The following is a 72,089-nucleotide window of genomic DNA, read 5'->3' as shown; positions in this document are numbered from 1 at the left end:
GACTGAAATTTTGCTTAACGTTCGAAGCTTCCAGACTTTCTGCTGGACTTCCGCTTCCCGGCTGGTCCAGTCTTTCACCTGGTTCGTGACACTACGACTTTCCACCTAGGGTTATCCCCCCTAGGACTTTTGTCTGAAGCTCTCGACCCGCCAAGACTTTCCGCATAGGGTTACCATCCCCTATGACCTAGGGTTACCATCCCCTAGGGTTTTCTACCTGCCTAACTGCAGCTAGGACTTTTCTGAAACACTCAATTAAGTACGTTAGATCATAAAACAACTTAACTTTGAATTCATTTGCCATTATCAAAATAATGGTTGATCGTCGGATGCTTCCCGCACCAACAATCTCCCCCTTTTTGATTATGGCTACTGAAATTCAAAGCTAAGTAAAATAGATGCATAAAGTTTAAGTAAGTATGCTTAATAAATTTTGAATGCACGCATGGTTAAGCTAAAACTTAAACTTTGTTAGGCTCCCCCTTAATAAAGGCATTCGTCATAAATTTTTGCTTTTGAATTTTCTACTCTCCTCCTTTGCCATTTATCAAAAAGAATGAACATGTTTGACAAAATCTTAACTTTTCACAAGGATTTTAGTATAAAGGAAAAAGACTAAGTAAGGAATCTTTAAGACACTTTGTAAATCAAATTGCTAAATTTTGTGAATCTGTTAGAAAATACTTAGCTAACTTTTCAAAATACTTAGTTAAGGGAACGTGTGTTTTGAAGAAATTTGAATGACTTTGATAAAAAGCTTTGTTAATACTTATTTCAAAAAGACTTTTCAGAATTTTGAAAGCTTAACAAAGTACAAAAATGACTTTTGAAAGTTAAAGTTTTGAAAACTTAGCTAAATTTGAAAGAAATTTTCTTTTAGATGAATAATCAATTTAAGACTTTTGAGGGCAAGGGGGGAGCTTAAATCCTTAATGTCCAAGCATGAGTTGAGTTAGATTGAGTTGAGTTAGATTGATTGTAAATTAGCTAATTTCTCTTTAAGTAAGGTATCAGAGCCCTAATGTTCATGCCTGAGTGAACTCAAAAGTTTAAAAGTCAATCACTTAGGTTTTTGGCCACATGTCTAACCATTTAGCTACTAGCTAATTACCTAGAGGGCAACAACTTTCACTTGGTTAGTCAAGTTAAGTCAATAGATCCAGTTAGATATGACTAGGGCTGGATGACTTGACTTGATTACTGTTAATTAGTTGTTTAACGCCCAGACTAATATTAATGCACAGATATAAGCATTCTTGAGTCCAGGCTATACTCTATGCATCTCACGTCGTTCTATGTTTTTCAAACACAAGCAAGGTAAGCCTAGGTGTTTGTGAGATGCTCTGGCTGAATTCTAGGGGAGCATGATTCCTAGGGTAAAGCCTAAGCTAATTCCATATTTTGAAAATCTAGTAAAATTAGAATTTTAAAAACAATATTTTCCTAGAATTTTAAAACATAAGATGATTTTCAAAAAATAGGAAACTGATTTGAAAATCAAAAACTATTCTACTCAACACATTCCTATTTGTGCAGATTGTAAAAAACTAAAACTAATAGACATAAATAAGTAGAGGTCAACCAAATACTAGTACAATCAGAGAAGACATAAATAAGTAAAGGTCTGTCCAAGATACATCAAGTGATAGTGTCAAAGGGCAGGATCAGCAGCTGGAGGGTCATCAGCTGGAGGTGGTGCAATAGGTTGCTCGGGTGCAGGCTGAGGCTGTCCCTGGTACCGTATCTCGCCTCGGAGAGACGCAAACCCTGCAGCTATCTCAGATTGGAGAGATCGGAGGAAGCGATGGCTCTCTCGAACAGCGCATCGAGTCTCAATGGACTGAATCTCAAGACGGGCGAGTCTGTCCTCGACGGAGAGTGATGCCGAAGTCGAAGGCCCGGCTGACGTGGAGGGCCCGGCAGAGGTGGAAGGATCTGCGAAAAACTCCTCTGCTAAGAAGTCGGGCCACTCCTCTCCCTCGCCTGATGCATCCTCGGCCTCTGGAGCGATAGGAGCAGCGACTGGCGGCGGCCGACCCTTGCAGGCCAGAGTCCCCTTGGCAGTGACCTCTACACCCGCTAATCTAAAACTACGCTGACCTAACTCATCATATATGGTGAGTGGGATGAGTGCCCCTCTGGTAGTGTATATCCTAGAGGTGGAGAATATCTGGGTCAGGATATGACAGTAAGGCATATGGATGTAAGAGGGTTGTCAGTTGTTTATAGCTGCCATTCGACCACTTTTGAAGAGTGGTAGCTAGGAGTGGAGCTAGTCCTGTCGCACTTGCTTAGCCGTTCGGTGATTATACTCTGTCAGCCTCGACCACTCTGGAGTAGTGGGTCTTGAGGGTACAGTAGTCAGAGGGCTTGAGTTGTGAGTGGCCAGGGACCCTTAGTTGTGTAGTTATATAACTACTTAGCTGGTCGCCCGCTTCGGCCGCCTATAACGGTGCTTGTACTGGAGGCTAGTACGGTTTGTCAAGGACCCAAACCTCTCGGCCATACAGGGGTCGTGGTGTCTAGAGAGGTGGCAGGGGTGACCATGGAGCATGCATGCACTTTTGCATATGATGCGCGGTGCATCTGGAGAGATATTTTCGCATACATGCCTAGTAGATATTAGTTGCATGTGATTGTGTGCTATTGCATTTGTTTGCGCTATGTATGTTGCATTTGGGTGTCATACTGCATACATGTCATCTATTTTACATGTATATGCAGTCGTATATATATTTGCACAGGTGTCTCGAGTCGATCTGTTGCTAGTTCGGTGAGTTCCCTGATTTTGGTATCATGGTATTGATTTTAGTCGAGCATGTGCATCTACTGTGTCAGGTATGTTTATGTATAGTCATTGTATCAAATATGGCTAGATGTGTTACGTTTCGATAGCATGATTCTATTCTTATTATGGAGACTGTATCTCTTGGTTCTTATGTTGTTGTACCTACCATGCTTTATTCTGTTCTTACCCGCTGAGTTCTTTGTACTCACCACCCCGTCTATACTGTTATGTTTTCAGGTAGTAGGTAGATGACATGGAGTTACTTGGAGTATGCTGCCAGCCGGTCCCGCTTCCCGCGTTACATCCGAGGATTCTTATCGGTTTTTAGTCTTTTACTATTAGCATTTTATGTTTCGTGGATTTGGTGTTGTTATATCATATTATGTCTTGATATGTGTATTGTGGACTTATACCTGTGGTGTGTTTGTGGACTTTCGCATTTGTGGGTTTCATATTCGTTTTTCCGCTGTGTTTTTGATATAGCCATGTGGGCTACATATTCAACTGCGTGGTTGTGGTTACTTTTATGTATATATATATCCCAGCCGCATGTGGCTGACGTATTTTGCATGTATGTGAGTTTTAGATTGCCACCGGTACAGGGGAGGTGCTGCCGAAATTTTTCGAGAGGGACTTCCCCGAGGCGTGACAATTTAGTGGTATCAGAGCGGGTACGATACATGTTTTGTTTTATGTTCTATTTTCGAGATTTATCTGATACCAATATAGTGGTATCAGAGCAAGGTTTACGAGGCCTATTTCTTTTCGTGTTTTGGATTTTTGGAGGTTTTCTTTATTTTATGTTTTGGATTTTGAGGTTACGACGTCTATTTCTTGGGTCTTGGATTTCCGAGGATTGCGAGATTTACGAGTTTTACGAGGGCTATGAAGTTTACTAGGTTTTACGCTCGGGATTAATATTTTTCCGATGTGACTATTCGGATATTGGGACCAGACAGCGGTAGGATATCTCCAAGCTATAGGATGTAAGTTAAATTACTGTTGTATTATATTGTTGTAGTCTTACCTTGCTGTTCATATCAGGAATGAAGCGCGGAGATACGACCCCTTATCCGCGTCGTGGTCCGGGGCGACCATGGAAGCAGCCTATCGAGTCAGTAAAGGCTGAGCCAGAGGAGCACGAGGCGGATTCTGTTAGGGATCCTACTGTAATGCCCGAAAATTCTCAAAACTATTTTAGAAATATTCTATGATTTTTCTGGAATTTTAGGATATTTTTACAGAATTTTTAGAGTAACGGAAGTGGCAAAAAAAAAATAAATAGAAAACGAAAACGACCTAAGCGGGAATTGAACCCGAGACCTACGGTTTACGGATAATGTTAGTAACCAGTTGAACCCAGCAGGGTCGTGCTGAAAGGAAAGGGAGGCAATTAAATTTATATTAGAGTTGGGCTGAAGTTACCCACTTAATATAAATAGAAAATTTAAGTGGGGTTTGGTTTATTTTTTTAATTGGTTCGGCAATTTCTCCTCCTCACCCTAACCTCACGCCGCACCTCTCCCTCTTCTTCTTCCTCTCGGCGCCAATCCTAGGGTTCCCTCCCTAGGGCCCCAAGGTCATCTTCCGGCGACAACTCCGGCACGAGGACGCTCTTCTTCGCGAGAGGAACTCATAGGCGCGAGAAGATTGTCGAAGGGGTTGTCTCCACCGGAATTCTAGCGAATAGAATTGTAAGGAAATTAGCGTACGAGGTAAGAAACCCCTCACCTGCAGTATAAGTAGCTTCCGTTTGGTTTTCTATGCATCAGTTTAGTTATATGCAGATTTTTCCGACACGTAGGGTGTGTTTAAACCCTCCTCGCAGATTAGGGATTTAGTTGAGCACCTCTAGATGGGCCAGACACGTTGTTCTCCTTCAGTTAGAGGCTCTAGACGTTGTCGGGTGCCTAGAGGTGGTCTCCCTATTGGAGGGGAGAGTTGGAGCACGCCAAGTGTTTGACAAAATGATTAGTGTAGCTAAGTACTACCCCAGGTAATTTTAACAGCTCAGTTAAATGCATTAGTAGCATTTAAATCAGAATATTAGTCTAGTTCCAGCTTACATGGGACTACGGTCCAATGGGTAGGCTCCCACAGTCGCCTCTAGGTTTAGATAACCTAGCTCTAGGTTCAAATAACCTAGAAACAGCAAAATAAGAAATTCCTAGCTATATTCAGTATTTTATTTTCAGTGGCACTGTACTGGATTAGATATCTATTGGGTTGGGGTCCCACAGTCGTCCCTAGGTTTAGCTAACCTAGTAAACCCTACTAGATTCGGAATTTGCAACCCCGGGTTTAGTTAGGGATGCGCGCACAGCAGGTACAGTTGCCGGGCCCAAACAGCAGCATGATTATTATTTTGAACTATTATGTATATAGTTTTCAAAAGTTCATAAAATAGTTATATGAATTCAGTACAGTTTTAGTATCAGATCAGTAATAGCTTAGCTCAGTATCATGCTCCAGCTTAGTATTTCCCTGTGAATATGCATGATAACTCCATGTACAGTTTGATATACATGTTTGAATGATTGTATGCCATGCCATCTTTTACATGTTCAGCATATGTTTTAAATAGCATGTTTTAAAATCATTATTAGCACCGTATGCATGTTTTTGTGAGGTAGATGGTTTCTTACTAAGCTTTAAGCTTACAGATACTATTTTTCCCTTATACTGCAGATAAAGGTAAAGGGAAAATGGACTAGCGGAGGCTGGAGGACAATGCGATGAAGATGTGTGTGGAAGGAACTTGGAATAAAAGATCTTAGGGATTTAACAAGCTTTATTTATGCATTAAAACTTTCAGCAAAATTAGTTAACTGTTAGAACCTTATTATTCTACACATAGTACATTTGCATGCCATGAATTAGTGAACCATGCGTGATATCATGTTTAAAATGTTAGCTAATACATGTTAAAAATGTTTCTAGCTGTTATAGACTTGATGTGTATGAGTTGGGCACGAAATAGTGCTGAAATCGGGGTTCGATTCAAATCGAAACCCGGATCGATCTACGATCGATCGAATAGGGTGTGCCCTGGATCGGTCGGACCGATCCGGATGCTGACAAGAGAAGCTCACCGATCGGTCACCGATCGTGAGCCATCGATCGGCGGCCGATCGGTGTACTCTGGATCGGTCGGTGCAGACCGATCCGACCATCTGAATATAGCTTATGGATCGGTCAGCCGACCGATCCAGAGTTTTTCTCCGTGCCAGTATCAAGCTGGATCGATCACTGGATCGATCCGATAGCCCAATCGACTCATGGATCGATTGAAATGCCTGGTTACAGCTAGCAGGACATCCGAGAGGCATAGATTATCTTCCCTAGCATGTGTACAACTCCTAGGTACACCTAGAATATTAAGTTCAGATTTTACAGTAATCAGTTTAGTAAAATTTTAATCAATCCAGATTTCTACAATAGTAATTTAGCACAGTATTACGTAACGATCGGCCTCGCAGCCTTGTTAGTAGGAGGCGGGTCATTACAGAGTGGTATCAGAGCAGTTTCCATACTTCCTACACACACATCAGCATTGAACCTGCAGCTTCCAAGTAAGAACATCCCTCACTTTTCTTATGTGCTCGTTTCATGTTTTGTTTATATATATAACTGAGGCATGCTTGTTATGATAGTAGTTAACATGATAACAGTAGTTACCCTATTATGATTGTATTAGTCATATGTATCCTCTATGTCTTTAGAAATGGCACGAGGACGCCTAGCTAAGAGGGCACCAGCTACTAAGCCCCAGCATGAGGCAGGCAGTTCAGTGCCTCCCCCAGACCTTACAGCACTAGTGGCTCAGTTACAGTAGTAGCTAGCTGAACAGCAACAGGAAATAGCCACCTTAAAGGCTAGGCAACAGAACACTCCCACTATCACCCCGGAGCCTAATTTAGCGACACCAGTGGTCTTAGAGGTTCCACCAGTCCAGCCTACAGCACCAGTAGCCCCAGCACCCGAGGCAAGGAGAGAAGCCTATCTAATCCAGTGGTAGAGAGTTAAGCCAGAGAATTTCTCAGGCACTAGTGAACCATGGGATGCTCAGTCCTGGTTCAAGACACTGGAGAGCATGATGGAGCTTCTGGATTGGCCAGAACACGAGAAGGTGAAGTGCGCCTCCTTCTGCCTAGTAGGAGATGCACGTATGTGGTGGGAGAGAATCAGAGCGAAGCGCCTAGTGAACCAGATGACATGGGCTGACTTTGAGAAGGAATTCTTTGAAGAGTTCTTTCACATGCGGGTCACCAACCGTTACTACGACGAGTTCACTGAGTTTCGTCAGGGCAACCTATCAGTTGAGGAAGCCGTGAAGAAATTCAACAGGTTGGCTCGTCTATGCCCTGAATTAGTCAGTACAGAAAGGGAACGAATCTGATTGATGCTCAAGATGCTGAGGCCGGAAATAGCAATGAACGTGGCTGGTGGCGTTCATAGGCCACAAACCACAGAAGAATTAGTGAGCAGTGCTCTAATCACTGAGCATTACCAGAATAGCATCAAGCAAGTCCTCTCGAAGCTAAAGGTCAAGGAGGCTCGGCACTCGAAGCAGTGGGGCCAGGCCCCATGGCTCGCGGAAAGGGAACTCCAAGAACAAGCGCAAACCGTGGAATTACCCAAAGGAGGACCCGGCTTATCCAAAGTGTGCCACTTGTGGAAAATTCCACCGAGTTTGTTGTAAGGGCACACAAGGATGCTTTGAATGCGACAGAAGGGCATATGGCGGCGGTGTCCACACAAGACCGATCTTCCTTATCCACACCGATTCAAGATGGAGGCCGGCCACCGATTACATCGGATGCAGTCGCTTTAGATGGTCCACACATCACCGGCACTAGAAGCCCTCCGGCTATGACAAATGCAAGGATCTACTCACTCACGAGAGAGGACGTAGCAAATGCCTCGGCAGTTATTACAGGTCGATTAGTATTTTACAAAGAGTACAACTGTCTTATTCGATACTGGGGCAACCCATTCATATATATCCAGGGCATTTGCTGAGAAGTTAGCAATACCTCCAGAGGTACTCAGTAGCCAGTTCCTTACGACGTTACCCTCAGGAGAAATCATGGCGTCTACGCACTGGCTCAGAGCAGTGCCGGTCATTATAGTAGACAGAAAGCTCTTTTGCGATCTGATAGTGATTAATATGACCGACTACGACATCATCTTCGGGATGGACTTCTTGATCAAATACGGTGCCTCCATTGAGTGCCGTAAACAGAAAGTCATATTCCAACCTGAAGCGGAAGCACAGTTCGAATTCGTCGGAGAACCCAGGAGAAAGGCCAAGAAGTTTCTCTCAGCGATGAAGGCACAGAGGTTGATGGATTCAGGATGTACGGGGTTCTTAGCACACGTAGTCAGCACTAGTCAGGACAAGGACCAACAGCTAGCAGAGGTCCGAGTTGTAACGACCACCCTTCTTACTACTACTACACTCTAAGGATGACCGTTACTTGACTACTAACTCTACTTAACTGGTGTGATCGAAACCACGAGGAATCTCTACCGAAAAATTTCGGCAGAATCTCCCCTGTACCGGTGACCATATCCGTAAATACATACAGAGTATACTCAGCCACAGGCGGCTGGAACATATATTTTCACAACCACGCAGTTTAATAAATCAAATCATGTAAGTAATGAAAAGCGGAAACATAACTTCCTACTACAAAATTTTCTTATCAACTTAATAAGAAATTAAGCTAAACAAATTCTTAAACTAAGTGAGTTCTTTAGCTAAGTCTCAAGGATCTCCATAGTCCACACATCACACACCGTCACAGCATCTCCTTGTCGCCTTCTTCCTTATACTTTAGCTTTTCCTTTATCTGCAGTAGGAGGAAAATAGTATCTATAAGCTAAAAGCTTAGTGAGCGCTATCCTACTCACAAAAACTCGATATGCATGTATATAAATAAAAGCATGCTAAAACTGAATGCTAGCATGTAAAGCTACTCATGCTCATAAATAGCAAAGAAACTAACTGAAAAGCTAACATGTAAAGATAATCATGCTCATAAATAGCAAAGGAATCTAACTAACTGAAATACTAGACATGTATAGCTAATCATGCTCATAAATAGCAATAAAGGAATCATACTAACTGAAATACTAAACATGTATAGCTAGTCATGCTCACAAACCAATAAAACTATAAAAGAAGCATACTAAACATGTAAAACTACTAAACATGTAAAGCCACTAAACATGTAAAACTATTAAACATGTAGAGCCACTAAACATGTAAAACTACTAAACATGTAAAGCTAAACATGTAAAACTACTAAACATGTAAAGCTACTAAACATGTAAAACTATTAAACATGTAAAGCCACTAAACATGTAAAACTACTAAACATGTAAAGCTAATCATAGAACTATCCTGTGTATCAATAGGAAACTGAAGTGATACATAAGTTGAACTAATTAATGCTAAACTGAGTCTAACTTGTATTCACATAACTAATTTGTGAAGTTTTGAAAACTATTTACATAATAGATCAAAATAGTAATCATGCTGCTGATGGGCCCGGCAACTGTACTTGCTGTGCGCGCATCCCTAACTAAACCCGGGATTGCAAGTTCCGAGTCTAGTAGGGTTTACTAGGTTATCTAAACCTAGGGACGACTGTGGGAGCCCAACCCAATGGATATCTAATCCAGTACAGTGCCACTGCTGAAAATAAAATACTGATTTCATAGCTAATTTTCTTACCTTGCTTTAACTAGGTTGTCTGAACCTAGAACTAGGTTATCTGAACCTAGAGGCGACTGTGGGAGCCCACCCATTGGACCGTAGTCCCATATAAGCTGAAGCAAGACTAAATAAGTTATTTTAAATGCTTCTACTGCATTAACTGAGCTATTAAAATGCCTACTGTAGCATTATATTGAGCTAAGCATTTTATCAAGCACTTGGTGTGCACTAGAACACACCCTACGTACTAAAAATCTGTATACAAAGCTTAACATAAATCTGCATGCAAAGCCTAACAAAAATCTGCATATTAAGCCTATCAAAATCTGTATACTTTACTTATAAAAATCTGCATGCTATAAAAATAGAACTGCTCATGTTATTCCAATAGCAAATAGGAAACTAGAACAACTTAAGCATGCTGTGAAAGTAAAACCAATTCAACTACTAGGCATGCAATAGAATCTAGAAAATAAAGGAATCGTTGCTGCATGGAATTAACAGAATATCATGCTTCATCAGGAAATACTAAACAGTAATGAAAACTAAAACTGCTTATGTTAAACTGATACTTTAAAATGGCAGGGCTGCTCATGCTACTAAATCTGAAATGCTACAAGGTGCTGTTCGTACTTGTAAAATGCTCAAGAAATAGATATTGAATTGCTAAAAAAAAAGAATTAACTATGCATACTTTAAGCTTAAGCTGTTCATGTTCGTTGAGCATAGGGATCCAAGACTAAAAATGCTAAACATACTAAGGATCCAAATATGATTACCCATTTCATGCTTACTGGAAATAGCAAGGAACAAAACTAAAATCTGCATTTGCTTAAAAAGGAAACAAAACAATTCTGTTTGTTAAAGCAAGGAAGTCTAAAACTAGAAACTTGAACTCCAAGGAACATCTAACTAAAATGTTATTTATACCAACATAATAAGAGTCTATTCATGCTTGTTAAACTAACAAACTTCTAAAACCATCTACTCAAAATAAAGGGATGTTTAGTGCTTATTAATATGCAAGGAAACTAAATCCGCAAGGCTAATTTTAAGGTTGTTCATGCTTACTAAATGCTAGGTTGTTCATATTCTTTGAATAAGGAAGGTTCTACACATGCATGTTGTTAATAAGAAACTATTCAACACATAATTGCAATTGAACCTCCTTAACTAAACTTAATGGAATTCGGTTTCCATAGAGCAACCAAAATCTCTATAGCAAACTACTACAGTAAAGAAGGAGAATCAAAATCTCAAAACTGCTCTTAAGCCTCAACAAGTTTTAACAGGATACCTAGGTTTCACATGCACACAGATTTTAGGATTTACTTAGGGTAATAAAATCCGTTAAAGAAAACTTGCTACTATAGATGAAGACCACTTCATGCTCACAGCAGTAACCAAGAATCTAAGAATCATATGCCTCAATAAAAAGGGTAAACATGACCTGGAATCAAAAGCTCCTTAAAACATGTTGTTCTAAGCTCTAAACACACTTCAACAGGTTAGCAACAAAGCAATCAAAAATCTTAAATCTATCCACTTCCCTTCAAGCTTCCAATTCCTAAAAACATGCTTCAGCCATCACTTCCCACATCTTGTGCCACGGCAAGAAAACAATAAAAGAATGCAAAGGTTCGGCAACAACATGAATGCCATAAAATACAATCCGAAAACACGGAATCAACTTAAAACTCGGAACAACTCCTACTGCAGGTGAGAAGCAACTCACCTTCGGTTCTTGGACTTACAACCAAGCAAGATAGCTTCTAGGGCTTCGGAGAAACTCACGATCTCGGCCTCTTCCTCGCGTCTTCGAGTTCTCCTTGTCGAGAGGATCGAGAGGGCGAAGAAATCTCTTGGAATCGAGCCTTGGTCGGCCGCCGGAGACGCCCTCAAGCTCGCTGCGTTTTTCGCCCGAGAGAAAACGCCGTCGCCGAGAGAAAGGGGAGGAAGAATTTAGGTTTTGTGATTAATCCCTAAGTTCTTCCTTTTAATACCCTAAAGTTTCTGTTAACTAGTACTACTTAAATATATTTTGTTCCTTTCTAAATTGACAAAGTCTGCTGGCGCAGTTGGTTCGTTGGAAAAGAAACATTCCCGAAGGTCTCGGGTTCGAATCCCTTAGCCACGCACCTTTTTTTCCAATTTATTTTAAATATTCCAACTTATGCTTAAATATATTTGTTCTCCTATCTAGTTAACAAATCGAGCACAGCTCGGTTGGTCGGGCCGAGTTCTGCTCGGGCCGAGGAGCTCGGTTCGAAACCCAGCTTCTTCAACTTATTTTCCTTCTTATTATTCTCCATTATCATGTTCTACATCATATACATTTCATCTCATTTATTATTAACAAAATGTTTCCAGACCAGTTGGTTGGCTAAGTCCGGATTCGGGTCCGGGGTCTTGGGTTCAAAACCCGGCTTCAACATTTTTTTGTCACAACTTCTTTCTTTTGGTAAAAATACCAAACGACCTCCAAAAATTCCATAAAAATACTCTAAAAATTTCTAAAAATCTCTAGAATTTTTCTAAAGCATTTCTAAATTTTAATAAGGTCTTTTAGGACTCGAAATAGGGAAAATTGGGTCGTTACACGAGTCATATGTGACTACCCAGCAGTCTTCTCTGAAGAGTTACCAGGCCTAGCACCAGACAGGGAGATCGAATTTGAGATAGAGCTCATTCCCGGTACAAATCCTATCTCCAAAGCACCTTATCGCATGGCTCCAGCAGAACTGAAGGAACTTCATGAGCAACTACAGGAATTGCTTGACAAGGGCTTCATCCGCCCTAGTCACTCACCATGGGGAGCACCTGTATTGTTCGTGAAGAAGAAAGTCGGGAGCATGCGCCTGTGTATAGACTACCGGGCACTGAACCAACTTACGATCAAGAACAGGTATCCTCTTCCCAGAATAGATGACTGTTTGATCGCCTAAAGGAGCAAAGAAGTGTTCTAAGATAGACCTCGGATCAAAGTTATCATCGGTGAAGGTTAAAGAAGGAGATATACCCAAGACAACATTCAGAACCAGACACGGACATTACGAGTTCGTAGTCATGCCCTTTCGCGTGACAAATGCCAACTACTTTCATGGACCTCATGAGCAGGGTATTCAGGAATATTTAGATAAGTTCGTTATCGTGTTCATCGATGACATTCTTATCTATTCCGAACTCGTGAAGTACATGCGAGCATCCGAGAACGATTGCAGACCCTTGAGATCACCGACGCCAAGTTCACCAAATGTGAATTTTGGCTAGATCGTGTCTCCTCGGTCACATCATCTCAAAGGATGGTATCATGGTAGACCCCAATAAAAATGTGAGCAACTGGAAAAGACCCAAGAACGCCGGTGAGATCGAAGCTTTCGGGATTAGCAGTTACTACAGAAATTCGGCAGAGGACTTCTCCGGATAGTCTCCCCCGATGCCTCTTACCGTAAAGAATAGAAAATTTCGGTGGACGGAGGATCAGGAGCAGAAGTCAAAAGGAGATTGACCGAGGCACCTATTCGACTCTACCGAGAACGCAGATAGCTTTCATATATAGTGATGCCTCGAAGTTGGGACTAGGAGCGGTCTTGATGCAAGATGGCAAGGTGATCGCCTATGCCTCCAGACAACTTAAGGATTATGAGAAGAACTATCCTACTCATGACCTTGAGCTTGCCGCAATGGTGTTCGCTCTCAAGATTTGGAGACATTACTTGTATGGAGCTCGGTAGAGTGTATACGATCATCGGAGTCAAGTACTTCTTCACTCGAAGGATCTGAATATGCGACAACGCAGATGGCTAGAACGGTCAAAGCATAGATATCCTCTACCACCCAGGAAAAGCGAATAGGGTAGCAGACGCCCTCAGCAGGAAGTCCAGCGCTACCCTATTATCTCTAGCAGCCATGTCACCGCCCCTACAGAAGGAGATCTCAGATTTCGGTCTCGAGCTCATAGTCGGACAGCTCTCTACTATGACATTAGAGTCTACCCTGCTCGGTGACATCCAGAAATTCAGAGGATCAAGCAAGGCTTAGCAGAATCAGAAGGTGGAGAGTTCAGAATATCAGATAGCGGGGTGTTATATTTTGGTGACAGGCTATATGTTCCGGATCAGGAGGAACTACAGAGGAAAATTCTAGACGAGGCTCACAAGACTCCCTATGCGATGCATCCTGGCTCCACCAAAATGTACCAAGACATGAAGAAACATTTTTGGTGGCCTGGGATGAAGAGGGACATCACTCGATATGTCAGCACCTGCCTAACCTGTCAGAGGGTTAAGGCAGAACATCAGAGACCAGGGGGAGTTTTGCAGCCCATACAGATACCAGAATGGAAGTGGGAAGACATTTCTATGGATTTTATAGTGGGATTACCCAAAACCACGAATGGTTTTGATACCATCTGGGTAATAGTCGACAGATTGACTAAATCAGCCCCTTCTTAGCTATCAGGATATCCTACTCCATGGAACAGCTAGCTCAGTTGTATCTCAAGGAGATCGTTAGATTACATGGAGTCCCACGAACCATTATTTCAGACAGAGACAGCAGGTTCACGTCACACTTCTGGGAGTGTGTACAGACAGCTTTGGGCACGAAGTTAAAGTTTAGCACAGCCTTCCATCCGCAGACAGATGGATAGACGGAGCGAGTAAATCAGGTACTCGAGGATATGCTCCGAGCATGTGCCCTAGATTTCAAGGGAAGTTGGTTTAAATATCTGAGTTTAGCAGAATTTGCATACAACAACAGCTATCAGGCCACTATCGGCATGACACCTTATGAGGCTCTCTATGGGCGGAGGTGTAGATCTCCAATCTGCTGGTATGAGAGTGGTGAACAGAAAGAACTAGAACTACAGATAGATCTAGTGGCAGATACCACAGCAGCTATACAGCAGATCCGCCAGAGGATAGAGACAGCTCAGAGCCGCCAGAAAAGCTATGCTGATACACGGCGCATACCTCTAGAGTTTTCAGTTGGGGATTCAGTATTCCTCAGAGTGGCTCCCATGAAGGGAGTAATGCGTTTTGGGAAAAAGGGCAAACTAAGTCCCCGATATGTGGGACCATACCTTATCAGCGGAAGAGTGGGCAAGGTAGCGTATGAGCTAGAGCTACCCCAGGAAATGTCAGCTGTCCACAATGTATTTCATGTCTCTATGCTGAAGAAGCATACCCCAGATGCCACTCAGGTGATTGAGCCCCAGTCGGTACAGATCCTCGAAGACCTCAGCTATGACAGTCGGCCTATTCAGATAATAGATCGAGCAGTTAAGAAATTGCGGAACAAGGAAGTACCATTAGTCAAAGTCATTTGGCACGGTCACACAGCAGGAGAGGCCACATGGGAGACAGAAGCCAGTATGAGACAGAAGTACCCGGAATTATTCTAAGTTCGAGGACGAACTTTTTATAAGGTATGGGGGATTGTAACACCCGAAAATTCTCAAAACTATTTTAGAAATATTCTATTATTTTTCTGGAATTTTAGGATATTTTTACAGAATTTTTAGAGTAACGGAAGTGGCAAAAAAAAAAAAAAAATAGAAAACGAAAACGGCCTAAGCGGGAATTGAACCCGAGACCTACGGTTTACGGATAATGTTAGTAACCAGTTGAACCCAGCAGGGCCGTGCTGAAAGGAAAGGGAGGCAATTAAATTTATATTAGAGTTGGGCTGAAGTTACCCACTTAATATAAATAGAAAATTTAAGTGGGGTTTGGTTTATTTTTTTAATTGGTTCGGCAATTTCTCCTCCTCACCCTAACCTCACGCCGCACCTCTCCCTCTTCTTCTTCCTCTTGGCGCCAATCCTAGGGTTCCCTCCCTAGGGCCCCAAGGTCATCTTCCGGCGACAACTCCGGCACGAGGACGCTCTTCTTCGCGAGAGGAACTCATAGGCGCGAGCAGATTGTCGAAGGGGTTGTCTCCACCGGAATTCTAGCGAATAGAATTGTAATGAAATTAGTGTACGAGGTAAGAAACCCCTCACCTGCAGTATAAGTAGCTTCCGTTTGGTTTTCTATGCATCAGTTTAGTTATATACAGATTTTTCTGACACGTAGGGTGTGTTTAAACCCTCCTCGCAGATTAGGGATTTAGTTGAGCACCTCTAGATGGGACAGACACGTTGTTCTCCTTCAGTTGGAGGCTCTAGACGTTGTCGGGTGCCTAGAGGTGGTCTCCCTATTGGAGGGGAGAGTTGGAGCACGCCAAGTGTTCGACAAAATGATTAGTGTAGCTAAGTACTACCCCAGGTATTTTTAACAGCTCAGTTAAATGCATTAGTAGCATTTAAATCAGAATATTAGTCTAGTTCCAGCTTACATGGGACTACGGTCCAATGGGTGGGCTCCCACAGTCGCCTCTAGGTTTAGATAACCTAGCTCTAGGTTCAAATAACCTAGAAACAGCAAAATAAGAAATTCCTAGCTATATTCAGTATTTTATTTTCAGTGGCACTGTACTGGATTAAATATCCATTGGGTTGGGGTCCCACAGTCGTCCCTAGGTTTAGCTAACCTAGTAAACCCTACTAGATTCGGAATTTGCAACCCCGGGTTTAGTTAGGGATGCGAGCACAGTAGGTACAGTTGTCGGGCCCAAACAGCAGCATGATTATTATTTTGAACTATTATATATATAGTTTTCAAAAGTTCATAAAATAGTTATATGAATTTAGTACAGTTTTAGTATCAGATCAATAATAGCTTAGCTCAGTATCATGCTCCAGCTTAGTATTTCCCTGTGAATATGCATGATAACTCCATGTACAGTTTGATATACATGTTTGAATGATTGTATGCCATGCCATCTTTTACATGTTCAGCATATGTTTTAAATAGCATGTTTTAAAACATTATTAGCACCGTATGCATGTTTTTGTGAGGTAGATGGTTTCTTACTAAGCTTTAAGCTTACAGATACTATTTTTCTTTTATACTACAGATAAAGGTAAAGGGAAAATGGACTAGCGGAGGCTGGAGGACAATGCGATGAAGATGTGTGTGGAAGGAACTTGGAATAAAAGATCTTAGGGATTTAACAAGCTTTATTTATGCATTAGAACTTTCAGCAAAATTAGTTAACTGTTAGAACCTTATTATTCTACACATAGTACATTTGCATGCCATGAATTAGTGAACCATGCGTGATATCATGTTTAAAATGTTAGCTAATACATGTTAAAAATGTTTCTAGCTGTTATAGACTTGATGTGTATGAGTTGGGCACGAAATAGTGCTGAAATCAGGGGTTCTGATTCAAAATCAGGAACCCAGATCGATCTACAGATCGATCAGAATAGGGTTGTGCCACTGGATCGGTCAGCCGACCGATCAGTGTACTCCTGGATCGGTCGGTAGACCGATCCAGCCGCATACAGAAGCAATATAGCTTATGGATCGGTCAGCCGACCGATCCAAAGTTTTTCTCCGTGCCAGTATCAAGCTGGATCGATCACTGGATCGATCTGATAGCCCAATCGACTCATGGATCGATTGAAATGCCTGGTTACAACTAGCAGGACATCCGAGAGGCATAGATTATCTTCCCTAGCATGTGTACAACTCCTAGGTACACCTAGAATATTAAGTTCAGATTTTACAGTAATCAGTTTAGTAAAATTTTAATCAATCCAGATTTCCGCAATAGTAATTTAGCACAGCATTACGTAACGATCGGCCTCGCAGCCTAGTTTGTAGGAGGCGGGTCGTTACACCTACAGAGGTTGAGATTGACAGTAGTAGACAGACTCCTCAGGTTTCTATGAGAGATCCAGGTTTTCAACCTCAGTGGGTTCCTCCTACATTACCACCCGTAGCCCCCACTCCTGCTGCTACTTCTTGGACGAAGGACAGAGCTCGGATTCCATTACTGGCCCGATCGGTAAAAGATCGTTTTACCTTATTCTATGGAGTTCCCGACCCCAGTGTTGCTCGTTCCTGGTTGGGAAATGTGGAGGATACATTCGAGTATTTGTCGTGTACCGAGGAAGAAAAAGCCGAACTAGCTACATATCACCTTCGAGATCAGGTTGTTACTTGGTGAAAGATGCAGGAGTCACTCTTTGGGGATCAGAGTATTACCTGGACTTTATTCCGAGACGCCTTCGAGAGACAGTATTTTCCAACTCCTTACCGTATGGCCCGCCGACAGGAATTCTTAAGTCTTAAGCAGGGGATAGATTGGTGATGGAGTTTGAGGCAGAGTTTAACCGATTAGCTGAGTACTACCCGCAGCTTGTTGCTCAGGACAGCGATCGGTTAGACCAGTTTACCTAGGGCCTTGCGGCGTATATTCGTATCAGGATGTCGAGTTTTACTCCCAGCACTTACCGAGAGGCATTGGATAGAGCATTGATGATTGAGATAACATAGCAGCAAGTTTCTCAGGAGCGGGGAAAGGATAAACAGAAGGCTCAGGGTACAACTCCAAATCAGAAACAACAGAACAAGGGTCAGAAAAAGCGAAAGAAATGGCAGGGATCCCAGACTGCTTCGGGGGAGTCTTATCGATCAGCGAAGACAGGACGATCATCAGCTGGTTCATCTAAATCTTCTCAAAAGGATTCTTCCAGTGATTATAGATGTTACAGGTGTGGTACTGAGGGGCATATTAAACCTAATTGTCCAATGGGCCAGGACGTATGCTACTACTGTAAGCTTCCGGGTCATGTGAGTCGAGACTACACACTGAAGGCACAGATGGAGGCGGCTAAGAGTACTCCACAGGGGAGCCGTACTACTCAGACGCGACAGTCGAAGAGTTCACAGAGGACACAGAGTGCTCCGTATCAGCAGCGTATGCCACCTTCTCAGGCACAGGTATATCACATCCAGGGCCATGAGCACTCAGCGGTACCAGTTGCCATACAGTATGCCTCCACGGTTTCTTTGCATCAGACATATCCGGCACCGCAGAACCTTATGACACCACCTAGCTCCTGTCCAGTGATACAGCCTCAGCAGTATGCTACCACTCATCAGCCTCAGCAGTTCACTACTACTCCACCAGCACCGTTTCAGACCACTACTGGAGTATCGCCATCGTGCCCGGAAGTAGGACGAGTGTAAGCTGTTACTCGCGAGGAGGCACAGCGGGCCGAGGGATCAGTCTTTCGGGGTATGATTTCTGTTTATGTGTTTCCTGCTGAATTATTGATTGATACTGGTAGTTCTCATTCTTTCATTTCCCGGGTATTTCTGAGTAAGATTTGTAGACTACCTGTTCGTCGGACGCACTCATTGGTGGTATCTTTACCCTCGAGAGAGATACTAGATATCAGTCAAGAGATTAAAGAATGTCCGTTGAATTTTGAGAGTCAGACCCTTATGGTGGATTTGCAGGTTCTGGATATGCTAGAATTTGACATCATTTTGGGTATGGACTGGTTGACCAGGTATTATGCTACCGTCGACTGCAGCGCTAGAGTGGTTATATTTAGACCTCTGGGTCTACCATCCTGGGTATTCATGGGTACTAAGGATAAAGGGATTTTTGTCATCTCAGCAATGCAAGTTCAGAGATTATTGTCTCAAGGATGTTGGGGGTATTTGTTATCTATGATTAATATTGATCAGGATACTACCACACAACTTTCTGACATTCCTATAGTTCAGGAGTACCCTGACGTATTTCCAGAAGAATTACCCGGCTTGCCCCCGAAAAGGCAGGTGGAGTTCACGATTGAGTTGATTCTGGGGACAACACCGGTGTCCAAGGCCCCGTATCGCATGACACCTAAAGAATTGGAGGAGCTAAAAGTACAGTTACAAGAGCTGCTGGATAGAGGGTTTATCCATCCTAGTGTATCTCCATGGGGAGCTCTGGTACTCTTTGTGAAGAAGAAGGATGGATCGATGAGATTATGCATCGACTATCGGCAGCTGAATGCAGTGACTATTAAGAATAAATATCCACCGCCACGTATAGAGGATCTGTTTGATCAGCTCAAGAATACTTGTGTGTATTCTAAGATTGATCTGCGCTCTGGCTATCATCAGCTCAGTGTGAGAGATTCAGATATACAGAAGACAACCTTCCGTACTCGATATGGACACTATGAGTTCTTGGTAATGCCATTTGGGCTTACCAATGCTCCAGCAGTTTTCATGGATTTGATGAATAGGGTATTTCTTGAGTTCTTGGATCAGTTCGTGATTGTGTTCATCGATGACATTTTGATATATTCTCAATCCGAAGAAGAACATGGGCGACATCTTCGTATAGTATTGGAGACACTCCAGCGAGAATGTCTCTATGCAAAATTCAGCAAATGTGCATTCTGGTTATCTTCTGTGGGTTTTTTGGGACATATTGTTTCTAGCAATGGTATATCCATGGACCCACAAAAGATAGAGGCTGTTACCAGTTCGGAGCAGCCGAAGTCTGTACAGGAGATTCATAGCTTTCTTGGTCTGGCCGGGTATTACCGCAAATTTGTTGAGGGCTTCTCTAGCATAGCTCTGCCGTTGACTCAGTTGACCAGGAAAGGGGTGAAGTTTTGTTGGACAGAGTCTTGCGAGACGAGTTTTCAGGAACTTGAGCGAAGACTCATTTCTGCACCTATACTAGTACTTCCTTCTGGAGATGATGGCTTCGTACTTTATACAGATGCATCATTAGAGGGGTTAGGCGCAGTACTCATGCAGCATGGATGGGTTGTCTCTTATGTCTCACATCAGTTGAAAGAGCATGAGAAGAATTATCCAGTGCATGACCTGGAATTAGCAGCTATTATATATGCGCTGAAAATCTGGAGACATCATCTGTATGGGGTTACCTTCGAGATATTCACAGATCATAAGAGTCTTAAGTATCTATCTACTCAGAAAGAATTGAACTTAAGACAGAGAAGATGAATGGAATTCTTGAAGGACTATGACTATACGATCAACTACCACCCAGGGAAAGCCAACGTGGTAGCTGATGCGTTGAGTAGAAAATCTCGAGGAGTTCTAGCTTGTCATCGTGTGATGGTTACTGAGTTGGTACAGAAATTTTCTGAGTTGGGATTAGTAGAGCAGGGTCAGACTGAGCGGGGAGAGGATTAAAGAATCTCAGGCTACAGATCAGCATCTGCAGTTGTTGTGTAGCAAAATCATCCCAGGACAGCAGATAGGGTTCTCTTGCGATGATAGTGGGATTCTATACTTCCAGGGGAGGTTGTGTGTTCCTGAATCACCTTTTGTGAAAGAAGACCTACTTTAGGAGGCACATCGGTCTAGATTTGCGATACATCCTGGTGGTACACGCATGTATAGAGATCTGAGACGTTCATATTGGTGGACTGGCATGAAGAAGGACATTGCGGGTTTCGTTGCACGATGCCTTGTATGTCAGCAAGTGAAGGCTGAACATCAGAGACCCGCTGGTTTGCTTCAGAAGATTCAGATACCAGAATGGAAATGGGAGCACATCACGATGGATTTCGTCGTGGGACTGCCCAGAACCCGACGAGCACATGATACGATTTGGGTAATCGTTGATCGGTTAACCAAATCTGCTCATTTTCTACCGATACGTAGGACGGAGTCATTGGATCGACTAGCGGAGTTGTATTGTAGAGAGATTATCAGGCTTCACGGTGTACCTCTCAGTATTATTTCAGATAGAGATCTGCGGTTTACTTCGCGATTCTGGCAGAGTTTACAGTAGGCTATGAGTACAGAGTTACGATTTAGTACCGCTTTCCATCCCCAGACAGATGGTCAATCGGAGCGTACCATATAGACGCTGGAGGACCTACTGAGATCATGTGTCATAGACTTCGGAGGTAGTTGGGAGGATCATTTACATTTAGTAGAATTTGCATACAACAACAGTTATCATTCAGCGATACAGATCGCACCTTATGAGGCGTTGTATGGCAGAGCCTGTAGATCTCTCACCCTATGGGTAGAAGTTGGGGAATCCCAGATTTTGGGGCCACAGAGCCTTCAGCGTGATGCAGAGATGGTTCATACTATCAGGCGCAGGTTGTCAGAGGCTCAGGATCGGTATAAGAGTTATGTGGATCGTAGACGGAGACCGTTAGAGTTTGTTGTTGGTGATCATGTATTCTTACGGGTATCCCCTACGAAAGGAGTAAAAAGGTTTGGATTGAAGGGTAAGTTGGCACCTTGCTATATTGGACCCTTCCAGATTCTCGAGAGGATAGGTGCGGTAGCGTATCGGCTAGCGCTACCACCATCACTTTCCGGGGTGCATGATGTTTTCCATGTATCTATGTTGAGGAAATACGTACCGCACCCTTCGCATATTCTCACAGGTGTATCAGTTGTACTTCATCCAGATATATCTTATGAGGAGATTCCAGTTCAGATTTTGGACCGCAAAGAGCGTCGGTTGCGGAACAAGACAATTCGACTGGTCAAGGTCGGATGGCGGCACCATTCAGATGAAGAAGCCACTTGGGAGTTGGAAGATAAGATGTGGGCTAGTTACCCACACCTGTTTACTGAAGGTGAGTAAAGTTTATTTCAGTAACTAGAATAAGTTTATCTACTGCTTCTTTGCTTTTAGTTGGTAGTGGTAAATTTGGGGACCAAATTTTTATTAGTGAGGGGAGAATGTAAGATATGCGAATTTATTTTTAGGGTTATCGTGGAATAACCTTATGAAAATTTTAGAAAATTTTAGAAATTTTTCTAGATTTTTACGGAGGTCGTATGACTAGTTTTGCGGGGATAGGAGTGGGGTCTGTTTAGGATATGCAGGTGAGAGTTTAATTGAGGAGGTACTTAGGGTTTATTTCCCTTAACCCTAACCCTAAGTTACTTATTAATAGGTTTCATTCCTCACCCGAATCCTAAAACTCGACCCGACTCTCTCTTCCTCTTTCTCTCTCGCGCGACCTCCCCGACGCCGACACCTGCCGCGACCATCGACGATCTTCTCCTTCTTCTTCTCTCGGAGGCACCAGCGAGGAGGGATCCTGGAGCATTAAGGAGGAGGGGATACTGTTCCATTTTCTGACCTTTCCTTCTCCTCTGGTATCGACGAACCGCGGCGACGGAGCTTTGATTTGGGGTTTTCGCCTGCTGTCGGAAAGGGATCGAGGGCACCGGCGTTGGATCTGGCCAGCGTCGACCGATTGAGTGAGGTAAGATCCACTGCCTTCTTCCCGATCTCTTTCTCGGTTCGTCGACAAGAACAGATCGTGCCCTAGCCGCGATCTTGAGGTAAGCATTTTGGTTTTTGGCCGTGGATTCGGACCTCTACTCTTCTTCTAGTGTTGATTCGAGTGATCTTGATGAGGAACAATACCTGCGTTTAGATTCCGGCCTCCACAGCTCTGTCGGATCATCTTCTTCATTGGATCTGTGATTACCTTCGACGATTGAAGGGTGAAGAGGTAAGGAGAGTAATTTCCAGTATTACTGTTGTAGGGATAAACATATCTGATAATTTTTGTTATTCTTGATCGGATGGGTGAAGTTACAGTGGGTAGGTTTGCAAATGTAGATGTATCTAAACCTGAAATAGATTTCCATGAGGTTTAGGTTCACTTCTGGTTAGGTGGTAATGGAAGGATTAGGGATAACTAAGAACCTAATGGGAATTTAATTCTTAGATATATTTAGCTGGGTTGAAATTTAATTTAAACCTACCCGTGGAAAGGAGTAGTAACTGCAGCTAACTATTTACTTTAAAGTTGGTTATTTATGAAAAGGTGATTCATTTATGTGTGATATATATATATATATACATTTTATATGAATTGTATGTGTGACACAGGACCTTGATCTATATGAGCAGCGTGACGTGGGGGTGGTTCTGTTGATACGGGATATATCGAGGCGGGTATTTCTTCCTTATCTCCTATTTAGTTCTTTGAACTATAAAGCATGGTTATTTTCGGATGCTTAGGTTGCATTACCTTAAATCTATATATTTGTTTTATTCCTGCTTGTCTCTTTCTATTTGAGCTTTGATACGATCTTGTTTACCTCGATACAGTCTCACCCTTGATATCGGAACTCTGTGCATAGGCATATGTAGAGTTTGTATCATAGAGTTATCTGGTTGGTACGATTAGCGTGTTTATCATGCATAGTGATGTAGAGTGTACATGTGACGGGTATGTGGTGTTGGGGTTGTATAGTTGGTTGACCATGTTGTGTGTTGGAGTATGTATATGCGTTTGTGGTGGTTATTGGGGGTGTTGGGGTACACGATGGATGATGATATTTATATTGTGACTATTCACATCATGTCATCATTCATTGCATACTGATGACTAACGTCTCCCTTGTGGTGAGAGGGTGGTCAGTTGTTTATAGCTGCCCATTCGACCACTTTTGGAGAGTGGTAGCTAGGAGTGGAGCTAGTCCTGTAGCGCTTGCTCAGCCGTTCGGTGATTATACTCTGTCAGCCTCGACCACTCTGGAGTAGTGGGTCTTGAGGGTACAGTAGTCAGAGGGCTTGAGTTGTGAGTGGTCAGGGACCCTTAGTTGTGTAGTTATATAACTACTTAGCTGGTCGCCCGCTTCGACCGCCTATAGCGGTGCTTGTACTGGAGGCTAGTACGGTTTGTCACGGACCCAAACCTCTCGGCCATACAGGGGTCGTGGTGTCCAGAGAGGTGGCGGGGTGACCATGGAGCATGCATGCACTTTTGCATATGATGCGCGGTGTATCTGGAGAGATATTTTCGCATACATGCCTAGTAGATATTAGTTGCATGTGATTGTGTGCTGTTGCATTTGTTTGCGCTATGTATGTTGCATTTGGGTGTCATACTGCATACATGCCATCTATTTTACATGTATATGCAGTCATATCTATATTTGCACTGGTGTCTCGAGTCGATCTGTTGCTAGTTCGGTGAGTTCCCTGATTTTGGTATCATGGTATTGATTTTAGTCGAGCATGTGCATCTACTGTGTCAGGTATGTTTATGTATAGTCATTGTATCAGATATGGCTAGATGTGTTACGTTTCGATAGCATGATTCTATTCTTATTATGGAGACTGTATCTCTTGGTTCTTATGTTGTTGTACCTACCATGCTTTATTCTGTTCTTACCCGCTGAGTTCTTTATACTCACCACCCCGTCTATACTGTTATGTTTTCAGGTAGTAGGTAGATGACATGGAGTTACTTGGAGTATGCTGCCAGCCGGTCCCGCTTCCCGCGTTACATCCGAGGATTCTTATCTGTTTTTAGTCTTTTACTATTAGCATTTTATGTTTCGTGGATTTGGTGTTGTTATATCATATTATGTCTTGATATATGTATTGTGGACTTATACCTGTGGTGTGTTTGTGGACTTTCGCATTTGTGGGTTTCATATTCATTTTTCCGCTGTGTTTTTGATATAGCCGTGTGGGCTACATATTCAACTGCGTGGTTATGGTTACTTTTATGTATATATATATCCCAACCGCATGTGGCTGACGTATTTTGCATGTATGTGAGTTTTAGATTGTCACCGGTACAGGGGAGGTGCTGTCGAAATTTTTCGGGAGGGACTTCCCCGGGGTGTGACAATGGATCACTCCAGACGTAACTGTACTAGATGCATGAATGATGTTATGAAACATATGCAGTGCTATGTCTATATCTAGGCGCTGACTAAGAGCGTACAAAAAGAATGAGTGGGATGATCGCATCTTCGAGACATCTCGAGATGTGATGGGTAGGATGTATGCTGTCAGGACTCTGTACATAACATAGTCCTGAACTCTAAGAAGGGTAGACCTGAACTCAGTCATGCCAAAAGGTCTCTCCTCCCCAAAAAAGTGCATATAGATGTCATATAAGGTAATATGGGAATAGGGATCACCGAATGGTAGATCCCTACTCGGGTAACATAAGAATGTACACGGAGACTCCCTAAGCTCTAAGCTAGTGCGAAGCAGAGAGGGAGTAAACTGAATGTCAGTTCCACCAACTTTCGTGGAATAGGTACTATCATCAACCTTTTCAAGGTTGTGATAGAACTGGTCACACAAGTCTTGATTTACTGTGGTGTTGCAGTCAACCAGTTTTCTTAGGTGATGTAATCTATCATCTGGACTGCGAGGAGACAAAATTGGGCAAAAAATGCCCTACCTACATATTTAGGTTTAATGGACTCAAAGGTAAACCAAGCAAAATCTATTCTATGCTGCTCCGAGGGGAATCTAGGGTCCGTATAAGGGGCCCTAGCCGGTGTAGGATCAACAATGCGACACTTCCTATTTTTAACAATATACATAAAAAGATGCATAGTAACTACAAATAAGGACAATAGGGAGGTTTGAGATATACCTAGGAGGCATTGTAGGGATGTGAAGGAGAGTGGATGGTTTGAAGGCGCCTTAAGGGTGGAAAACGCACAAGAATCGCGTGCTTCGTCTTCGGTAGAAAACGAACAAAAAACCTTCTGTTCGTGGGCATATTTTGCATTGAAGGCACCTTAAGTCGAGTTTAAGGCGCCTTGAAAGATCTAATGGAGGCGCCTCGGGGGTAATCCGAGACGCCTTAGGATAGGTCGGCGGGAATTTTCCCGCCTCTGTTTAGAGCGCCTCCCTTGTGTGGGAGGCGCATTCTGAGAGGCGCCACGTGTTAATAATATATATATATATATATATATATATATATATATATATATATATATATATATATATATATATATATATATATATATATATATATTTTGTTTTAAAGATTAGTTTAAAAAAAATAGGTTAATGAAGTATTGATTAAATATTTGAAAAATATTTTAGGTTAATTAAATTTTGAAAATAATTTTAAGTTAATTAAATTTTGAAAATAATTTTAAGTTAATTAATTTTGAAAAATAATTTTAAGTTAATTAATTTTTGAAAAATAAATTAATTAATTTAAAAAAATAATTTTAAGTTAATTAATTTTGAAAAATAATTTTAAGTTGATTAATTTTTGAAAAATAATTTTAAGTTGATTAATTTTGAAAAATAATTTTAAGTTAATTAATTTTGAAAAATAATTTTAAGTAATTAATTTTTGAAAAATAATTTTAAGTTAATTAATTTTGAAAAATAATTTTAAGTTAATTAATTCCGAAAGATAATTTTAAGTTAATTAATTAATTTTGAAAGATAATTTTAAGTTAATTAATTTTGAAAAATAATTTTAAGTTAATTAATTAATTTTGAAAGATAATTTAAAGTTAATTAATTTTGAAAAATAATTTTAAGTTAATTAATTTTTGAAAAATGATTTTAAGTTAATTAATTTTTGAAAAATGATTTTCAGTTAATTAATTTTTGAAAAATAATTTTAAGTTAATTAATTTTGAAAAATAATTTTAAGTTAATTAATTAATTTTGAAAGATAATTTTAAGTTAATTAATTAATTTTGAAAGATATTTTAATTTGAATTAATTATGAATTTAATTTTTGAATTTGAATTAATTACGAATTTAATTTTTAAATTTGAATTTGAATTAATTACGAATTTAATTTTTAAATTTGAATTTGAATTAACACGAATTTAGTTTTTGAATTTGAATTTGAATTAATTACGAATTTAATTTGAATTTGAATTTAAATTAATTACGAATTTAATTTGAATTTGAATTTGAATTAATTACGAATTTAATTATTGAATTTGAATTTGAATTAATTACGAATTAAATTCTATTTCTTAGTCATCTCACCCGATCTAAATTTTTAATGAGGGAATCCTATAATTTTTGTAAGATGAATTAGATTCAATTTTAGGTTTTGGTTTAACTTTGTGTTAGATTCAGGTTTAGTTTTGGGTTCAACAAGTAGCCATTCTTTGGATAAACTTTTGGGATATGGTGAGTCACAAGGACATCATTAAAGTAACCATGCCTTCGAGGTTTTCCAAATAGTCCTACCTATTGAACTTAGTACTAAATCTTGGTCTAACTAGGTAGGATCCATAAAGGGTAGTTTCGGTCAGTTCCACTTAGCCAAATGCACCAAGTCGAAGCCATATCTTCCTAGACATGCGATGACTAAGCTTCCCCAACGTACTATCATCCAATACTTCACCAGTACCGTGAGTCAAGTTAAACCTAGCCTAGTTTAATCTAACCTTAATTACCCTGCCGGGTAGTCTACTCTTGGTTACCCTTATCGGGTAGATTAAGTTCGAAGGTGCCAACTATTCTGGAGCCTGCCTTTGGATTTTAATTTGTTTTAACTTGAATTTAATTTGATTTTAATTTAAGTTTAATTTAATTTATTTAATTTAGTTTATTTTATTTAGTTTTATTTTTATTATTTTTCTTCTAGTTCCCCCTGGATCATAACCTCGATATGGTCTATCGAGGTAATGTATTTGATCTCTAGGGACCCAATATTGACCAAGTCCAACTTGATTGATCAGGTTGGACTTGGGGACCCATGCTTGGACTATTTTTCTATTTGTTCTTTGTATAAGTGATAAATACGATTTATATTTCTTTTTCGATTTGAATCCTAGTCTAGTTCTATTGTAGATTGCCCTTTGTGTTCCAAGAATTAGGTCAAGGTTCTTGGAACCCAAAGAGAATAGTTCTAATGTTTTCTCCAGATCCTTGACCTGAGTTTTCAGGCTGGAATTCTCTTCCTCAAGTTTTTGAACTTGAGTTGAATTTCCAGTCTGAACTGGTTCAGTCAAAGATTCGGAGTTAGTCACTTCTTTAAGGACAGCTACTTCCTTTAGAAGTGACTTAATTCTAAGATTAGACTTAGCTAATTTACGTAACAAGTAATTGACTAGATTATTTAGTCGAGGGATACTTATAGAGGGGTCAGGCCCTTTGGAAACACATATAGATCTGTGGCTTCTCTCGAACTCGGCTTCTGACTCGCTCTCGCTCTCGGACAGTTCAATCTGGTCCCGAGCCATCAGCGCAAGTAGACTCGTCTGATTGAGTTCATCGTCGATGTCTTCTTCTGAGGATTCTTCCCAAGTCGCTTTCAGTACCTTCCTTTTCCTCTGCTTCTTTGCATCCTTTTGGTTTGGGCAGTTGGCCTTGATGTACCCTTTCTGGTTGCATCCATAGCAGATCACCTCGAACTTGACTCTTGAGCCGGGTTGACCCTTCTTGGATTGTACTGCTTTCTTTAGGTCTCTCTTATTGAAGCCCTTCTTCTTCTTGTAGAGTTTCTTTACAAGATTTACTAGTTCAGTTATCAATTCATCGTCTTCATTGTCTGAGTCGGGTTCGACTTCCGATTCTGGTTCAGTTCTTCATCAAGATTTTGGTTCTCGTGTTCGACTGGTACCTGCAACCAAAGTAACCCCCTTCTCAGTTGGCTATGTATTAGTTTGTTCATGCAATTCAAACTCACAAAATAACTCATCTAATTTTATAGAAGAAAGATCCTTGGAGACTTTGTAGCCATCTACCATTGATGCCCACAATGTACTCCTTGGAAACGAGTTTAGAGCGTACCTTATGATGTCTTGGTTCTCAACTTTCTGCCTGATTGCATGGAGGGCGTTGAGAATGTCTTGTATGCGCGTGTGGAGTTGACTTGCCGTCTCTCATTCCTGCATTTTTATATTATATAGTTTATTGAATAGAAGATCTCTTTTATAACCTTGGTATCGGAGGTGCCCTCGTGGAGTTCGATTAGCTTCTCCCAAAGCTCTTTTGCGCTGGAGAATGGTCCGACTCTGTTGAACTCCTCCTTGGTCAGTCCACACTGGAGGGTGCAGGTCGCTTTGGCATCAACTTCCACCTTCTTGATTAGGGTCGATTCCCATTTTTTGTAGGGTGTCGGCTTGCCGTCTTCGTCGGTTGGCAGTTGTATTCCCGTCTTGATAATCATCCAGGTATCAAACTGGATCTTCAGATAAGTTTCCATTCGTCCCTTCCAGTACCCGAAGTCTTCTCCAGAGAAGAGTGGGGGACGAACGGTGCTGAAACCCTCTTGTTGGGCCATTTGTTAAATATGCAAAACAAAGAAATAACAGAAATATCCCAAGACTATGTCTTGGATTAGCAGTGCGGGAAATAAAGTTAAGAAATAACGAACTCGAGTGGTGTTGCACCAGTCTCGAGCAAAAACCGATTTGAGAAAATAATTAGAATATAGCTATTAAGATAATTCTAATTGACTCCGTAAAACTGAAAATACCACGAAAAATTGCGTGATTGGTGGTTACACTAGATCAATGCAACCCCGCTCTGATACTAATTGTTGGATCAAAAGCGCTAGATGGGGGGGGGGGGGGGGGTGAATAGTGCTCGTGGTTATTTCGTTCGATTCGTAAAACTATCGGAGTGAAACACATAGCAGAAATAAAGCTAAAGAAAACACACAAGAGCACAGTCATTTACTTGGTTCGGAGCCTGTGGCGACTCCTACTCCAAGGCCCGCGGTCGTTGACCGCTTTCGGTGGGCAACAATTATAAGCTCAAAAAGATTGTTACAAGATTATTATAATTAGAACTATGAAAGAAAATAATACCGACAGTAAGAATATCAAAATCTGGAGTCCCGGGTCGTCGGTATGTCGTCACAGCACTTCGAGATGACCTTGTTAGCAGTTGAACGCAGAAGGATCGCTCATCAATTGTTGTATTCAGCTGCTGCTAGAAGTCCCCTTTTAAACAGTGCTGGAGGCGCCTCCAAGCCTATCCAAGGCGCCTCCAGGCCGCCGAGTCGCACGCGTGGATCAGCTCTGATCTGGTCGCACCTTATCCCACTGAAGGCGCCTCCAAGATGCTCCAAGGCGCCTCCAACGTCTGGTCCAAGGCGCCTCCAACTTCCTCCGAGGCACCTCCAGTGTCTCTGGACAGCTGGCTTCGGCTAGCACCCGAGGCGCCTCCAAGCCCCATGGAGGCGCCTCACACACTATTCGTCCGGGGTCTAAATTGCTTCTTTGTTCTTACAAAATGTGTTAGTCCCAAACATAAACCCTGCAAAACAAAGTTAGCATAGAAACAATATGATAGATATAATTGACAGTCGTCGGACTGTCCGGATCTGACTTTGGATTTCCAACCAGAAACCCTAGGTCGACCCGACACCTACTATTCCCTATACGGGGAGCGCGCCCTCACCTACTCCACTCAGGAGAGTTACCTAATGCCAGTGCGATCCTCCAGATCGACTGGACTTTTGCTCAATGTTCGAAGCTTCCGGACTTTCTACTGGACTTCTGCTTCCCTGCTGGTCCAATCTTTCACCTGGTTTGCTACACCAGGACTTTCCACCTAGGGTTACCCCCTAGGACTTTTGCTTGAAGCTCTCGACCCTCCAAGACTTTCTGCATAGGGTTACCACCCTCTATGACCTAGGGTTACCACCCCCTAGGGTTTTTTGCCTACCTAATCACAGCTAGGACTTTTTTGAAACACTCAATTAAGTACGTTAGATCACAAAACAACTTAACTTTAAATTCCTTTGCCATTATCAAAACAACGGTCGATCGTCGGATGCTTTCCACACCAACACTATTCCCTTGGTGGTCGGTCCTCTTCCTTCTCTCTTCTCCTTTTGTTTTCTTTCTTGGAGGTCGGCAGTATCAAGCTTGGTTTTCTCTTGGTGGCCGGTTGCTTGAAGGAGAAGAAGAAGAGAAGGAAGCTCTCTTGTCTAGTATCCCTTGGAGGTTAGTTGGTGACCAAAACTTGGAAGCAAAGGAAGAGGCTTGGGTGGATTTCATCTTGGTAAATCGTCACCCACACAACGTCCAAGAGAAGGAGAGGAATACAATAGAAGATCAAGAGGTCTATAAGCTACAAAAAAAAGGTATAACTAGTTATTTGTTTCTGCATCATAACTAGTTCATCCTTTTGTATAGATCTTGAAAAACCAAACACAAGAGGCTATCGGTTTTAGGTTATCATTTTGTTATCAGTTTTATTTTTCGATTTCATGTTTTCGATATTGTGCTTCTATTGAGGTCTCTGTTGTTAAACCTAGTTTACTGTAAGAAGTTAAATATCCGATTTATTTGAAAGGCTTTGTCTAGGAAGTGGTGGATGATCCTATACCCAAGAAGGCCTAGTGCCTCTCCATGTTTAACCTGGAAGCTGATCTTTGAAATAGATATTTAATTAACTTCTGTAATATGGTTTAACTTATGAAGAACACATTGGTTAAACTTGGAGTAAAAAATGTTAAGTATCGTTTCCAATCCAAGTTTAACTTCTGAAGGACAATTTGGATTAATAATGTTAAGCATCATTTACAATCTAAATTTAACTTCAGTAGAGCACATGGGTAGCTAGGATAGTTCTATGCTTGTACAAATTTTTGTACAGGGGAACTCGAACGGTATTCTGAGTAGCAACTAATAATTAGTATCAGCGCTAGGTATTACCTCTGTGTGTTTGGTTTTTAGTTTAATTATGCACATGTCATACATATTTTAGGCATGAAAATAGTAGGATGTGCAAATAGATTAACTCTGTGGTTGCATGCTCCAACTATTATGGCCTATTGTGATTATGTGTGATTGGACCCTCGGACATGTCGAGGGCATTTTATGTGTGTGCATGATTATATTTATTAAATACAACAGGAGCTGTATTAGTTTTAGGATTTTACATTTTGTTCAATCTAGACTTTATGTACATTCCTTTGTGGAATATAAGATCGATATATGTAAAATTTTATTTTTTTCCCGGATCGTATCCTTGCGAGGCGTTGTGCTATTTGAGGACTAGAGGCGCAGTGGAAAAGGAAGCTCGATGGACGCGATGACATGAGCCCTAGGGCGACCGGCTAGGTTTGACGACTGCTAGGGCTGGCGACACACGGAGAATAGTGATGGAAGAGGCCATAATAGTTGGAAAATTATTCTTCCATATTTATTGCTTTTATTTACTATAATGTGTATGTGTGCATGTTAAAATCCTCATCTTAAATAACTAAGTGGAAGAGGGATTTTAAATAAATTTCACGGTCTCTATTACTGGTTTGTAAGTGATGCAAACAAACTTGCGCGTTGACTTTGAGTGCCTTCCTCCACATTGGATGAGTTTGTTTGCGGATCACTAGATCAAACTTCCTTTATGGATGATTATAAGAAATTATTTAGGAGCATGTGATCTTCTCCATCTGAAGGGGCACAATCCTATTTAATGGACTAAGTATCAAGTAATGGTATATACTTAGGTGCATTTATTAGTATCCTCCCCATCGGAGTCACTGCAATTATTTGTGTGACCGAAGGAATACCAACTATTAATTTTATTTGTCATAAAGTTAGGTTGACAATAATAAAATTAATGGGTAAAACCTCCTCTTACAAATGTTTGAATTTGTATACGTCCACACTATCTTAACATACAAAATTCATGGTGTTTTGAGGTGTCGGTGAATTTAAATGATATTGTTTGAGGAATCAATATTATTCTAAATTTTTAAGTTTTGACCAAAACTTATTTTGTGATTCTTAGGATTTCAAATGGCCTTCAACCCACTTGCTGTTATTCTGAAAGAAAACAAACTTACTGGTCCCAATTATATAGATTGGAAAAGAAACCTGGACATTGTCCTAACTGCTGAAGGTTATAAGTTTGTATTGTTAGAGGTCTGCCCTAATATGCCTAATAGCGATTCTAGTGAACAGGAGATTGAGTATCATAGGAAATGGGTCAAGACAGATGATATGACACGGTGTTACATTTTGGCTTTAATGTCAAATGTGTTGCAACATCAGCATCAGGCCATGCACACTGCCTATGACATGATGCACAATCTCAAGGAACTCTTCGGACATCAGAATCAGGCTGCTAGGTAAGAGGCTATGAGAAACTTAATGACAACCACCATATTAGAGGGGACACCCGTAAGGGATCATATCCTCAAAATGATGACTTACTTGAACGAGATACAAATCCTTCGAGCTGAAATCGATGGGGAAACTCAGGTTGATATTATTCACAAAACGCTACCCAAAAGTTTTGAGCAGTTCCGCCTGAACTACAATATGAATAAAAATATTTATTCATTGGCGGAACTACTGATAGAACTTCAAGCAGCAGAAGGGCTATTTCGTCATAGTTCTCAAATCCACTTTGCTGAAAAGGTTTCTACTTCTAAGTAGAAAGGCAAGAAGAAGAAGAAGAAATAAGTTGGCTCGACAAAGAAAGTGAATCGATCTCTAGGTACTGGACTAAAAGCAGAAGTGAAGAAGCTGAAGGGCAAGAAGAAGAAGAAGAAGAAGAAATAAGTTGGCTCAGCAAAGAAAGTGAATCGATCTCTAGGTACTGGACGAAAAGAAGGAGTGAAGAAGCCGAAGGGCAAGTGCTTTATTTGCAAGTAGTCTAGACATTAGAAGGCGGGCTGTCCTTGTAAGAAGGAGAATAATAAAGGCATATCTTATTCTCTAGTAGTTGAAACATGTTTAGCGGTATTATCTACCGTACCTGGTGTATAGATACAAGAGCCACTGATTATATCTGCAATTCATTGCAGGGGTTCCAGGAAATCCGACGACTATATGAAGGAGAGATAACTGTCTACATGGACAATGCCACGAAAGTGGCAGCTGTTGTAGAGATGCTTACTTATCATTTGATAAGAATAGAATTTTGATTTTGAGAAATTATCTTTATATACCAAGTTTTAGAAAGAATTTAATTTCAGTTTCTAAACTATTTTTGGATGGATATTTTGTTTCTTTTGATGACAAAGTGGTTATCAAGAAAAATAGGGTAGTTATATATTCTGGTACATTAGTTGGTAATTTATATACTCTAAATCCAATAACTCCCACAAAGCAACAAATGGAAATTAATAACACGTCCTCTAATTCTAATAAGAGAAAGGAACCTTCGGAAATGAACCAAACATATCTTTGCCATCTAAGGCTTGGTCATATTAACTTGAGTAGGATTTAAAGGCTAATAACCGATGGACTTTTGGGTTCATTGGTGGCGAAAAACTTTCCAACCTGTGAATTTGGAAGAAAAAATGACCAAGAGACCTTTTAAGGCCAAGGGGTATATAGAAAAAGATGTGTTGGAATTGGTTCATTCTGATTTGTGTGGACCTATGACTATCCAGACGAGAGGTGGTTTCAAATATTTTGTCTCTTTTATAGACGACTATTCGAGATATGGGTACATTTACTTGATGCGCCGCAAGTCTGAGTGCTTTGATAAGTTCAAAGAGTACAAGGATGATGTGGAGAAACGTCATGGTAAAAGTATCAAGACACTACGGTCTGATCGTGGTGGCGAGTACCTCTCAGGAGAGTTTAGGAATTACTTATCAGAGGTTGGGATTCAATCCCAATTGTCTACACCTGGTACACCCCAACAGAATGGTGTGGCAGAACGAAGGAATAGAACTCTTATGGAAATGGTTAGATCGATGATGAGTTATTTAGAATTACTAAAATCGTTATGGGGATATGCTCAAGAAATGGCAGTGTACATTCTGAACTTGGTACCTTCTAAATCAGTACCCTCTACTCCCACAGAATTGTGGAATGTGCGTAAACCTAGTCTGAGACATGTTCGGATTTGGGGTAGTCCAGCACATGTGCTGAAGGGAGATGCTGATAAGTTGGAATCTCGTATAGAAGTTCACTTGTTTGTAGGTTATCCTAAAGGAACGAAAGGTGATTTGTTTTGTAGTCCTAAAGAGCAGAGGGTCATTGTTAGCATTAATGCCTATTTTTTAGAAAATGACTATGTAATGAACCACAAGCCCATGAGTGAAATTGTTCTAGAAGAAATGAAAGAGGACACGTCTACTTTAGTACCAACATTGCAAGATGAAATATCACAAGAAACTGCAACACATATCACAAATGATGCACAACTACAGGCAGTGGCTCGTCGTAGTGGGAGGGTTGTTAGGCAACCTGAAAGATTCATATTTTTGGGAGAGTCTTCGGATTTGATCCTAGGTAAACATGAACTTGATCCCCGAACATATGACGAAGCAATGCAAGATAAAGATACAGCATCTTGGCAAAGAGTAATGAATTCAGAAATAGAATTTATGTATTCTAACAAAGTCTGGGAGCTAGTAGAACCACCAAATGGTGTAAAAGCTATTAGATGTAAATGAGTCTACAAAAAAAAAGCGGGACAGATGGGAAGGTGGAAACCTTCAAAGCAAGGCTTGTTGCGAAGGGGTATACTTAGATATAGGGAATCGATTATGAGGAAACATTTTCGCCGGTAGCTATGCTTAAGTCTATCCGAATACTTTTATCTATTGCTGCTCATATGGATTATGAGGTTTGGCAAATGGATGTCAAGACAGCTTTCCATAATGGAAGTCTTGAAGAAAACATCCATATGAATCAACCAGAGGGGTTTATTGCAAAGGGCAAAGAGCATCTTGTATGTAAGCTCAATCGATCTATTTATGGGCTAAAGCAAGCTTCATGTAAAATACCGAAAAAATGTCGAAAAATTATAAGGTAATTTTTCGGAATTTTTAGAAATTTTTCTGGAATTTTTCGGAAACCGTATGGGCGAGTTTACGGGGATGAAAATTAGGCCCCGGGAAAGCCTGTTTAGGCTACCCCATTTAAACGAGGAAAAGTTATTTTTCTTTTCCTTTCTTATTCTCTTTTTCTTTTATTTTTATTTTTTATTTTTATTTTTTATTTCCTCAGCCGAAGCCATTTTTGCCCGAGTCTTCTTCTTCCCCGCGCCTTCTCCCCCTCGTGGCGAATCTGCCCTAACTGCAACCTCAAGTAGGCGATTTCCTCTCCTCACCTCACGCGTGTCCTAGCCATTCCTCTACGAGCCATTCCCCGACGCCGCTTCTCTTCTCCTCTGCGCGCCGACACTGATCCAGGCCCCGCCGGTTGAGCCACCTTCCTGAACCCTCCTTCTCTTCCTCTCTCGAGCGCTGGCCGCCGGCAAGTATCACGTGCCCTAGCGCCTGTGCCGTAGCTGCTTAGCACCGCCTGACACCTCCTGGCACAGCCGAGCCCTCTCCCAATCTCCCATATTTCGTGCCCTAGCCCCGATTTGGCATCGCTGACCAGCAGATCCCTACCTTCAATCGCCAACCTAATTTCAAGATTGGTGATAGACTTGATCCTTGGTCCGACATGAAGTTTCTGATCAAGCAGATTTATCCGACAATGTGACCGAAAGGTAAGGGTTGAGGATTTGATCTTATGCTCAGTTATGGAAGCGTTGATTTTGATCTAGGGGTGTTGGGTTGCAGATTGTTAGTTGTGGCAATTCTTATGGGGTCGAGGATTGCTGCTAGAGTTCGTACAAGTCATCTTTTCTGGCAGCAACCTTCTCCAGCAGTGTATCATCAGCTGAAAATTCAAAGGAGGTAAGTTGTTAGTTAAATGTTATGAATCAAGAATTAGAGTTGAATTCTTGGTTGTGGTTCTATGGATATTGATTTGGAATGTCTGAATGGAAAGGTGTAACGGGTTTACTATGGTTTTGGCTGAGTTTCCAATAGCATACAGTTTTGTCTCTTCAATTGTGGGTCAATAGCAATTCATCTGATTTTAGGTGAGTTTTGAAGTTTTATTCTTGTCTACATTTGGATGTGAGTAGTGTGATGTGGATAGGATGAATGATTGTTGGTTGGATTATCAGATGTGGTGGTTTGGTTAGTTGTAGACGATGATGTTTGGTTGTTGTGGATTTATGATGGAAATCTTATTGATTGATTGATGTAGGTCACATGATCATTTATAGGATTATGGGATTAGTATCATGATTTGTTATGATGGATTGTTAATTAAATTGACATCCTGATAAATAGAAGAGTTTATGAATGATATAATCATTGGATTGATTATAAAATGTGGAGTGTCTTGGAAAGATTAAAGGATTCATGGATGGTTTGATTTGGGTTTTCCCTAATTAGGTTGAGTTGAGATTTAGCTAATTATTGCATATGTAATTAGCTAATTATAATCATGTGATTTGCAAGACGTTGATTCGGGACGAGCACTTCGACATAGAGGTTGATTAGCTCGATCTACCTTGGAGGCGGGTACCTCTTGACTTATCTTTTATGATATTGTCATTTGGATATGCATAGTATTTTATAGCTACAAGCAATGATCATGTTGCTTTTGGTATGTCACAGTTTGATACCCATAGCATGTTCTGTTTTGTCGCTTGTTATGTATTATGTTTATACCTTGTGATTATTGGCATGAGTACCTTAGTTCCTAGAGTAAGTGACATACCATGGTTTACTGAGTTTAGGACTAGATTCTGGATTTTTTATTATCTGACATGTGTATCTATATTTTTATATCATACCTGATCTGTGTACCTAGACCTTTTGCTTTGATCCATGTACATTGTTGGTATATATTTTATGGAGGTGTATATGTTCAGGACCTAGGTTGTTATACCATAGATGACCTATATGCCCTAGATCTGTGGATTTGACTTACTTGTACTAGGGTACACATTTATATATATATATATGGATTTGGTTCAGGATATTGTCATGCTTACTTTCATGCACCATTCGCATGATTGCATGTTACGTGATAGGCTGCTCCATTAGTGTAGAGCATATCGCCAGTTTCATCACTATTCGGTGCTCCGTTGGTCCGCTCATGGGTAGCGTAACGCGGCGTGGTAGCACGTCAGTTTTGCTCTGTTCGGAGCTCCGTTGGTCCGCTCAGGGGTAGTGTGATGCAGCGTGGTAGCACGTCAGGGATCCCTCCCCGTCATGGTGTACCAGGAGATGAGAGCATTGCACACCCCCATTTATGATTTGGGGTAGGAGTATGTGTGTACTCCGACAGCATCCCGTCCATTCGGTCACTCATCAGGAGCAGTGACGTTAGAGTGCACGGTTGTCACAGCCCTACCCACTCAGTCTCACCATTGTGCGTGAGATGACTGACTAGCGTCAGGGGTGACCATGTCATTGACATCATATGCATTTATTGCATTTATTTGTTTGTGTTTGCTGCACTTATATGCTGCATTTTGGTGGATGCATTTGTTTGACATGCATACAGGAGGTATATTGTGTATCTGGTTTGACGACCCTTTTGTTCTGGATAGGAGTTCTTGGTGAGTACAGCTTCCTCAGTTACCTTTCAGTTTTACATATTTCCTATATATGATTATGAAGTTGTATTCCATGTTTATTGCTGTTAGATATTTCTTACTAGGCATGTCTATTGGTATTCGCTGAGTTGTTGAACTCACCCCCGTGGATACTTTTTTTTTCAGGTACCAGGTTGGTTATGATGTCGCTTGGAGTATCCTGTCTGCTGGTCCCCACGTCACCTTAGAAGATCTATCGGTTCATTTATGTTTTGATTGTTTTATATGTCAGTGTGTTTAGTTTGTGCTCTGGTTTTGCTTCTGGAGTTTTGAAGTTGTTATGTGGTATTTTGTATTATTGTTGGTTGTGTAAGCCTAGCCGTCTAGCAGTTTTGTGTTTGGTTTGTATTTGGTTTCTGTCATTTTCTGTTGTGTTTTGGTTTTGGTACAGTCGAGTGGGCTGCTTTACATATAATTGCGTGGTTGTGCTTTTATTGTATCAGCCGAGTAGGCTGTATTATAAACTGTGTGGTTGTGTGTATATTCCAGCCACCTGTGGCTGATGTATATTATGTCTGTAGAAATGCTTCAGATTGTCACCCGTATAGGGGAGGTGCTGTCGAAATTTCTTCGGACAGGGACTCCCCCGGGGCATGACAATTTAGTGGTATCAGAGAAGGTATACGATACTTGCTATGTGTTCTGGATTTTCGAGATTTATCTTATACCAATTTATTTGGTATCAAAGATCGGCTTACGAGTCTTATTTTCCCCGTGTTTCGGATTTCGTGTTTTGGTCTTCTCGATGTGACTTTTCGGGTTTTGGGACCTGGCAGCAGCAGGACATCTCCAAGCTATAAAAGGTATGTTGGTATACTGTTATCCTACTATTTTGTTAGTATATGCACTGTTGACAATTATAGTTTATGATATGTATTAGTATTCTTTATTAGTACCTGTCTGGTTGTTGTAGCATATATTACATGTGATGGGTTAGCCACTGATCTTGATTGACCTTAATAGAGATTAAGGATTATAGGTTCTGGTGGTTTTTCATATCATACCCCTAGTAGTTTTAGCTTATGTTATGATTAGCTGGTTAGAAGATCGAGGCACATACCAGCCTCTGTTATTATTAGCTGTGTAGTGAATAGTATCTACATATTCATGTTGACTTAGCCAGTAGTATACCATTTTATCTTAGTTAATTTCATTAGTAGATAATTGATCTACTCTTGTGAGATCGGTCAGTAGAAGTTTGATTTACCATTGTTGTTTGAAGGGGGTTAATGTAATCTTGATCAGTTGGTAGATGACAGATTTAGTTTGGTTGGTCTGATCATTAGGGGATCGACTTACTCTATTTTATAGAGATGCTGATCTTTGGGTTATTTGTGCTTAGGTTGGTATCTAGAGCACATTTGAGTACATGTTTTGTACTGACGTGGAAAAGACTGAATTGACCGTATACTATTGTCGAATTGGGTCAATCTATAAAGGATCGATGCATCATATTCCATGGGTACGTTAATTTTATATTGTATGTACCTAGTTGGATAACATAGAAGGTAGCATAAGGAATATCAGGTTGATTGGATTAAATATACTGATTTTGCATGTCTATGTGGAGGGTACATATGATTATTATGTGTTGTAAGAGTGTTATGATGGACGGTCTAATTGCATGTAGTGGGTGTATATTTTTTTCCAGTTATGATTGTTGTGGGTTTTTAGTAGATTATACTCGAGTGGTCTGATTGGTTTATTGGAGGTATTTTGTCGATTAAATCTATGTTGTGAAATGTACCCATGTGTTTGAGTGTTTTATTGGAGGTATCTTATCGATTTAATCTGAGTTGTGATATGTACAGATGTGTTCGGTGTAATATTCGAGGTATCTTGTTCATTATATTTGTTCTGTGTACACTCGTGTCGATTATGATTTGTTGGAAGTATTACGTTCATTATACACTTGGCATAAGTGTATATATGTCATGTGAGTGTTGTTTGAGGTGTATTGTTGAATATACCTATGTTGATATATGCACACGAGTTGAGTATGCATTGTTGGAGGTATCACGATGATTTATACCTTGTTGTGAGTATGTTTGGTGTGTACTAATTGGAGGATTATGTCGATCATACATATGTTGTGTGTGCACGTGTGCCAGGTGTATGGTTGGTGGCATCATGATGATTCTACCTATGTTGAATGTAGAATGTTGAGTGTCTACATTATGTTATTGGTTGTATTATCCTGTCAACTAATTCTCATATTAGTGGGTGGCCGACCCACTAGGATGATGATAGAGTTGACTATGGATTTGATTTGCTTACTGGGTTGTTATACCCTAGGCTATCCTCAGTGATCTGTGGTAGAGAGATTTCATGTAGTCTCTAGCTGGATAGTTAGGTGTCTTGGACACTTATGTATTATTTGTGGTGGTGTGTTACTCCCACACGTGTTATGGATTGTTTGTGGTGGAGCATTGCTCCCACATATTGCGGATTGCTTATAGCGGAGCATTGCTCCCATATCTATTGTAGATACATATTTCGGATTATTTATGGTGGAGCGTTGCTCCCACATATGGAGGATTTCTTGTGGTAGAGCGTTGCTCCCACATATGTGGTATTTCGTGTGATGGAGTGTTGCTCTCACACTGGAGGATCTATTCTTTGATGATTTATATCATTGATGATCAGATTTCCTGACTTGTTGTCGAGAATCTTATGGTTAGGAATGTCTGTGATACAGACATTATGTATCTTGGTTTTACCATTAGGGCATGCGGAGCCTTAGACGTTTTTAGGGACTCGATGAATTTGGTATTCCTAGGATGTTTCGATCGGTTTCCATTGTCTTTCCTGACGATGTTGTGATCTATTACGGATTCGATGTGAGTCACGTACACCATCTTCGCATAGTTCTAGAGATATTTCGACTGAAACGTCTATATGTGAAGATCAATAGTACGTATTTTGGTTGTCTTCTATGAGATGTTTGAGACACACGGTTACCAGTAGGAGTATACCGTGGTTCTACAGGAGATAGAGGTTGTTACCGTTGGGAGTAGACGGAGTCTATAGAGGAGGCTCGCAACTTCCTTTGTTTGGCTCAATATTTCCGGAGATACGTTGAGGTTTCTCTCGGATTGCTATACCACTTACACATCTGACCAGGAAAGGCGTGAAGTTTACTTGGACAGAGGACTGCGAGACTAGCTTCCAGGAGCTGAAGCAGAGATTAGTGTCGACTCCGATTTTTGGTTTTATCTTCTGAAGAGGACGGATTAGTGCACTATACCGATGCATCTCTATAGGGTTTGAGTGTTGTTTTGATGCAGCACAGCAGGGTAGTCTCCTACTTCTCGGCAGTTGAAGGAGCATGAGGAGAACTACCCAGTACATGACTTGTGACTGGCCGCCATTATTTTGCCTTGAAGATTTGGCAGCAGCATATGTTCGGTATTACATTTGAGATTCTCACTGACCATAAGAGTCTCAAATATCTGTTCACTTAGAAAGAAACTTAATCTCCGACTAAGGAGAAGGATGGAATTCCTGAAAGATTACGATTTGTACCATTAGCTATTACCCGGGGAAAACTAATGTGGTTGCCGATGCACTCAGCTAGAAGTCCAGAGGGACTTTAGCATGCCACCGAGTTGTGGTTACGGACTTGATTCAGGGATTCTCCGAATTGGGCCTTGAGGAGCTGGGACGGACATAGCAGGGTATTCTTATTACCATGGTTGCTCAGTCGTCGATCAGGACGAGGATCCGAGAGGCCAGGCTAGTGATCAACATTTGCAATTTATAGGCAGCCAGATAGCTTCCGGGCAGTAGACCGAGTTCACACGAGACGAGGAGGGTATTTTATACTTCCGAGGCAGATTATGCGTACCTCAGTCTCATCCGGTCATACAGGAGCTACTTCAGGAGGCTTATCGCTCTCGATTTGTGGTCCACCCAAGCGGGACCCGCATGTATCGAGATTTGAGGCGTTCCTACTGGTGGAACGGTATGAAGAAAGACATCGCGGAATTTGTAGCAAGATGTCTTGTCTGTCAGCAGGTGAAGTCCGAACATCAGAGACCTGCCGGGCTACTTCAGCGGATTCCTATTCCCGAGTGGAAGTGGGAACATATTACCATGGACTTTGTGGTGGGTTTGTCTAGGACACGACGATGCCATGACGCGATTTGGGTAATCGTTGATCGATTAACCAAATCCGCACACTTCTTAGCGATCCGGAAGACTGATTTCCTGGATCGATTGGCAGATCTATATTGCCGAGAGATCATCAGACTGCATGGTGTTTCTTTGAGTATCATTTCGGATAGAGATCCTCGGTTCACGTCTCGATTCTAGCAGAGTCTGCAGCAGGCCTTGGGCACTTAGCTCCAGTTTTCCATCCACAGGCCGATGGACAGTCATAGTGGACCATTCAGACTCTAGAGGACTTGCTGAGGTCAGGTGTATGAGATTTTTAGGGGCAGTTGGGAGGACCCATCGGTAGAGTTTGCTTACAACAACGGTCTGCATTCGGCTATCCAAATGCCACCGTTGAAGCGTTGTATGGTAGGCCTTGTCGGACACCCACCCTCTGAGATAAGGTTGGGGAGGCCCAGTTGTTGGGACCTCATAGAGCTCAGCAAGAGGCAGAATTGGTCTGTACTATCAGACGGAGGATGTCTGAGGCGTAGGACCGTTAGAAGGGTTATGTAGACCAGAGTCGAAGACTCTTAGAGTTCTCTGCAGGCGACCATGTATTTCTGCGAGTTTCACCCACGAAAAGGGGTGGAGAGATTTGGCTTCAGAGGTAAGCTAGCTCCGCGATACATTGGCCCTTTCCAGATCTTGGAGAGGATTGGAGCGGTAGCTTATCGACTGGCACTATCGCCGTCCTTGGCAAGCGTCCATGATGTATTTCATGTATCTATGCTGAGGAGATACATACCCGACCGACACATGAGTTGACAGATATCTCAGTTCCTGTTCAGCCTGACGTCACTTATGAGGAGATTCCGGTACGGACTTTGGGCCGGAAAGAGCGTCAGTTGCGGAATAAGACTATTCGGCTGGTTTAAGTCAGATGGTAGCATCATTCGGACGAGGAGGCTACGTGGGAGCTCGAGGATATGATCCGAGCTCGATGCCTCCATCTTTTCACATGAGGTATGTGAGTCATTATCATTCAACATTTATACTTTTATCTGTTGTTAGTACTTTCTTATGGTAGATAACGAAATTTAAGGACCAAATTTTTATTAGTGGGGGAGAATGTAAAATACCGAAAAAATATCGAATAATGATAAGGGAATTTTCCGGAAATTTTAGAAATTTTTCTGGAATTTTTCGGAAACCGTATGAGCGAGTTTACGGGGATGAAAATTGGGCCCCGGGAAAGCTTGTTTAGGCTACCCCATTTAAATGAGGAAAAGTTATTTTTCTTTTCCTTTCTTATTCTCTTTTTCTTTTATTTTTCTTTTATTTTTTTTATTATTTTTTTTATTTCCTCAGCCGAAGCCGTTTTTGCCCGAGTCTTCTTCTTCCCCCATAGCATGTTCTATTTTGTCGCTTGTTATGTATCTATGTTTATACCTTGTGATTATTGTCATGAGTACCTTAGTTCCTAGAGTAAGTGACATACCATGCTTTACTGAGTTTAGGACTAGATTCTGAATTTTTTATTATCTGACATGTGTATCTATATTTTTATATCATACCTGATCTGTGTACCTAGACCTTTTGCTTTGATCCATGTACATTGTTGGTACATATTTTATGGAGGTGGATATGTTCAGGACCTAGGTTGTTATACCATAGAGGACCTGTATACCCTAGATTTGTGGATTTGACTTACTTGTACTAGGGTACACATTTTTATATATATATGTGGATTTGGTTCAGGATATTTTCATGCTTAGTTTTCATGCACCATTCGCATGATTGCATGCTGCGTGATAGGCTGCTCCATTATTGTAGAGCATATCACCAGTTTCATCACTGTTCGGTGCTCCGTTGGTCCGCTCATGGGTAGCGTGACGCAGCGTTGTAGCACGTCAGTTTTGCTCTGTTCGGTGCTCCGTTGGTCCGCTCAGAGGTAGTGTGATGCAGCGTGGTAGCACATCAGGGATCCCTCCCCGTCATGGTGTACCGGGAGATGAGAGCATTGCGCTCCCCCATTTATGATTTGGGGTAGGAGTATGTGTGTACTCCGACAGCATCCCGTCCATTCGGTCACTCATCAGGAGCAGTGATGTCAGAGTGCATGGTTGTTACAGCCCTACCTACTCAGTCTCACCATTGTGTGTGAGATGACAGACTGGCATCAGGGGTGACCATGTCATTGACATCATATGCATTTATTGCATTTATTTACTTGTGTTTGCTGCACTTATATGCTGCATTTTGGTGGATGCATTTATTTGACATGCATACAGGAGGTATATTGTGTATCTGGTTTGACGGCCCTTTTGTTCTGGATAGGAGTTCCTGGTGAATACAGCTTCCTCAGTTACCTTTCAGTTTTGCATATTTCCTATATATGATTAGGAAGTTGTATTCCATGTTTATTGCTGTTAGATATTTCTTACTAGACATGTCTATTGGTATTCGCTGAGTTGTTGAACTCACCCCCGTGGATACTATTTTTTTCAGGTACCAGGTTGGTTATGATGTCTCTTGGAGTATCCTGTCTGTTGATCCCCACGTCACCTCAGAAGATCTATCAGTTCATTTATGTTTTGATTGTTTTATGTGTCAGTGTGTTTAGTTTGTGCTCCGGTTTTGCTTCTGGAGTTTTGAAGTTGTTATGTGGTATTTTGTATTATTGTTGGTTGTGTAAGCCAAGCCGGCTAGCAGTTTTGTGTTTGGTTTGTATTTGGTTTTTGTCATTTTCTGTTGTGTTTTGGTTTTGGTACAGCCGAGTGGGCTGCTTTCCATATAATTGCGTGGTTGTGTTTTTATTGTATCAGCCGAGTAGGCTGTATTATAAACTGCGTGGTTGTGGGTATATTCCAGCCGCATGTGGCTGATGTATATTATGTCTGTAGAAATACTTCAGATTGTCACCCGTACAGGGGAGGTGCTGCCGAAATTTCTTCGGGCAGGGCACTACAAAAAAATTGCTTTTTAGGGACAAATTTTGGGACGAATTTCTTTAAAAAATTCGTTGCAAAATATTTTGCGACGAATTTTGGGACGAATTTATATTCGTCCCAAAAATAGCGTTGCAAAATTTTGGCGACAAATACATAATTTCCGTTGGAAATTTTTGCGACAAATTTCAATTTTCGTCGCAGAATTCGTTGCAAATCTGCAACGAACATTAATTCGTTGCAAATTTCATAATTTTATATCTGCGACAAACAAATTTTTTCGTCCCAAATTTGCAACGAAAATTTTTCGAGGCAAAAAAACGTAACATAATTACAAATAAATATCGGCCAAAAAATCCTATTTTCTGCGTAAATTTGCGACAAAAATGGATTCGTCGCAAATCTGCAACGAATCTGGATTCGTCGCAAATCTGCAACGAATCTGGATTCGTCGCAAATTTGCAACGAATCTGAATTCGTCGCAGATTTGCGACAAATTTAGATTTGTCCCAAAAAAATAATCATGACTTTACAAATTTGCGACGAATCTGGATTTGCCCCAAAAGGTGTTCCTAATTTGCGACAAAAAGCTAAATTTTGTCCCAAATCCGCGACGAATTTTGGAACGAACATGATTCATCGCAAAAGTTGTTTCTTTAATTTGCGACAAAAAATTGATTTTTGTCCCAAATCTAGGACGAATTTTGGGATGAATTCATATTATAAATTTGCGACAAAAATTGATTTGTCGCAAAATTTGTCCCAAAAACAAAAAAAAAATCCAAAATCTTTCTTGATTTTTCTGTTATCCTGTTTACATATTACACTTACAACATCTTCAACAAATTATATCCAATACATCCATATCCAACATCCAAAAAAATCATCCCAAAACTAAACACATCATATCCAACACATCCATATATCTTATATCCAAACAAATCATCCCAAAACTAGCACATCATATTCATATATACAAATAACCAAAATCCAAACAACAAGTTCAACAAATCATAATATCCAAACATGAAAGTTCTATCATAATCCAAACAACAAATGTAACAAGGCATCCAAAGGAAAATAAAATACATATCGTCACGTCTCAAGAGCTTCGATCGCCTTCCGTGCTTCTTTTCCTGCATCAAATTACAAACAAATAATAAGTAACATTTATAACTAAAAAAATGTATCAAACGTATTAATGATATCTGTATTTAACATTTACATGCATCCTATTTCAAATATTGATATGATCGCTTCCCCAATAGAATTGTGAAATTCAACAACAACAAAAAAAAAATGCAAATAATGCAAATGACAGAAACCAACTAACCTTGATCATGTTATCTGTTTTCTCCTTCTTCTTAAGCAGCTGAAGGGCTTCTTTCTTCCGGATTTTGATGTGCTCCACCTCTTCCTTCTCTCAAGTAGTAGCTTCCTGATTCACACACACTGAATTAGCATTTTTTTTAAACATCAATTCACTTTTAAGCTCAATCTCAGTTTCATACCTCAATCTTCTTTTGCTTATAAAGTTTAATTTCTTGGTTGTAATTTTCCTTCAGAGTCTTAGCAATCTGAGAAATTTGACATATGCTTGAGAACAGAGAGAAACATAAAAATTATTCAAATTGAAGATGCACACGAAAATATTCCATTTTGCTCCTCCTCATAGGGAGCTTTCTGCTCTTCTGCCATGTTCTTCCACTCCTCTCCTGCTATCTTTGAGATCTGAGGTAGGCACGCGCCATAGTATTAACAATAAGCCACCTAAGAATTCCAGCAACATATTGGGTTTTCTAAACTACATACCTCAAGGATGGTTTTCTTCTCTTGTAGCAGAGCTTCACGGCGTTCTTTCGAGAACAAGAAGAAAGCTGACATCGGATGTTTTGCTTCAAAGCATCCTTCTCTTTCCTAAACCAAAGATATACTGCATCAGTTTGGAAACCAAAATTTGATCTTTTGCGAATGATATACATTACCTTACTTTCTTGCCCTCTTTTTCAACTTCCTGTTTAGATAATCGAACCACAATAAGAACAGTATGGGTTTGGTTGATAAAAAGACTGGATGTTATGTTAAACTAATTTATTCACCTGTTGAAACTGCAAATATTGTTCCAGCAACTCCATGGCGGTCTTCTGCAAATGCTCTTTTTCCAGTAGCTTCATTGCTTCTTTCTCTCGATTCTCTTGCTTGACGACTTCCTGGTAGGCCTCCTTCTTCTTTTGTCGCCAAGGCCACCAGCGGCCATCGAGGCCCGATAGCGGCATATAGGAGGCCAGAAGATGCCTTTAATGGTCGGCAGAGGGCCAGCAAGGCATTACTCCGACAACCCACGCGTGCCGTGCAAGAAAAGCCGGCGCGACCCAGTAGCGGCCGCCGCCTTACGCCCTAGTAAGCTTGGGAAAAAAGAGAGGGGAAGAAATGCACTTTACCTGCTGGAGATCGCGACCGGAAAGGGATGCAGATGGTTGCGCTACCGCCGCCAACAAGTTGATGGAGAAGAGGAGAAAAAGAATTAGGGCAGAATAGTAGCGATCGGGAAATATTGCGACGCATTTATTTTGATTTTTGAGAATTTTAAATTTTGTGACGAACTTAACAATTCGTCCCCAATTTGGGACGAACTTCCAGGTTCGTCCCAAATTAATAACAAATTCTAAAATTCATCCCAAATTTAGTTTTTTATTTTTTATGTGATACTTTAAAAAATTAAAAGATGATCCTAGAGAGCTCGGAATGATATGAAACAAGTTTCTATGGCTACGTATCATTGTCCTAATATTACTAGAGGGCTCAAACAAAATTTTTAACTAATACACCGATATTTATAAATTTTTGGAACAAGATTTTAATATTTATTACTAGTTCAAAGAATAAAAATTATAAACATCTGTGTATTGGTTAAAAATTTTATTTGAGTCCACTAGTAATATTGGGACAACGATACGAACCCATAGAAATTTGTTTCGTGTCATTCCGAGCTCTCTAGGGTCATCTTCCAATTTTTAAAAGATTAACCTAAAAAAACATATTTTTGCGACAAACTTGAAATTCGTCCCAAATCAGGGACGAACTCAGAAATTCGTCCCTAATTTGGGACGAATTTCCAAGTTCGTCCCTAAAATCTATTTCTTAGGTTAAACTTTTAAAAATTGGAAGATGGCCCTAGCGATCTCGGAATGACACGAAATAAATTTATTTGGGTTCGTATCTTTCTCCTGATCTCATTAATGAGGTCAAACATAATTTTTAACAAATATACTGATGATTATAAATTTTTTACCCCGAACAAGTAATAAATATTTGATTCTTGTTGCAAAATTTTATTAACATCAGTGTATTGATTAAAAATTATGTTTGGGCACATTAGAAAGATCACAAGATCGATACGAACTCATAGAAACTTGTTTTGTGTCATTCCGAGTTCTCTAGGGTCATCTTCCAATTTTTTAAAGTTTAACCTAAAAAAACAGATTTTTGCGACAAACTTGAAATTCGTCCCAAATTAGGGACGAACTTCTGAGTTCGTCCCTAATTTGGGACGAATTTCAAGTTTGTCGCAAAAGTTAATTTTTTCAAAAATCAAAATAAATGCGTATAAAATACGGAAGATGGACCTAGAGAGCTCGGAATCACGTGAAATAAGTTTCTATGGGTTCGTATCGATCTCCTGATTACAATGATGACCTCAAATATTTTTTTCACACAATATATTTAGGTGAGTGATTTATGGATATCAAAACCACCTAATCATTTTCAAACTCTAACTCTTTTTCACCAAGTCTTAAGGTTTATAGAGTCCATCTAATTATTATTACGATTAAAAAATTTTATTAGTTATTTGAGGCCATCATTGTGATCAGGAGATCGATACGAACCTATAGAAACTTGTTTCATGTGATTCCGAACTCTCTAAACCTATCTTCCGTATTTTATACGCATTTATTTTGATTTTTGAAAAAATTAATTTTTGCGACAAACTTGAAATTCGTCCCAAATCAGGGACGAACTCAGAAATTCGTCCCTAATTTGGGACGAATTTCCAAGTTCGTCCCTAAAATCTATTTCTTAGGTTAGACTTTTAAAAATTGGAAGATGGCCCTAGCGATCTCGAAACGACACGAAATAAATTTCTTTGGGTTCGTATCTTTCACCTGATCTCATTAATGGGGTCAAACATAATTTTTAACAAATATACTGACAATTATAAATTTTTTACCCCGAACAAGTAATAAATATTTGATTCTTGTTGCAAAATTTTATTAACATCAGTGTATGGATTAAAAATTATGTTTGGGCAAATTAGAAAGATCACGAGATCGATACGAACTCATAGAAACTTGTTTCGTGTCATTCCAAGTTCTCTAAGGTCATCTTCCAATTTTTTAAACTTTAACCTAAAAAAATAGATTTTTGCGACAAACTTGAAATTCGTCCCAAATTAGGGACGAACTTCTGAGTTCGTCCCTGATTTGGGACGAATTTCAAGTTTGTCGCAAAAGTTAATTTTTTCAAAAATCAAAATAAATGCGTATAACATACGGAAGATGGACCTAGAGAGCTCGGAATCACGTGAAACAAGTTTCTATGGGTTCGTATCGATCTCCTGATTACAATGATGGCCTCAAATATTTTTTTCACACAATATATTTAGGTGAGTGATTTATGGATATCAAAACCACCTAATCATTTTCAAACTCTAACTCTTTTTCACCAAGTCTTAAGGTTTATAGAGTCCATCTAATTATTATTACGATTAAAAATTTTTATTAGTTATTTGAGGTCATCATTGTGATCAGGAGATCGATACGAACACATAGAAACTTGTTTCATGTGATTCCGAGCTCTCTAAGCCCATCTTCCGTATTTTATACGCATTTATTTTGATTTTTGAAAAAATTAATTTTTGCGATAAACTTTAAATTCTTCCCAAATCAGGGACGAACTCAGAAATTCATCCCTAATTTGGGATGAATTTCCAAGTTCGTCCCAAAAATCTATTTCTTAGGTTAAACTTTTAAAAATTGGAAGATGGCCCTAGCGATCTCGGAATGACACGAAATAAATTTCTTTGGGTTCGTATCTTTCACCTGATCTCATTAATGGGGTCAAACTAAATTTTTAACAAATATACCAATGATTATAAATTTTTTACCCCGAACAAGTAACAAATATTTGATTTTTGTTGCAAAATTTTATTAACATCAGTGTATTCATTAAAAATTATGTTTGGGCACATTAGAAAGATCACGAGATCGATATGAACTCATAGAAACTTGTTTCGTATCATTCCGAGTTCTCTAGGGCCATCTTCCAATTTTTTAAAGTTTAACCTAAAAAAATAGATTTTTGCGACAAACCTGAAATTTGTCCCAAATTAGGGACGAACTTCTGAGTTCGTCCCTGATTTGGGACGAATTTTAAGTTTGTCGCAAAAGTTAATTTTTTCAAAAATCAAAATAAATGCGTATAAAATATGGAAGATGGACCTAGAGAGCTCGGAATCACGTGAAACAAGTTTCTATGGGTTCGTATCGATCTCCTGATTATAATGATGGCCTCAAATATTTTTTTCACACAATATATTTAGGTGAGTGATTTATGGAGATCAAAACCACCTAATCATTTTCAAACTCTAACTCTTTTTCACCAAGTCTTAAGGTTTATAGAGTCCATCTAATTATTATTACGATTAAAAAATTTTATTAGTTATTTGAGGTCATCATTGTGATCAAGAGATCGATACGAACCCATAGAAACTTGTTTCATGTGATTCCGAGCTCTCTAAGCCCATCTTCCGTATTTTATACGCATTTATTTTGATTTTTGAAAAAAATTAATTTTTGCGACAAACTTGAAATTCGTCCCAAATCAGGGACGAACTCAGAAATTCGTCCCTAATTTGGGACGAATTTCCAAGTTCGTCCCTAAAATCTATTTCTTAGGTTAAACTTTTAAAAATTGGAAGATGTCCCTTGTGATCTCGGAATGACACGAAATAAATTTCTTTGGGTTCGTATCTTTCTCCTGATCTCATTAGTGGGTTCAAACATAATTTTTAACAAATATACCGACGATTATAAATTTTTTACCCCGAACAAGTAATAAATATTTGATTCTTGTTGCAAAATTTTATTAACATCAGTGTATTGATTAAAAATTATGTTTGGGCACATTAGAAAGATCACGAGATCGATACGAACTCATAAAAACTTGTTTCGTGTCATTCCGAGTTCTCAAGGATCAATTCATCATTTTTAAAGAACCTAAAAATAAATTTTTACTACAAAACCATAAGTATAGAACAAATGTTTTGGGATTAAGGTTCAGGAAAATAATTTTTCAAATATCAAAATATGAATAGAGTAGAATTGTGAACTCAGAGAGTTAATTGAAAGACAGTTTCTATGGGTTCGTATCGATCTCCTGATTACAATGATGGCCTCAAATATTTTTTTCACACAATATATTTCGGTGAGTGATTTATGGATATCAAAACCACCTAATCATTTTCAAACTCTAACTCTTTTTCACCAAGTCTTAAAGTTTATAGAGTCCATCTAATTATTATTACGATTAAAAAATTTTATTAGTTATTTGAGGCCATCATTGTGATCAGGAGATCGATACGAACCCATAGAAACTTGTTTCATGTGATTTCTAGCTCTCTAAGCCCATCTTCCGTATTTTATACGCATTTATTTTGATTTTTGAAAAAAATAATTTTTGCGACAAACTTGAAATTCGTCCCAAATCAGGGACGAACTCAGAAATTCGTCCCTAATTTGGGACGAATTTCCAAGTTCGTCCCTAAAATCTATTTCTTAGGTTAAACTTTTAAAAATTGGAAGATGACCCTAGCGATCTCGGAAAGACACGAAATAAATTTCTTTGGGTTCGTATCTTTCTCCTGATCTCATTAATGGGGTCAAACATAATTTTTAACAAATATACCGACGATTATAAATTTTTTACCCCGAACAAGTAATAAATATTTGATTCTTGTTGCAAAATTTTATTAACATCAGTGTATTGATTAAAAATTATGTTTGGGCACATTAGAAAGATCACGAGATCAATACGAACTCATAGAAACTTGTTTCGTGTCATTCCGAGTTCTCTAGGGCCATCTTCCAATTTTTTAAAGTTTAACCTAAAAAAATAGATTTTTGCGACAAACTTGAAATTCGTCCCAAATTAGGGACGAACTTCTGAGTTCGTCCCTGATTTGGGACGAATTTCAAGTTTGTCGCAAAAGTTAATTTTTTCAAAAATCAAAATAAATGCGTATAAAATATGGAAGATGGACCTAGAGAGCTCGGAATCACGTGAAACAAGTTTCTATGGGTTCGTATCGATCTCCTGATTACAATGATGGCCTCAAATATTTTTTTCACACAATATATTTCGGTGAGTGATTTATGGATATCAAAACCACCTAATCATTTTCAAACTCTAACTCTTTTTCACCAAGTCTTAAGGTTTATAGAGTCCATCTAATTATTATTACGATTAAAAAATTTTATTAGTTATTTGAGGCCATCATTGTGATCAGGAGATCGATACGAAGCCATAGAAATTTGTTTCATGTGATTCCGAGCTCTCTAAGTCCATCTTCCGTATTTTATACGCATTTATTTTGATTTTTGAAAAAAATTAATTTTTGCGACAAACTTGAAATTCGTCCGAAATCAGGGACGAACTTAGAAATTCGTCCCTAATTTGGGACGAATTTCCAAGTTCGTCCCTAAAATCTGTTTCTTAGGTTAAACTTTTAAAAATTGGAAGATGGCCCTAGCGATCTCGGAATGACACAAAACAAATTTCTTTGGGTTCGTATCTTTCTCCTGATCTCATTAATGGGGTCAAACATAATTTTTAACCAATACACCAATGTTTATAAATTTTTGGAACAAGATTTTAATATTTATTACTCGTTCGGCATAAATTTATTTTAAACATCTGTATATTGGTTAAAAATTTTGTTTGAGCCCACTAATAGTATCAGGACAATGGTACAAACCCATAGAAACTTATTTCGTGTCATTCGAGCCTCTTCAGCTTCCTAAATTTTAAATTATCATAATAAATATAAATTTTACCTTGGCTCAAAATTTGATGAATATATATTCATCGCCAATTTGCGATGAAACCAAAGATTTGTTGCAAAAATTTATCTGTTTATCTCTGCTTCTGCGATGAACAATTTTTTTTGTTGCAAATTTTATAAATTTTCCAACGAAATTTATTTTTCGACGCTGATTGGCAACGAATTTTGCGACGAAAATAAATTTATTGCGAATTTGCGACGAATTTCTTTCGTTTCTATTTTTGTTGCTAATTTGCGATGAATTAGGTTTTCGTTGCAAAATTAGTCGCAAATTTGCAACGAATATTATTCGTCCCAAATTTTCGTCCCCAAATTGTAATTTTTTTGTAGTGGGGACTCCCCCGGGGCGTGACACTTCAAGATCTTGGAACATCTGTTTTAATGAAGTAATCCGGTCTTATAAATTTATTCAATGTCCAGATGAGTCTTGTGTATGACGAAAATGTGACGGTATTTCTTGTTAGCTAGAGCCCTAGAGCCAATCATTTGATGATTGTATTTTGGACTTATTGTATCATATTCTATATAAATAAAGGCATTTGGTTTTTGGTTATTATACTTACTTGTATTGGTGCCAAATAAACTAAGTATAATAACGTCCTTGAGTAGACGGTTCTCACCTATATCAATCGGTTAGTTGAACCGATAGTGAGATGATATAGGGAACACTACTCTTAATCATTCCTAGTCGAGTATTAACATTCAGGGACAATGTTAATGCAATAAGACTAGCATGTAGGTCAACTCGATGACTTGATCTCACAAGTCATGGATATAGAGATATCAAGTTGACACATGGGTATGCATTAGAGAATGTATACTGAATGACCCGCCATGAGAAAGTATCATGGATCGTTATATGAGTGTCATATACTTTCTCATGTGGCTATTAGTATGACTACTAGTCCTTAGACCTGAAGTCACCATGGTTCCCTACATAAGGAGTTATGTACTTTGGTTTCGTCAAACGTCACCCGTAACTGGGTGGACTATAAAGGCGATTACTGGGTATGTAACAAATTATGCGGAGGGATGTGAGTGATGTAGATGGGATCTATCCCTCCTATATGACGGGAGAGACATCGGTATTCTTGATAGAGTGAGACCACGAAGTGCATGGCCATGCCCAAATGAGTCAATATAGGATATTGAGCTCATTTGATTGAGTGAGTCTACTTGGAGTTCAAGATTTAGATTGATTAGAGGATGACACGGTCTATGCCTCACATTGATTAATCTAGATGTCTAGGATAGAAGGACACTTGTCATATATTGTGAGGAGTCACAATTAGTAGTCACAAGGTGATGTTGGATCTCAACATTCTTGTAACATGGGGAGTAATGATGTATTGCTAGATACCGCTCATTACTTATGTTTCTAAATGAGTTTAGGGCATTGCCAACGTTACAAGAACCTATTGGGTCACACACAAAGAACAAGTGGATGGAGATTAGGTTCATATGATGAACCAAGAGGATTAGATTCATTTGATGAATCAAATTGGATTAAGAGTAATCCTAATTGGGCTAATTGAGTTGGACTCAAGTTGATTCATGTGTTCAATGAGTCTAATTTAGATTATGACTCATTGAATCAATTTAATTAAATGAATTAGATTCATTATATTAAATTGGCTTGAATTAAATAGTTGGATTAGATCAACCATGAGAGAGATTAAGTCAAGTTTGACTTGACTTGAGAAGAAGATGAAGAGTCAAGTTTGACTTGACTTTATGCCACCTCATTGGTGAGTTGGCATTAAGTGGACCAATGATGATGCTCCACATCATCATGGTTACTTAAGTGAAGTGTCACCTCATGGGAGTTACCAAGAGTTGTGACTCTTGGTATCCCATGGAGGTTACAAACCACTTAATTAGATGAAAAGAGTTTCATTTTGCAAGTGTAACTCTCATTCAAGTGATCTTCCTCCTCCTAAGCTCTCTTCTTGCTCCTTATCTTCTTTTGGTCGTGGGTTTCAAGCAAGGGAGAAGAAAGGAGAGTGAATCTAATCCAAGAAGAAAGGTTAGTGAAAGTCACATAGAGATTTTAGAGGAGTGTGTTCTCTTCTTTTCCTTTCTTCTTCTTCCAATCCTACCCGAGAGCCCTAGAGAGTGCTAGCACACTTGTGGTGCTCTCTTCTCCATCCTTGAGTGTTAGAGAACACTTCTTGTTCGTGTGGATATCACTAGAGAGTTGTCTACGTTGACAACTTTGAGATCCGGCGTACCGTTGGACGAGTGGGATTTGCGAGGGCACGCTTCAAAGGTATAAAATGTTTTTCCTTTGTAGATCTACTGTAGATCATAGTTTTAAACTCGTACTCATATTTTTAAAATCTATCCTTCGCACGAGATCCAGTGGCATGGGTGATTCGTGGTTTCCGCGACGCGAAAAGCGATTTTCGCGGCCCACAAATCCCAACATTTCTTGTACTATACGTAGATAATATTTTGTTAATTGGCAACAATGTCAAATTGTTGTTAGAAGTAAGGGTATGGTTGTCCAAGCAATTTGATATGAAGGACTTGGAAAAATGTGGACATATTCTTGGGATCAAAGTAATAAGGGGGGTCGCAAGAAAAGAATGTTGTGTTTATCCCAAGCTTCATATATCGATACTATCCTAGCTCATTTTAGCATGTAAAATTCCAATAAAGGTTTTCTACATTTTCTGCATGGAGTATCTTTATCTAAAGAGATGTCTCCTAAGACATCAAAAGAGATAGAGGAAATGAAGGTAGTTCCTTATGCTTCAGCTGTAGGAAGCCTAATGTATGCAATGTTATGAACGAGACTGGATATCTATTTTACCATGGGCATGGTTAGCAGATATCAAAGTAATCTAGGATAGAGGCATTGGACTGCCGTAAAACATATATTAAAGTACCTGAAAAGGACTAGAGATTATATGATGGTTTATCAAGTAGATGATTTGCTCCCTGTGGGTTACACGGATTCTGACTTCCAATCAGATAGGGACAATAGTAAATCTATCTCAGGTTATGTTACTTTAGGAGGTGGAGCCATAGCATGGAGGAGTGTTAAGCAGAAATACATTTCAGACTCCACCATAGAAGCTGAGTATGTGGCAGCCTCTGAGGCAACCAAAGAAGTTGTATGGATCAGGAACTTCTTGATGGATTTAGATGTGATTCCTGGTTTTCCCAAAATCATCACAATTTATTGTGATAATAGTGGTGCAGTAGAGAACTCGAAGGAACCACGAGCCCATAAAGCAAGTAAACACATTGAGCGCAAGTACCACCTGATACGAGACATTGTAAAGCGAGGAGAAGTTGTTATCGCCAAGATTGCATCAGCAGATAACCTGGCAGATCCTTTCACTAAGGCCCTTCCGGCGAAAGATTTTGATCGGCATGTTGAGGGGATGAGAATTAGATGTATGGCAACATTTATGGCAGCATAGTCTTTTAGTATAAGTGGGAGATTGTTAGAATGTATACTAAAAGTCTAGCTTTTTATATAAACATTTATTTTTGAAATAAGAATCACATTGGTCAAATGTCTATATTTATATACTAAATGTAGTTGTTCATTTAATTTATATTGAAGATAATATGGTGTGTGGTGTCACACAGAAGATTATGTTATTAGTTCCTTATAAATTATAAATAGTCGCTCACAACTAAGATGGAGTGGGACAAACCATTGGAATGGTTGTAGTGTAATTTGGTATTAGTTTATCTTGACTATAAAATTACACTAGTACATTTTGAGTGTATTGAGCAGGACCATTTGAGGTTGTTCTTTTTATACTGACTGTGAAAAGAACAAGATCTTTGTTACTATGAAAGTACGTACTCTTAATCATAATATAATAACAAGCACGTGTACTTAATATTTATTTCTTTAATTTATCAAAGGGTGAGATTTAGTTCGTTAAATCAATATGCCCAATAAGTTGAGAAATGATATTATTTATATGGTGTGTTGTTGATTATAGAATGAAACTGTATCCTAGTGATCTAGGTTGATGATGCCCCCTTGAGGAGCTCATAAGGATTGTCATGTAAACCCTGCAGGTGGACTTAGTCTGACATGACAATAAGATTGAGTGGTACTACTCTTGAAGCTAGATATTAATTAAGTGAGTTGTCAGCAACTTATTTAATTAATGGACATTCGATATCTTAAACACAGAGAGATTAGCTCACTCATGATAAGAAGGAGCCCATATTGTAATATGGGATTGGTGCGGTAGTACAATAATAACTCTTTTGTGGTATGAGTTTTTATTGATGAACTTGAGATAGGTGTTCAGGGCGAACATGGAAAGCTCAAGCTCATCAGGAGACCAAAATCAATTCCTCCTCTCGGTCCCTGTTTTAGCCTCTTATTTATAAAGCCTTATATCTATCCAAAGTCCAGCTTCTTAACCAAGCTTAAGGGCCACCCACATCCTTGCTTAGAGCGCAAGCAAGGGGCCGGCCAAGCCAAGCTTGGAGCTCAAGCTAGCACTACAACAAAAATGACTTTTCGCAGCGTGCAAAATCACCTTCCATGGCGCGCATTACACGCTGCATAGTTTAAAGTGGTTGAAAGTCATTAGTATTGGCAGCATGCATTGCACGCCATAGAAATATCATTTGCAGCGAGCAATACACGCTGTGGAAACACCTATTAACGACATGCAATGCACGCTGCAGAAACACCTATTGACGGTGTGCAATGCACGCTGCCAAACCTAACAAACAACAACTATCCACAGCATGCAATGCATGCTGTGAAAACTAACAACAACAACTATCCACAGCATGCAATGCACATTGCGAAAACTATAAAAAACAAATACAATTTAACAAATACTAACTACAGTTGCATCATTTAACAAATACTTTCTCAGTTGAAACATTCAATTACAGCTCCACAATTCTCAAACAATCTTGAATTCCAATTTAACAAATACTTCAACAAAATAAACCCAAACCCAAAATGTGAAATTAAAAAACAAAACTAAACAGAATAAAAGTCACTATATTTTATCATCCAAATAGAAAGATTCAATACAAAAACAAGATGCATAATCTCTCACAAACTAGCTAAACATAACAACGACTAAACTTTCAATCCACAAATCAGTAGAACATATATCAATTACACAAGACTATAAATTTAGATAACCATGCGACTGTGCTTCCTATTACATCATCGAGAAACTGCATTTCCTCATTTGGTCGAATTAGATCCACCTTCTCCACCAAAATCTTATCAACCCATACTTTCCAACAAGATCCACCAAGAACAACATGATGCACTTTTGTGTTTGGATTTGTGGACGCAATTTGACCTTCTGCAACAAATAATCCATCAACACACCAATGAAGCAACTTGCATTAGTATTAGCACGGATATCTCCACGACTCAGATTCTTCAAATTTGACTGTAAATAAACAATACAAAGTTATTAATTCTAGCATGCAAATTTTTAATAATTTTGTGGTTTAAAAATGCATATTGTGAAGATATTTACCTGAGCAGTAGCTAAATGTTTATTAACATTATGAAAATCACCACTTTTGTTTTGCAGCATCATTGATATCACAATTGCTATTAACTTCATTCCCAATACCACTGCCAATGTCACCACTGCCAACCTAATTTTACAAATAAATTGTGTCAAACAATGCCAACATATAAGTGTAGATTCCAAATTAACTTATTTTATGTATATTGTTTAATTACTAACCTGTTCTTGTTGATTCTATTGCCTCATACTTTATAAAAACATGGACTTCATTTCTTGCATTTCTTGTTGCATGGACCTCATTTCTTGCATTTCTTGTTGAAGGTTATGTACCATAGCTTGAAGTTGTTTAACAGTTTGATTTTGTTGCACAGAAGCTCCAACTTTTGATGGTGTAACTCCAAAGCCCAATCCACGCACTCAACCCCTTGTTTCCTTGCCAAACACAATGCTAATTGCATCATCAGCAATGCTAGTAGTCTTTTGAGATTCTGGTAGACATTCTTGTATTTCTTTCTGCAAAAAAAATTAATTTATAAGAAAATAACAAATTTAAGTTACCCAATTTTTTTCTTATGAGCTTCTTCAAATAAAAAAAAACATAATTTTATTACCATTTTCTCTCCAACTGCTTGAGTACTAGGTTCTCTATTTTTTTTTCTTGTGACCTTCAATCCAAACTTGTGATCTTGTAATTTGTGTATCTGGCGGACTTGTTTTTTCCTTAGATGTAGAAATATTAGAAAAAAATAGTTAGAAACAATATTCAATAATTAATTTAGAAATAAAAAAAAATATTTACCATAATGTGAGCCAAACGAACATAACCTCTCTGACTCATCGTGTGAATATGGTCTTGTTTATTTCTCATTGCTCTAAATCTCACACTCTTTTCTTGAGATTTACCAAACAAATCAAAACATTAATTAGAAATTACACTAAAATAAAGGAAAAGAAGAGGTGCAGTATAAACATATTTATTCAGTCATATCCTTGATGAAAGATATAAATAAAGAGAATGATAAATATTGTAAAATGGGATAGATAAATATATGAAAGAACCTTAATTTTATATCCTTAGTTATAGACTATTAGTCCACTGGAATAATTTGAAAAGCTTAATCGGAAAGAGGCATACGTAGTGTTTTCTAGTTTCCACAAATAAATCAAAACACTGTGATTTGATTGGCTAATAAGAAGCCAAACTTTCTTGGTTTTTTACTTCACAAGTCGTTGCCCATTGCACAAGCTACTGGTGATGAAATAAACAATACTACAATGGCCACAAGCTTTCCTCCACTACATGCCATTAGACTTGAGTCATGAATATTGACTCAAGTTTAATGTATTCTGGTGAAGTTCAAACTCAAGCTGCTATAGTTTCTGATGTTGTCTTTACTAGGCATTCACCTCCAAGAAATCAATCTGATGGAGCTCTAAACTCAAGCTGCAAGCCTGTTGAGAGAAGTGTTCTGGTGAAGTTTAAACAGGGCCTTGAAAATACTACTAACAAGTTGTCTTCTTGGATGGGTCAAGACTGCTGCACGTGGGAAGGTGTGGCATGCAGCAATAGCACCGGGCATGTGGTATTGAACACGTCCAACTCTATCTCCCACATGTAAACTACATCTCACTTGCTTTGCTTGATTTGTTAGAGGTCAATATCAGCATGTATTAATGTTATATTTGTTAGAGCTCATAACTGTGGGGCATCAATATCAGCATGGATTTGTTAGAGCTCAATGTTATATTTTCACGTTGCATCAAAATATTGAACAACTCAATAGGAAAATAGGTGATAATTTCTGAAATAGATCACTACTTGAAATAGGTGAATAAATACTTACTTGAAAGGTAGGTGATAGCGTCTTCTTCACAAACAAGTCCCATTGATTTTGCTCCATAAATTCAGACTTCAAAAGATTGAGATCTCGTGAAGCCACTCGACCTGTATTAACTTCTCGCACAAGTATTTGCAATTTGGATTTTCTATCATGCCACAATTTAACTAACTTTTGAAAAATTACTTTCTTTTCCCAATCTTCAACTTTATAACTCATCTGTACATTAGTAAACATGAAAATATATATACATTTTGTTATAGAAATGGAAATGAAAAATGTAATGTCTGAAGATATTACCCGAAGACAACTCCACATCTTATCCTTTACTTCTTCACTTATTTCATTCCATCCATCCAATGTATATGGAACAAATTCCTTTATCATGCACCCTAGAAAAGAAACATACTTTACTGAATTATCTCCAATCGGTTGTCCTAACTCATTATGATCCAACTCTTTACACTTGTCTTGGCCATTAACCATTTTCAGTTTGGACGGAGCCCTTCCCTTTTTCTTATGAGTTTTGTCATTATTAATTTGTTCTTCACCATGCAAATCATGTGATGCTATAGTCTCCTATAAAATAACAAAAATATATATTTAAATGTACAAGTGTAGTTTATTTACTAAAACTAAGAGTTTTGAAAGAGTAAAATATCACCTGAATTTCATTTGGAGATGTTAAGCTATGCTTTTTGCCCTTTTTGCTCATCTTTTTGAATGCTATGTAATGAATTGATCAAACACATAATATGACATAATGAATAAAAACAAACAAAGTAAATATGTAGACAAATATATTGCAATAGTAATATAGAGTTATATATAACTTGAGAAGAACATTTATCAATTGAAATAAATAACTATAAAATCTACATCTGAAAATTTCAGTCATGTCTCAGTCACATCAATTCGCTCACACTCATTCCTTGCATATGGTTCTTTCTCGGTAATGTTAATTTCAAGTTGGGACACGTCAAGAGGTGTTGATGATGTATAGGCATCCGTTTCAAGCACATTCATGTTATGAATACCCTGAGGCGGTGCTTTTAGCAATACATACCAATTTGATTCATCATTGCCCCTAGAATAGAATACTTGCTTGGCTTGTGATGCTAAAATGAAAGGATCATTTTCAAAAGTTTTGAGTCCTTGGTATAAGTTAACCAGTGTAAAGCCATCCTCCATTTTGATACCATTTCCATGATTGGCCCAATCACACCTAAAAATAAGCACTTTGAAAGAATAGTAGTCTAGTAAAATAATGTCCCGTATAACTCCATAGAATGATAGTCTTTCTACTGTATGTGAATAATCATTAGCATTAGATTGACAAACAGTATCGGCTTCAATCGAAACTCCACTATCTTGTGACGACTTTCCAACATCAATTGTGTGGAACCGATGCCCATTTATAATATAACCCGTATAAGATGTAACATGCTTTCTTGGACCATATGCTAGCCATTGAATTCGGCCTGAAGAGTTAAAAGGAATATGTTTTGATAACCATTCAGCAAAAATTTCCATATGTTGCTTTTGTAACAATGTCTCATTACTTAAGAAACGACGATCTGTTTGTTTAAGCTCCTCGATGTGCATCCTATTGAAAATCATTGAATGTAGATATTAGAATATACAAGATATGTAACACATCAAGACTAATATAGTATGCAATTAATTACACTCACTCTAATTAAGGTTCAACTCCTGCAGTATTAAACAACACATATCGATGTGCGATTTGCAACATGTCATCTTCTAAAATCTTTTCTTTTCCTTGAGAAATTGGACGACCCTCCACTAATCCATTTTCCAAATCATCATTCTGATTTGTACGGACACCAATATTAGAAGCCTTTTTTATATAAGCACTACAAAATATCATTCGTTCTTCTGCGAGGTAACACTCAGCTATGCAACCTTCTGGCCTTGCTCGATTCTTCACATACCCTTTTAGTGTTTTCATAAATCTAAATCATAAAAAAAAATTACATGAAAGAACCATTGATAGAAATACTAAATTATTATTTATTACCTTTCAAATGGATACATCCAACGGAATTGGTCTGACCCCCACAAGCGAGCCTCTCTTGCTAAATGAATTGTCAAATGTACCGAGATAGTAAAGAAGGCAGGTGGAAAATATCTTTCCAACATGCATAGAGTTTCAGCAATATTCTCCTCTAGTGCTTCTAAACCATTCTTGTCTAACACTCTTTGACATAATTCATTGAAAAATGAACCAAGCAGAAATATAACATTATGTGGACCTTTCGGTAGAAGATTTCTCAATGCTACTGATAGCAATTGTTGCATTAGAACATGACAATCATGAGATTTTAGCCCATTAAGCTTACGCTCTTCTAAAGAAATACAATTACTAATATTTGAGCTATAGCCATCGGGCAACTTTATTTTCTTCAACCTAGAGAAAAATACATCCATTTCTTTTTTAGACAACATGTATGGTGCAGCAGGCAAGTGATATTTATTTTCTCCTTTTTCTTGAGGATGTAATTATTTTCTAATGTTTAAGTGCATCAAATCTTTGCGAGCATTCATGCCATCTTTGGATTTTTTTTCTTTAGGTTTAATAAAGTATATGATACACATTCATGATTAGATTAGATCTTAATCAAGTCAACTTGAAATGCCTACCAAGTTTTGATACCTGATATGGGTAAGGTTTCGAGGGTCCCCGATAAGGAAAAGAAGAGGGGTAATGAAATCAGGAAGATAGGTTAATATCGGTCGGGACATATCTCAAAAAGAGGCAAGTCTATATATCGACCGAAATATTCTTCCCAGGAGGAAGATCTATGCACCTCAAAGGAGGCAGGTTAATATCGACCGATACTTAAGAAAAGTCTATATCGATTGAAATATGCTTCCCAGGAGGAAGATCTATACACCTCAAAGGAGGTAGGCTAATATCGGCCGATACATAAGAGGTAAGTCTATATCGACCGAAATATGCTTCCCAGGAGGAAGATCTATACACCTCAAAGGATGTAGGCTAATATCGGCCGATACATATGAGGTAAGTCTATATCGACCGAAATATGCTTCCCAGGAGAAAGATCTATACACCTCAAAGGAGGTAGGTTAATATCGACCGATACTTAAGAGGTAAGTCTATATCGACCGAAATATGCTTCCCAGGAGGAAGATCTATACACCTCAAAGGAGGTAGGTTAATATCGACCGATACTTAAGAGGTAAGTCTATATCGACCGAAATATGCTTCCCAGGAGGAAGATCTATACACCTCAAAGGAGGTAGGCTAATATCGGCCGATACATAAGAGGTAAGTCTATATCGACCAAAATATGCTTCCCAGGAGGAAGATCTATGCACCTCAAAGGAGGTAGGCTAATATCGGTCGATACATAAGAGGTAAGTCTATATCGACCGAAATATGCTTCCCAGGAGGAAGATCTATGCACCTCTAAGGAGGTAGGCTAATATCGGCCGATACATTAGAAGTAAGTCTATACCGACTGAAATATGCTTCCTAAGAGGAAGATTCGCCTTAATTAGCATATACCCTAAAGGAGGTAGGCCAATATCGGCCGGGATATACCGCCCAAGGGAAATTAGGTTTACATCGGCCGGGACATGCCTCTCAGGAGGAGTTAGGTTTATATCGGCCGGGACATACCTCCCAGGGGGAGCTAAGTTTATATCGGCCGGGATATACCTCCCAAGGGAGGTTAGGTTTATATTGGCCGAAACATACTTACCAAGAGGAAGATTCGCCTTAATTGACATATACCCCAAAGGAGAAATAACAGAAATACTTTAAAGAAACTCGTAAATTAGGATGGGGTAAATATTTCAAGTAAGATAAATAATAGAGATCCACAATACATGACTCTATAACAGGCGATATATATTTTTGGCGGGAAATGTGTTTTTAATTATTTTGCAGGTGCTAAACGACAAAGAAGGTATATCTGGGGTACAAAAATGATTCCTTAAAAATCATTTACCGCAAGTACACAACTGGCGTCATCTCATAACAAACTTTAACAAACCGGGGTCCACTTCATGACTACGGAGATTATATGAAGTGGTATAAAAGGGGAATCCTCTCCGTTGGCAAGGTAAGTTCACATGATCACGCATCTTGAGAACCCTAATTTTCAACTACTGTTGATCTCCTTCTTCTTTCTACCACACTGAGAGAGATCACTAACTTGAGCATCGGAGGGCCTAGCCAGGGATTCCCACCCCGGTCTTAGGTCACTGACGATAGTGTTGGTTGGTCGCTTGTGCGCAGGGAGTCTTGGAAGCTTCGGATATGAGTTTCTTCTCTTCAGAGTTGGCGTTCTTCTTCATCATCGGGTCTTCATACGAGGAAAACCTCCAGTGACTCTATTCTTTCCCGATCCGCTTTGGATTTCTCGGATCGGTATTCTGCGGATTGTTGGGTTTTTCGGGCCGCGAAAACCGCTTTTTCGCGTCGCGGAAACCTTGAAACCCCCATGCCACCGGATCCGTGCGAAGAGTATAGAACAAAATTTACATGTACGAGTTTACTAACTAGATCTACTCTTAGATCTCTATGTTTAGAAAATTACCCTTAATGCGTGCCCTTTTCGAATCCCGCTCGTCCAAGGAAGTGTCGGATCTCAAGATTGTCAACGTAGACAATCCTCTAGAAGTATCCACACAAACAAGATGTGTTCTCTAACACACAAGGATGGAGAAGAGAACACCACAAGTGTGCTAGCACTTCTTGATGCTCTCGGATGGGATTGGAAGAAGAAGAAAGGAAAAGAAGAGAACACACTCCTCTAAAAAATCTCTATGTGACTTTCACTAACCTTTCTTCTTGGATTAGACTCACTCTCCTTTCTTCTCCCTTGCTTGGAACCCACGACCAAGAGAAGAGAAGGATCAAAAAGAGAGCTTGAGGAAGAAGGTGATGTGAATGTGAGTGAATGAAAAATTCATTCTCATTCAAAACCAAAAAGGTAACCCCCATTCTCATTAAATGTGGCCATTAAAAAGAATAGATTTGTAACCCCCATGAGGTGGCACACTTTGATGATGTGGCACATCATCATTAGTCCTAATTCCAAATCACTAATGATGTGGCAAATAGTCAAGTCAAACTTGACTCTTCCTCTTCCTCTCAAGTCAAGTCAAACTTGACTTAATCTCTCTCATGGTTGATCTAATACAACCATTTAATTCAAGCCAATTTAATATAATGAATCTAATTCATTTAATTAAATTGATTCAATGAGTCATAATCTAAATTAGACTCATTGAACACATGAATCAACTTGAGTCCAACTCAATTAGCCCAATTAGGATTACTCTTAATCCAATTTGATTCATCACTTGAATCTAATCCTCTTGGTTCATCATATGAACCTAATCTCCATCCACTTGTTCTTTGTGTGTGACCCAATAGGTTATTGTAACGTTGTCAATGCCCCTAAACCCATTTAGGACCATAAGTAATGAGCGGTATCTAGCAATACATCATTACTACCCAAGTTACAAGAATGTTGAGATCCAACATCACCTTGTGACTATTAATTGTGACTCCTCACAATATATGACAAGTGTCCTTCTATCCCAGACATCTAGATTGATTAATGTGAGGCATAGACCATGTCATCCTCTAATCAATCTAAATCTTGAACTCCAAGTAGACTCACTCAATCAAATGAGCTCAATATCTCATATTGACTCATTTGGGCATGGCCATGCACTTCGTGGTCTCACTCTATCAAGAATACCGATGTCTCTCCCGTCATATAGGAGGGATAGATCCCATCTACATCACTCACATCCCTCTGCATAATTTGTTACATACCCAATAATCGCCTTTATAGTCGACCCAGTTACGGGTGACGTTTGACGAAACCAAAGTACATAACTCCTTATGTAGGGAACCATGGTGACTTCAGGTCTAAGGACTAGTAGTCATACTAATAGCCACATGAGAAAGTATATGACACTCATATAACGATCCATGATACTTTCTCATGGCGGGTCATTCAGTATACATTCTCTAATGCATACCCATGTGTCAACTTGATATCTCTATATCCATGACTTGTGAGATCAAGTCATCGAGTTGACCTACATGCTAGTCTTATTGCATTAACATTGTCCCTGAATGTTAATACTTGACTAGGAATGATTAAGAGTAGTGCTTCCTATATCATCTCACTATCGATTCAACTAACTGATTGATATAGGTGAGAACCTTCTACTCAAGGACACTATTATACTTATTTTATTTGGCACCAATACAAATAAGTATAATAACCAAAAACCAAATGCCTTTATATATATAGAATATGATTCAACAAGTCCAAAAATACAATCATCAAATGATTGGCTCTAGGGCTCTAGCTAACACGGATATCATTCTTCATTAGCACGGTGGGTTTCCTTCTTTCGGATCTCCGTCATGTCTAGCTTCTCAGACAGGATCAATACTCATCACTACCTCGATCATTTGTTGTTGTTGAATCTGCCAAAGCAAAGCAACGCATATTATCTTGGTAGGGTGTAGAGGGGCAATCTTGGTCCCGCCTATCAAAGATCGGGTGAGAACAAACTCAATTAGATTGAGTATAACTAGTTAACTCAATTGGATCGGGTAAAACTATAGGAATTTTCCAACGATTGGGAAGATAGTATAAACAAGAGTTGCATAAAAATGTAATTGGTAATTAGTTATCTACCGATCATACTAAATCTTGAGTGATTTAGCCAAAGCTAACTCAAGGCATAGTATGATGTGTGATATGGGTTAGGTTTCATGGATCCCCGATAAGGAGGGAAAAGGAGATAACCAAGTAGAGAAGATAGACCGATATTAGTCGCGATATATCTCAAAGGAGGTAGGCTAATATTGGCCGAGATAGACCTCAAAGGAGGTAGGCCAAATTCGATCGAGACAGGCCTTCAGGAAGGTAGGCTAATATTGGCCGGGATATGCCTCCAAGGGGGCAGACCCATATCAATCAGCATATACCTCAAAGGAGGTAGGCTAATATCGGTCGGGATATACCTCAAAGGAGGTAGACCAAATTCGATCGAGACAGGCCTTCAGGAAGGTAGGTTAATATCGGTCGGGATATACATCAAAGGAGGTAGACCAAATTCGATCGAGACAGGCCTTCAGGAAGGTAGGTTAATATCGGCCGGGATATACCTCAAAGGAGGTAGGCCAAATTCGATCGAGACAGGCCTTCAAGAAGGTAGGCTAATATCGGCCGGGATATGCCTCCAAGGGGGCAGACTCATATCGATCAGCATATACCTCAAAGGAGGTAGGCTAATATCGACTGGGATATACCTCAAAGGAGGTAGGCCAAATTCGATCGAGACAGGCCTTCAGGAAGGTAGACTAATATCGGCCGGGATATGTCTCCAAAGGGGCAGACCCATATCGATCAGCATATACCTCAAAGGAGGTAGGCTAATATCGGCCGGGATATACCTCAAAAGAGATGGGCCAATATCGATCGAGACATACCTTTAAGAAAGAAAGTCGAATATCGGCTAAGCTGAACAATACCTTGAAAAGATACTTGATAAAAATTACATACTTGATAAAACATAGCCCAGTGCCAGCTGGGATAATGAACATAAAAGAGAACGAACGGGCATTGCTCAAGGAGCCTCATGAGAGGTAATAGTAATTGATCAAACATAATTAAGCTTAACCCCGATCAATACAAGGAACATTAGTATATTAAGCTATCTCTGATGTAGCAAAAACAGGAGGGGCGAGTAGGAAGGATAGAAACACTTTAAAAAAGAACTTGTGAAATATAAGAGAAGTAATATTCCGAATAGAGTAGTGCCTGAAGATATTTGCAGTATACGATTGTATAACCAGTGTTATATATTTTGGCGGAAAATGTGTTTTTAGACTGTTTTGCAGGTGCTAGACAACAAAGGAGGTACATCTGGGGTACGAAAAAGATTCCTTAAAAGTCATTTACCACAAGTACGCAGCTTACGTCATCTCATAACAAACTCTAACAAACCAGGGTCTACTTCATGACTACGGAGATTATATGAAGTGGTATAAAAAGGGCAATTCTCTCCGTTGGCAGGATAAGTTCACATCATTGCGCACATTCATAACTCTAATTTTTCAACTACTGTTCAGCTTCTTCCTCTTTCTTCCACGCCAAGAGAGATCACTGACTTGAGCGTCGGAGGGCCTAGCCAGGGATTCCCATCCCGGTCTTAGGTCACTGACGGTAGTGTTGGTTGGTCTCTTGTGCGCAGGAAGCCTTGGGAGCTCCGAATCTAGGTGTTCTTCGATCGGATCTCTTCATCTCCATTGGTATCTTGCATCGAGAGGACACTCTTGTGGCTTCATCTTCTTGGATCCGCTTTGGGTTTCTCGGATCGGCGTTCCATAGGTATTATTCTCCATCAGCAGTAGGTTTTTTCTCCCGGCTCCCCGTTTTGTCCAGCTTCTCAGACAGGATAAAATTTAGCGCCGTCTTTGGGAAACTTCACCTGAATCTTATACTACAAGATGGAAGAGGCCGGAAAATCAAACCTACTCACCATTAGTCGTGAGGATCTGGATTTTCTCATCAATTCTCACGTACAAAAAGCCTTGCAACAACTTCAAGCTCACACGGGAGCTACCCTACCAACAGCTCATAATCCAGCGATTTCAACTATTGAGCATCGGAAAGGAAAAGAGTCGGAAGAGGAGGAACATGCGTATTTTCCCCCAGTTGTCGTTTCTCCGACAAGACGTCCATGAGCCTTTCTTCACACTCCCATGGAACAGGGGGGTCGGAGGTCCGTGTTTCAGGAATCCTCTGGTTAAGCACCAGACAGAGAAAAGCGTAAGATCGAAATGATAACTAGTGATAGCTCACCAGAAAAAGTCGTCTCTCCATTCTCCCGGCTCCCCGTTTTGTCCAGCTTCTCAAACAGGATCAATGTGGATCTTGTCCTGCGAGAATTATAGATAATTGGTATGAATCTAGTAGTGTGGTTTGACCACATCCATGACTTGATTCTACAAAAGCCCTATAATTCAATGGGAGCATCATTTAGTTAAAGGCCTAATTAAATGACAAGTGGAATATGATATTTACTTTCTGGCTTTATTTATGTTGTAGATTTCCATGTCAACGAAAATGAACATTTTCTCCCTGTGTTCTGTCCTTGACAAGGACAAGCTCAATGAAGCTAATTTCTTGGACTGGTACGGGAATCTGAGAATCGTTCTCACACAAGAAAGAAAACTGTACGTCCTGGAGCAGCCCATTCCGGAGGCACCTCCTTTCACTGCCACACGAGCCGACCGAGATGCTTATAAGAAGCATCAAGATGATGCATTAGATGTGTCATGCCTCATGCTCGCAACCATGAACTCTGAGCTTCAGAAGCAACACGAGTTGATGACTGCTTATGATATGGTTGAACATCTTCATCAACTATATCAAGGACAAGCAAGGCACGAGAGATTCGAGATCTCTAAGACACTGTTTCAGTGTAAGATGCAAGATGGGACTCTAGTAGGTCCATATGTACTCAAGATGATTGGGTACATAGAGAACCTACAGAGGTTGGGATTCCCACTTGGCCAAGAACTGACCACTGACTTGATCTTACAATCCTTGCCAGAAAGTTACTTTCAATTTGTCATAAATTACAACATGAACAAAATTGATAAGCCACTGCCTGAGCTGCTAAGCATGTTGCGAACTGGTGAGCTCAACCTTAAGAAGGTAAAGTCCAACTCCATTTTGATGGTTCAAAAGCATAAAGGCAAGGGCAAGCCTAAAAGTAAGGGAAAGTCCCAAGCCAAGGGCAAAGCAAGGTAATGAAACCTAAAGGAGGGGTTACCAAGGATGCTACCTGCTTCCACTGCGGTCAGACCGGGCACTGGAAGAGGAACTGCAAAGGATACCTGGAAGATCTTAAGAAGAAGAGAAATAAGATTTCTACTTCAGGTATATATGTTATAGAAGTCAATCTCTTTATTTCTTCATCGTGGGTATTAGATACCGGAAGTGCTTCTCACATTTGTACTAGTGTGCAGGCGCTGATAAATAACAGGGCATTGACAAAGGGCGAGGTGGACCTACGAGTAGGCAATGGAGCACGGGTTGCTGCTGTTGCTGTAGGAACTTACTTTCTATCTCTGTCCTCTGGATTTGTACTAGAATTAGATGAATGTTATTATGTGCCTACTCTCACAAAGAACATCATTTCAGTTTCTTGTTTAGACAAGAAAGACTTTTCATTTATAATAAAGAACAAATGTTGTTCCATTTATTTAAACGATATGTTCTATTGTAGTGCACTTCTGATGAACGGACTCTACATTCTATACTTAAAGAACCTCATCTATAACCTAAGTACCAAAAGGTTCAAGTCAAATGAAATGAACTGAACCTATCTCTGGCATTGTCGCTTAGGTCATATAAATGAGAATCTCTTATCCTAGCTCCATAAAGATGGTTTGCTAGGCTCATTTGCTTTTGAATCATATGAGACATGCGAGTCATACCTACTGGGCAAGATGACCAAGACTCCCTTTAGTGGACACAATGAAAGAGCAACTGACTTGTTAGGACTTATACATAGTGATGTATGTGGCCCTTTAAATGTCATTGCCAGAGGTGGTTATAGGTACTTCATTACATTTACTGATGACTTCAGTAGATATGGTTATGTGTATCTGATGGCACATAAGTCACAATCCTTTGAAAAGTTCAAAGAATTCAAGAATGAAGTACAAAACTAGCTAGGTAAGAGTATTAAGATACTTTGATCAGATCGAGGTGGTGAATACCTTAGCCATGAGTTTCGTGACTATCTAGCTGAGTGTGGGATTCTATCCCAACTCACTCCTCCTGGAACACCACAGTGGAATGGTGTATCCGAAAGGAGGAATCGTATCCTATTAGATATGGTACGATCTATGATGAGTCACACAAATCTTCATATATCTTTTTGGGGATATGCTCTAGACACAGCAGCCTTCACACTTAACCGTGTTCCATCCAAAACTGTGATAAAGACACCATATAGGATATGGCCTGGGAGAGATACCCAGATATCTTTTATGAGGAATT

General features: G+C 39.6%; 1 protein-coding gene across 6 annotated transcripts; it reads right to left on the bottom strand.

The window, feature by feature from the left end:
* Window positions 1-46,480: 46,480 nt before the first annotated feature.
* LOC121969859 (high mobility group B protein 6-like) lies at window positions 46,481-48,084 on the bottom strand. 6 transcript variants are annotated; one of them, XR_006108683.1, is made up of 7 exons: window positions 47,980-47,994; window positions 47,638-47,833; window positions 47,524-47,552; window positions 47,351-47,455; window positions 47,050-47,269; window positions 46,872-46,976; window positions 46,481-46,674 (listed from the first exon to the last, which is right to left on the bottom strand). XR_006108683.1 is itself a non-coding variant. In XM_042520138.1 (6 exons), exons 1-4 carry the CDS (start codon window positions 47,812-47,814, stop codon window positions 47,108-47,110), a joined length of 366 nt encoding a protein of 121 aa, XP_042376072.1. In that variant the 5' UTR covers window positions 47,815-48,084; the 3' UTR covers window positions 46,481-46,674; window positions 46,872-46,976; window positions 47,050-47,107. The 6 variants fall into 6 exon arrangements, 5 of the variants coding, with proteins under 5 accessions (XP_042376072.1, XP_042376071.1, XP_042376073.1 ...); XM_042520138.1 differs by lacking the exon at window positions 47,524-47,552 and having other exon boundaries at window positions 47,050-47,115; window positions 47,194-47,269; window positions 47,638-48,084; XM_042520137.1 differs by lacking the exon at window positions 47,524-47,552 and having other exon boundaries at window positions 47,050-47,115; window positions 47,184-47,269; window positions 47,638-48,083.
* Between the last annotated feature and the right edge of the window lie 24,005 nt (window positions 48,085-72,089).

Source organism: Zingiber officinale, chromosome 4A (assembly GCF_018446385.1).
Source record: "Zingiber officinale cultivar Zhangliang chromosome 4A, Zo_v1.1, whole genome shotgun sequence".
Classification (NCBI taxonomy): Eukaryota; Viridiplantae; Streptophyta; class Magnoliopsida; order Zingiberales; family Zingiberaceae; genus Zingiber; species Zingiber officinale.
The sequence above is the reverse complement of the archived record's forward strand: the minus strand, read 5'-3'. Positions and strand labels throughout refer to the sequence as shown.

Bases quoted from the DNA above. Each gene is read 5' to 3' on its own strand.
- LOC121969859 (XM_042520136.1), bottom strand. From the start codon at position 47,814: ATGCCGCTATCGGGCCTCGATGGCCGCTGGTGGCCTTGGCGACAAAAG. The intron at 47,456-47,637 runs GTGAATAAATTA...TCTTTGGTTTAG, and splicing joins AATATTTGCAGTTTCAACAG to GAAAGAGAAGGATGCTTTGA. The intron at 47,270-47,350 runs GTATGTAGTTTA...TGCCTACCTCAG, and splicing joins AGAAGAAAACCATCCTTGAG to ATCTCAAAGATAGCAGGAGA.